Source organism: Malania oleifera, chromosome 10, assembly GCF_029873635.1.
Source record: "Malania oleifera isolate guangnan ecotype guangnan chromosome 10, ASM2987363v1, whole genome shotgun sequence".
NCBI classification, from domain to species: domain Eukaryota; kingdom Viridiplantae; phylum Streptophyta; class Magnoliopsida; order Santalales; family Ximeniaceae; genus Malania; species Malania oleifera.
This window is the reverse complement of record NC_080426.1, coordinates 17,981,581-18,053,669: the sequence shown is the minus strand read 5'-3', so window position 1 is coordinate 18,053,669 and position 72,089 is coordinate 17,981,581. Positions and strand designations below refer to the sequence as shown.

Here is a 72,089-nt window from a genome sequence, read left to right as displayed (position 1 = left end):
TAAGTATTCAATTACATTGCAGAATACAAGGAATATGATTGAATGAGTTTTTGTGAACTGGCATATTGATAGCAACTCTCAAGAATTAGGTAGATATTGGATCGAATATTATCTGATTTTTTATTTTAAAAAAATACAAAAGTTGCCAATATTTGATTAATTTTAGCATTAATTAACACGTGGATGTAAATTCGTAATGGAGTTTAATTAAATGGGGTTAGCAAGGACTGTGGGTTAGGTAGCGAGCCCAATTTAGTTACCAAAAATAATGAATTTTTTAACTCTTCGATCGCGCGCCAGGGAAAATTATACCATCATATAGATTAACAAAAATAATAAATTCATGTATCTAATCTCGCCTAATGAGACCTAAGGTCAGACTTATCATTTATTGTTATTATTGTTAAACCCGGGTGTAACGTCTATTTCTGTGAATGTACGGGAAATAAGAATGTCGAAGCAAATAAAATCCTTCGATATTTATCTTAAAAGTAGTTAATTAATTAAATATGAATGGGAAAACCTTATAAGCTTGATCTCATGCCATCCATAATTGCCCAAATAGAAGGATATAGAATTAGAATGCTATTAATTAAATATGGCTTTTTGTGTGTGACCAGATCCATTGACACGTCCCATTATATATTGTATAATGAAGAAGAAGAAGAAATACTTTTATGATTACAAAAATCCAGCAAAATAATTAAGACAGCTCAGAGTAGCTGGAGATGGAGGTAGAACAAGCAATGTATGGTGTGGGGCCAGCAAGCTAAAGTATATCTATGCATCCCTCACACTTCTCAATTAAGACAGCTCAGAGTATTATCAGCTCACTCTTGATAAATCAAGTATTAATTTTCATGTAGGATGCCCAAATCTCTTATTACCAAAAAGAAAACTTTACTTCACTAAAAAAAAAAAAAAGTTAATACTTCATGCAGATCCAGGATCTGAAATTAGTGATGGATGAGTGATTTGTATTACATTTTAAAATATATATTTATTTTATAAAATTGAAATTTTAATTCATAAATTATAATAATAAAAAAGTTAACTCTGCTATATTTATTTTTAAAAATATACACCTAACAATTGCACTCAACAAGTTTTCATGTTTAGCTTAAATTTTGAATACGACAACAAAGCCTTAAGTTCAACAAGTTGGGCCGGCTATATGAATCCTTTCTTATGAATTTACTCGATCAAAAGTATTTTTCTTTATTAGATTAAATATTATTCAAATACTCTCAGTACCTTGTTCTAAGTTATTTTACTTCTATCCCTATCATTTTTCACACCAAAAACAATAACTAACTTACTCCTTCTCATAGGTGCTCTATTAAGCTTGCGCTTTTTATGCTCAAACCATCTAAAATGTCACTCCCTTATCTTGTTTTCAATTAGTGTTATGCATAAATTATTGTGTATATACTCATTTCTCACTCTATCTTTTAATGTTAAACCATCCATCTACTTTAACTAACGCATCCTTGCAACTTTCCATTTTTTTTTTCGTACATATTGTTTCTTCGTGGCCTAACATTTTGAACCATAAAGCGTAGCTGACCTTATAGCCATCTTATAAAACTTTCCTTTTAATTTTAAGGGTATTCTACGATCATACTAAAGGGGCCTGCTGCGGAATAGTCTTAAGATCGGTTGTGGTGCATACAGATAACCAAAACAAAAACGATCTTACATACTCGGGTTAAACAAAAATTCGATCTTTCAAACCCGAATCACAATAAAAATTCGATCTTACAAATCCAAATTATGTGATTAGGATCATATCTGCGAGATCTCTCTAGTTTGATCTCGAATTTGCAAGCACGAAGAAGAACTCTCAAATCTGCAAGCATGAAGAGGAACTCCCGGATCTGCAAGATTGAAGAAGAACTTGAGATGACGTAACACCTCGTTTAATTAGACATAAATTAACCCAATAAAACACTGACTACTCATAAATTCAATACTTTTTTAATCTACCACCTTCAAGAGTTCCCTTTATAGGTGAGATTTCTATTAAACATCAAGTGCTTTAAAGTTAAAGTGAATTGCATGATCTTAATTATAAGAGGTTATTATGTCCTTTTACTAGACCTTTATAACTTATAAGCTACACACTGTTTATTCTTCTCCTTAACAAAACCTTTTATCCAGGTATTTTTTGTCACGCCTCGAACCCAAAAATGGGACCCAGGGGTGAAAATGTAATCTAACATATCTCTGTATCATACAAATCATCTACAGATACAGTACAAAGGATAAGGGTCCGACCCCGTGGGGTTCCTAGGCACCCTATACACATCTAAACACAACCATATACGCAGCGAAAATAGGTCATTCTATATACATATGCAGTATCATACCAGAGTCTATACAAGAGCAGAAACATGCTTTATCATACAACGTACAACTGGGTGCCCAACACATCCCAAAATGGCAACCCACCAAAACACAGTCCTAGCACTTACCCAAGCACTAAACGCAGTACACTGGCCACTACGCTCCCTACACTAGGACGCTAGTTCCGGTTACTTGAAAGACCTGCAAAAATGTATGTACAATAGGGGTGAGACACCTCTTAGTAAGGAAGAACACAGGTTATATCAGTGTGTGGCATTTGAGTGTTATCATGACATACTAACATGCATTGTTTAACAGTCGAATTAGTCAAAATCAGTTCCAGTATATACACAAAAACAAGCAATACAATCTGGTGTCATCACACCCTTCGGCTCGAAGTCGGACTGTCAGGTGATATTTCACACACTTCGGTAAAAATCGATAATCTGGTGATATTTCACACCCTTGGGCAAACGTCGGCAGTCTGGTGATATTTCACACCCTTCGGCAAACGCCGGTGCCCCCGGTAACCTGACATAGCATCAACGTTGAACCGATGCAGATCTGGTGTTCGCACACCCTTCGGCTCGAAAGCCGGCTAATCTAGTGGTATTGCGCACTCTTCAGCAAAAGCCGAATTTTCAAACTTTGAACAATTCGGAACCTCGTTCCTATTTCACCAAAATACAACACATGCATGCTCATATAACCAAACAAACCACACTCATTTGGTAATCTAAAATCACGGTTTCCCAAACACATATAGTTTAACAAGTCAAGGTAGGGTCATCCCTATAACACAGTTTAAATCAGCATATACACTCAGTTTTCAACAAAACCAGGGATGCAGCCCGTCGCCCCCTTTTTCCCAAAACTATAATCATGAAAACCCCACAGTTTTTCCCGTTAGATCCCCCAAAATGAGTAGCCAAAACACACGCAAGACCGTGAACCACAATTGTACCGAGTCCGATTTCAAAAACAACTGATATAAACACAATTCTCCTTACCTTTTTTCCAAATAGCAAATCCCGAACTCTAAGGCTCCTCTTACAATCGATAGTACAGAATATACTCACAAGACTGTTCCATACACAACTACCAGATCAGAATTGAAAACTAAGTCTTATCTCGATTTTAAGCCGAAACCCGAAAATCTCTGAAACGGGATTCCGATACGTAGAACTTGTAGAGAATCGTTCCATAATCCTCGTGGTAACTTTAGATTCACGATTCTAACAACGAACGACGAAGAAAAATCTAGAGAGATAGAGAGTAGGGAGAGTTCTAGAGAGAGAGAGAGAAGATACTTGAGTTTCTTAGCTTGGAAGTAATGAAAACTTCTATTTATAGCCCTTTGACTCGGGCGTCCTCGTTGACGAAATGGTATACTTGTCGACGAGTCTGTCATTGCCTTCGTCGACGAAGCGGTAGCCTCGTCGACGAACCTAAGATCCCCAGTTTCCCTGCTTCTCCTCGTCGACGAGCCTCTGAACTTCATCGACGAGACTTACATGAACTTCGTCGACGAACTCTGGCTTTGTCGACGAATCCTATTAAATCCCCAATTTGCCCCTCTTTTATTTACTCAAACCCATATATCACGGTTCGGGTTCTTACATTTTTTTTTCTCTATCAAATGTAACAGCTTAGAATGTAAATTATTAGTTAATTCAATCTATTTATTGCTAAAAAAAATAATATGATTATAAATTTATGTCAATGATAATAATCTTAACTAAATTCGTAGTTTGTACTAATATTTTTCCAATGAACATAATTTAGTGTATTATTTTTCTAAAATAAAAATAATTTATTATAATGCATAATAAAAGTAATTTATGATTAATTATTATTTTCTACTTAATTATTATTTAAGTAGATTTAACAAAAGCGTGCAATTCATTGAAAATTAAAAAAAAAACTCAAGTATTCCATTCTCTTTTTATTTTTAATTTATGATTAAAATCTTTGTAATATCAACAATTTAAGAGCATAAATATAGGTATTTTTTATGATTAAAATGTACTAATTAATAATACGCTCCAATAAAAATTTGGAGATAAGAATTCAACCAATCAAAAATTGGTTTCCAAAAATGGTTTCAAAATTTAATACATAGTATAAATTACCTTTATTCTTAAGTTTCTCATTATATTCATTTTGTTCGAAAGATCTATTTTTAATACATAGTATATACTACATACAAAACTCAATATAAGTGCACTTCCAAATAATTCATTTAAATTAAATTATAATCTACCTTAAACTCAAAATTCTCAAATAAACTAGACATTATTATTATTGTTATTATTATTATAAATTAAAATTGTAAAATTGCAACATCATCAATTTAGGATTCTTTACGAAAATTTGAAAAATTCACCCAAATTAGTTTTCTGAATCATCAAATATATAAATATGTCAGATTAACCATCTCAGTTCAAGACACAAATTAACCTAACTAATTTACAAATCAATAAACAAATTCAAACCTAAACCCTAACCTCGGATTATTAACCAGCAATGTGACCAACAATATTTACACATTCAATATATAACAATTTCAATTTAGTCAAATACAAATAATGAAATGAAACCCTTACCTCAAATTGGGGGTTTCCGGATACAACTTCCAACCAAAAAATCGAAAGCACTGAATGCTAATTTTGTAGGAAATTAACACAAAATTCTCAGATCCCGTGAGAAACAAAAATAGAGAAACAATCCACGTCAAAGAAAAATAAGTACACACACATGACAATATTTAAGTGGTTCAACAATTTTACCTACGTCCATGGAGTTGCAGAGATTTCACTATGATCGGGAAGAAAAACAGAGAGTGTGGCTATACAATGTTTTCTCTCTCGCTCTCAAAATGACGGTCAAACCTAATCACAATAATAATAATAATAATAATAGCTTTATATGCTGCGCATAGGGTTCCCAATGGGCTACAAAACGGCTCAAGCCTTCGCTACATGGACTAAGCCTTATGATAGAAAACTTTCATTAAAAAACCACGCAAAATTAATTCGAGTCTAGTCATCATTCAGATCAAATGACCAAGGCTCCACAAAGCCCAACAAATTTATGAATCCAAAATAAAAAATCTTCAAATCTTTCAAATTAATCTTGAATGATCAATGAACCCAAAATAATTTTAGGGAAAGAAAAATACATACCACATTTCCTCCTTTTTATAGCTTACTTTCCAACAATCTTGTCCACATACCCTCAAACGGTCACCTACTGTGAGCTCTCGAATGGTCACCTACGAGTAGGCCTGGTGGTGCTGCTATTGCTGCCGTCCTCCTCTCTGCAATTCTCTGCTCTCTACATTCGCGAGGGAAATGAAGGAGAAATGACCAATTGAAGGGCCCGAGTAAATCTTGTTGGATGGTCCAGCAAGATTTGTATGCCTCACGTCAACACACGATAACTTGATCGTTTAAATTTCGTTAGACCATTTAGTGAGATTATATAAGCATCAAAATGGGAAAATTTTTCCCAATCACACTGTTATTTAATATTTTATTATAAAATAAAATTAAAAAGGGGAAAACTTATACAAATTACATATATATATATATATATATATATATATTTTAATGGTTTTTGTGTGAATTGAGTGGAGGCTATGGCCCAAACTCTATATAGATCTGCCATTGGCTTCATGTCGAAATTAAGGGCCGCATTTGATTGAGCTATAAAGATTGAGCTGATATTAATTTATAAATTTTATTATTTTGTGTCTTGTAAAAATATCAACCTGCTAACAAGAGAGAGAGAGAGAGAGAGAGAGAGAGAGAGAGAGAGAGAGAGAGAGAGAGAGAGTTTCTGCAAGTACAAGCGCAGAGAGTTTCCCGCAGTGTCAAAGAATTAAGCATACAATAATAATAAATAAAAACAGAGACACAGATCTCTCCCCTCCTTTTGCTAGCTTTATATATCTATAAAGCTAGCTTCATGTGAACTCTTCTTCCTGTATATATATATATATATATATATATATATATATATATATATATATATTATGTTAATGTCATATTATTTAAAGCTAGTAGCTAGCTTCATATAAACTCTTCTTGCTGCCGGATGGGTTGCTTTGGATGATCCAAGTAAAAACCCAAAAAGAAGATGAGTAAATGTGAAGCAAAGAGTCCTACTGTTCAGTGAGATGTGAATAAAGCATGAGACTCTTCATTATAGTTGATTGGTGGGAATGTTCACTGCTCTCTCATCAATTCCTGTCACTCATTAATTATTTTATTCATTATTTAATTGGATTCAGAAGAGTTCACATGAAGCTAGCTTTATATATATACACATAAAATGCATTAATTGGAATGAATGGCATGCAAATAAACAGTGCTTTTCACAGTGCTCCAAATAATCACTCACGCATGCTCAAATGATTAAATCCCAGTAAATAATATCTGCTAATCACTGAGTAATCCCCTAATAATTCCTTTAACCATATTACACGCATATTCTTCTGTGGATAATTATATACTCAATTTTTTAAATAAAAAAAAAAAAGAAAAAGAAAAAGAAAGAAAAACACTTTATGCCGAATAATTTCTCAGCGGGTTTAATATGAATTAATTAATTAATGGTGAATAAAAACATATAAATAATTAGAATAACATTAGGAGAAGAAGTCACCAGCAGACAGTTCACATGCAAAGATTCATTAATGGTGGGTGGTACATTTGGTAACCCAATCCAACCCAACCCCATCGGCCATCACGCATATGTATCTTCCCAAATTTGGTACGTATATAATAAATAGTCATGCCTATATAATTAACATGACAGATGGAATGGGTAGTCTGCTTAATTATTCAATCCTTCCAATCTGGAATCCTATGTACCCTCATCTCTCCGGATTCCCTCCTACCTGTATTTCATCCCAGTGGAGTTAGTCCACGTCCTTTCTTTTTCTTAGAAAAAAATAATAATAAGATAGAATTATTAATTTTTTTTTTAAATAAAAATTGATTGAAAACTTTTATGAATATACTACGGTCGACGGGATCTTCAACTACCATGAACTCCACATCTATTTTACTTTTATGCGAAAAATAAATAAATCATAACATAAACTTTACATACCGAAATCAATCATGTCAAATTAACCAAGGAGAACACCAAGAGAAGAACACCCGAAGAAGCCATAGAAATCGTTTCTCCCACTTTTTCTCGGTCTCTTTCCTTCTTTCACCAAATTTATGGGATTTCATGATGATCAGAGGTTAGAGGCAGAGAGAGGACAATTTCCTATATGCCTTGTAGCTTACATCACTTTTTGCTAACTGCTTTTTCACTTTTCAACTTGAGAGCTTTAGCTTTCCTTCCTTTATCCGTTTTTGCTAATCTTTCTTTGCTTAGCTTAACTTGACATAGAGCATGCCCTTACAGCTACTCCCCATAACAATAGCTAATTATGTATAGGAATAACCTTCCAACTTCCACCACTAATATCTCATTAATTCTAAGTTAATCCTTTCTTGTTAATCCATTAATTTTACATTCAATATCCTTTAACATATGGGCATATACCCTTCATGTAGGACCCATATCATTCATGTGGAACATATCATTTGGGATATAAATCCTACAAACTTATGAAATTAGAACGTTTAAACTTATTTTGACACGAAATTCAAAAATAAAATAAGTGTAATAATACGTTGCATTTGGAAGTATGAATTTTGAGTTTTCAATTTGGATTTGAGTGAATTTGAACAAAATTCAATATAATTTTGCATTACATTTCACTCAAATAAACACAAACCCAAATCCAAATCCTTTTTCAAGCATGGGTTAAACTATGTTAATATATTCTTGTTATGCATGTGGTAAAAGCGACTTATGACTTTGGTGACCCCAAGATCACTAGCTCAATTCTTTCTTGAGAGTTTACCTCGATGAATTACCAGGGTACGTCAATAGGGGAAACAGCTTTCAACCCCTGGGTTTAGTGCCGTATTATAGTATCCAAAGTGACGTGATGGTGGTTGGAGTCCCCGGATCACCAAAAAAGAAAAAAAATATATATGCTTGTTGTGATTCATGTTGAGTCAGATGAATAGTTAGAGATTAAATTTATATTAAAATTACTTTTGTATTTTTCTAATTATTGAAATATCTAACAATAAGTTGACCGATTGTACCTAGAACACTAAACCTAACATGGCACGCTACCAATTTTGAAATCATTTTTTTGCTTCTCAACCACATACATAGTTATGATTAGTTTATGAGAGCTTTATTCATGCCTCAAAGGACCCATAAAGTGACGCATTCTCAAAATGTTTTGAAGTGCTAAAATTAGGCGCTCTGCTCATCTTAATTTTTTCATCTAATAAAGTAAAAGCCGGGTATCACGAATTATATATCTATTTTTAAACTCATAGTTTCTTCAAAATCTAATGGACCGCGTACAAAATGATATTGACCACATCATATGCCACCAGCTTGTAAAAAATATTATTTTTTAAATGCTTATGCCATGGTTATGAATTTTCTTTTAGGGTACAAAATAGTCCGTCAATTATTGAGTCTAAGTCTCACTAGAGGGATTTGTTTCAAAATTTTTTTATACATAATTTATGGTATGAATGGTATAGTCATTACATAAACACTAGAGACTTTGGGTATAATGGCATGTTCCAATGTTTGCTCCATGCAATGGGGGGAGGTCAATCGCCCCAGTTTTGGGTATTGTGGGAGGCCACCCTACCCTGTTTGTGTGGGGTAAATTGCAGATAGGGTAAAAATTTTGAACTTGTTTAGTTGTGTAACATATTTTCTTCTATTTTTAGTTTTTAAAATAATTATGAAAAATTTTAATTATTTTTAATTTTTCAAAAATGTGTATTAAAAAGGTATAAAATAAAGAGTTCATTTAAATGTGAAGAATAATTTTTTTGTTTTTTTGTTTTTTTTTTGTTTTTTTGAATTTTTAGCTTTTAAGATAATCACAAAAAGTAAGATGTTTTCTAATTTTTTTTTTTTTTAAAATAATTTTATAAGGGAGTCAAAGTCTCAAAATAAGTGTTAGAAATTTAGAAAAAAAAATGAAAAGACATTTTCTAAGGGGAGTTTTTTGTATCATGGTCAAAAATTACAAAAACGAAAAAATAAAAACTAAAAACTAAAAACCAGAAATGAAAACTTAAAATCAAAACTAGCAACCAATTTGGTAATATTTGTAAAATTAAATTAAGCTAAATACTTAATTAAAAATGTCAATTTTCTTTTTTTTGAAATAATATTAAAAAATATGATTAAAATGATCAAATTACAAAATGATACACATTAAAAATACTATAGTAAAAATAAAAATTATACTTAATTGTTATACTTTCGAAATTTACTTTACAATAAATTTTTTATTGGACACAGCAGATAAAAAATAGTAAAAATATTTTGTAATTGGCCTTATTACTATTTAAAATTTATGCATATCTTTATTCCAATTATTTAAATTCATATGATAATTTTATTTTAATTTTTATTTTAAAGTGTATAAAATGAACGATTTAATCAAAAAGAACTATTTCCCAATATTAAAATTTCTGATAACAGGTTGTCAAAATAACTAAAAATTAATCATATAATCTATTTTTTATTTTTTATTTTTTTGCAAAAAGCAGAAAGCCGATAACAGAATTAGAGAACTAACAACATAAAATAAATGTATTTTTGTAATATATTTCTTCATTTTGTAGAAACAGAAATATAAAATAGGAAAAAACAAAGATATCAAACAGCCTAACTTTTCTATGAGTTTGTTTGGATTTAAATTTTGGCTAGCAAAAAAGAAAGGAAAGACAAATAAGGAGGAAACTCATTTTCTATTGTTTTTTCCTTTTATATTAAATACTATTAAAAATGAGATTTTGTTTTGCTTAAAAATTAAGAAAAATCAAATATCAATGATGTGTAAAATTAAAATTTTATTCCTGAATTTAGTATATTTTTAATTTTTTTTCACAGTTTTCTTGATAACCAATACATGCAAATGTGCATTTCTTGATATTTTCCTTTCCTTCCCTTATCTTAATATTTTGCAAATTCCAAAGGAGAGCAATATAAATTTCGAAAATTGGAAGACAATGCGGAATTTTATAATTATTTAAAAATTTTAAAATAAAAAAAAATAAGTCTCACAAGTAAATACTAAATAGTGCTAAAACTCTTCATTGTTGTTCATTTATTTTACACAAATTTTTGTTAAGATAAAAAATTAACTAACTTTTATTATTATTTTTTTTTTGAAAAACTAATATGGAATTGAAATTATTTTTCACGGGCTCTTAAACTTTTATACAATAAATACTAAAAATTTGAAGAGATCAAGACTACCGTTTTTAACCTTGTGAAAATAAAAGTTATAAAAATTAAAAACTCTATGATTTTACTATAAACAATAATATTTTTTAGATAATATCTGAATTATTTACCCATTTACCTTTATTATGATTAAATTATTATCAATATGAAAGAGTAATAAATGGTACAAATTGAAAAAGGATATATTTATTACTATTAAGGTAAATGGTTGAATTCAAAATGAAGTCGAACTCTAAAATATGGAAAGTTTCAAATAAATCGGGTGGGCTTCGATAAAGATAGGAATTAATTTTTTCACATGAAAAAATAGTAGTCGATCATAATGTTTGCTCTCCTCAATTATTACAATGGTACCGTATTTGGGGTATATCGAAAAAATAAAAATAAATATTATAGAATAATTTTTTAAAAAAAGTTTTAAATTTATAAATTTATCCAATAAACGTCATAATTAATTAATTAATTAATTCACTAGTTTATCATGGGTTATACCAAAAAAATAGTAATGAATCAAATTACATACCAAACATAAAAATGTAAAAATTAAAAAGTCATTATACTCCTAATTAAGATAAGTCAAATATCACCCAACTCCAACCAAAACCTCCACGTGGCCGAATTAGATCAATTTATTTTCCAAACGAACTGATTAAGATTTGGTAATTTTCTTTTAAGACACACATACAATGATCAATAATTTATTTATTTATTTGTTTTCTTCTCAAATTATCAAATTCCTTCCCGTGCACGCATCCATAACCTTTTTTTTTTTTTTACCACATCTCTATATATAAACCCCTTAGTCTCCCTCGAAATTTTCAGTTTCTCTCCTAGCTTCTTCTCTCCAATTCTTCTAGTCATTCGTGTCCATGGATCTCCAATTGCACCTTGAACTCCCCACTCTCCGACTGCCGCCCATTCGGGTCCGCACGCCGAAATCTTCTGACACCCCCGGCGACGCCGGCTGCCCTATTGATAGCAACAGTCAATCTGCAGATTCCGACGCCACCGGCGACAACAGCTGCGTAATCAATACCAATCTTCAATCTGCGGAGGATTGTGGCGAATCGTCGTGCCGAACCCCAACTTCCGTGGAACATAAGATTCCGGCGATCCTGACCTGTCCGCCGGCCCCGCGGAAGCAGAAGACGGTGCTCTCGTGCAAGAGGAGATTGTCGTGGGAGCTGGAATTCCACCAGATCGTGCCGGCAGAAGAGCTGGAGGACTTCTTCCGGTCGAGCTTCGAGGCTGTCGCCGGCGCTAAGAGACGGTGTGCCTGTATTTGAATTCGACGGCGTTTAATTTGCTTGTCCACGCTTCAATCTCCCCCAATTTGATTTTTTTTAGGAATATAGCATTTAAATTAAGACTTCCTCAATTGAGGTTGGCAAATTCGTCAGAAGTGTATGTTATCTCCGTATCCACGATTGTAGCTAGTTTGGTTCAGATGCGGGTGAATTACCATGTCCAGAACTCCGGACAATTTGGATCTGCAGCATAAACACATAATTCATATATATATATCAATAGATTCCAATTGGTGTTGAACATGAAATTTGATCAAACTGATCGTTGCAGTATATTAATTGAATTTTTATTTATGCCCTGTTTTGAGTTCTGTCAATGGTTTGTACGACTGATCTTGGTTGATTTGGTTTGTGGATCCGAGGAGCAGTAAAGGAGGAGAATGTGAATATGGTTAATAGCAAGATCTATGGATTGATAATTCTTATTAATGGTGAGATGGGTTGATTTGTATTCAGTTTTGACAATTTTCTGTTGAGTGATTGACCCGGCTTTGGGATTGATAAACCTGATTTTCTTCATGAACTTCCAGCTTTTGCTTTTGATTTCGAGAGAGAGAAGAAAAAAGGAAGGGGCTGTGTAACCACTGGTTGGTGAAAGGTGTTAAGAGTCACATGGCTACTATATTTAATGGGAGGAGAGGACTTTGTCTTTTTTGATAATTCCAAAAATGAACTGGAAAGAAAATTATGTATACTTTCCATTATCACATAATATAAATTTACAATATATTGTTTTCTGTTTGTTTATTTTTGTTTTCCAGATGTTAAACATTAGAATTTAGGGATTAGGAACAAACAAATTGTTGCAGTAAGGCTTAAGGGGGATGAATGAATTGTTCTATACATATAAAACCAAAAGAAAACAAAAGACGCAGAGCATAAGGCAAATAAAAACAGATTCTCAACATCTATATATTATCGAATCAATTAATAGGTTCAATGGAATTTTCACATTCAACACAGCATACTCCAGATTTAAATTTTTCAAATTTCTGAACATGATAATTGACCTCAACTCATGGGTCTTAATTAAATATTATTTTTGAATAAAAATTTAATTTAGTGGAGTTCCAACAACAGAGAAGCAAGTATCGCCCTATTTAATCACGCCCACACGCCGCTTCTTAGCGCCGGCAACCGCCTTGAAACTTGATTGGAAGAGTTCGTCCAGCTGTTCCGGCTGCACGATCTCACAGAATTCCAGCTCCCATGACAATCTCCTCTTGCACGACACCACCGCCCTCCGCTTTCTCGGTGCCCGTGGACAGCTCAAGACTGCCGGAATCTTGTGTTCTTCGGAAGTCGGCGTTCGGCACATCGATTGTTCGCAGTCCTTAGTGGATTGCAAATCGCCGGTGTCAACCGTGCGGCTGGTGTCGCCGGCGACGTGGGAGGATTCCGGCGTGCGAACTCGGATAGGCGGCGGCCGAAGAGTAGAGAGCTCAAGGCGCAATTGGAGATCCATGGACATGGTTATGCGGAATTGGAAAAAATAAATAAATAAATAAATAAGAGAAAGATTAAAGATTTGAGGGGAAGGTTTGGGGTTTCCTATACGTCAGAGCTGTGGAAAAAGGAAAATTAGATTTCCACAGATGGACCAGATCAATGCAGCATCAGCAAGCTAGGAATCACAAGAATGAGAAAGGAAGATGCAGAAAGCAATAGGCCGGGAGAGCTTAAAACATAAGCTACTGCAGCATATGTATATCTTCTGCATCTTAGTTTTGAATGGAATAAAGCTGCCCCCATATGCATTCTTTCTTTCTTACAGATCGAATATGGAATAGAAAAGAAGGCTTTATGAATAGAAATGCTTTTTTTTTTTATTTTTTTTTATGCATGCATAAATCCAGCGAGGATTATATATGTAGATATGTATTCATTATATGTTTTTTAACATTTAGCGAGGTGTAAAGCTCGCAAGAATGTTCTTGATACAGATCAGATCTCAAGATTAATATTAGAATTATATTTATAATATAATATAAACCTATATGTGGGCAGAAATCTTGGATTTGGATAAAATATAATATAAAATTATATTAAAATTTATCCTAACTCATGCAAATCCAATTTAAAAGTCCGAAATCTATGCCCCTAAACTTAATGAAAGACAATTTAAATTCATTTAGGAGTATAGATTTTGATATTTAATTTGAATTTGTATAAATTTGGACTAAATTCGATACAATTTTGTACTATATTATGTTCAAATTCACGTAAATTAATTGAAATCTAATGCATCTCCCTCAATATAAGATTAAAATAATATTTTCATTTCAAATTACATATACCCACATGTCTTTTTTTCTTTTTTATGAGTAGACCCACATGCTCTAGGTCATAATGCATATTTACTGTAAAATAGCTTTATTTTAGTGAAAATATATCAGACATTTTATCACTTTCAAAGTAATTTTAGTCTTTACAAACCTCACATGATTTTTAAGGTGAATATTGACATAATAATTCAATAGTATGTCTTTGCTCCATGTGCTAATTGACCATCAATCTATTTGTATTCTATCTCTCTATATCCCTTTTAAAGTCTTTTAGCGAGAGGCATTGAGAGTTAATTCATATTAAAAGTATTATACTACACATGTTTTGGTACAATATCACATGACAATTGAAAATTATCATGAAAGAAAGAGCCGATATCATAAATCAGTACGTATTTTTTAGAACATCATCACATGAGAGAGTTGAAGTTGGCTTGAATTTTTCAAGAAATTTATTCCTTTTTTCTCTTATATTATTATTCTATTCTTAAATAAACCACATTAAGGGTAAGTTCAAAGTCAATCTCCTCAAGGAAGCTCTTGCATCCTCCACATCACTTCCTTAGCTTGAGCCTTTAATTTATAGGTTTATCTTTTCACACCCCACTTGGCACATCTTCCGTAGTGGATAGCGTCCTTAAATGTCGGCCTACAAAGATGATGATCACAAATGATACAACCCTTTCTTTTAAAAATTGAAATCAAAGTGAATTTAATTAAGGTGAGTTTAAAATATACTAAGATTCATTTGAAATTTGTAAAATGGATCTTTCAAAAGTGATGAATTTAAAGTTTTCTTATCAAAATATCAGAGTTCAAGTTTTAGTTCATTATTCCGATGGATTGGTCGAATATTTAAAGAGTCTCAAATATCATCAATTTAAAAAAATTAATTTAAAAAAAATATTAACTTAATATTTAGAAAAGATGCTGAATTTAAATTTATATAAATTTTAATTAAATATAATATAAAATTATATTAAGTTTTCATTTAAATATAGGTAAATTAAAGTCAAAAATTAAAAATACATGCTCACAAATGCTACCAAAGTGTCCTTCCACACCATCCCTTTTTTTTTTTTTTTTTTAAAGGGTCAGAAGTCACCCAGAAAGCGGTCTCGTTTCAAATTTATTAGTAGTCTCAAATTTATTAATAACTCTTACTTATGACGAAAGAATACCGTGAAAACAAAATAATACTTTGAATTTACATAATAATCAATAAAATACTCCATGTATCAAATTAAATAAAATAAATAAATAAATTTCTATCAAAAGTAAATAAAATTAATTAAACATATCTCATATAAGTCGTATCATCATATCCAATTTATACAAACTTTTGATATATGACTTTGGTGCCAAAAGGGAAGGGAAAAAGAAAGATGAGCTGATGACTCCCAGGGTGTGGTTCAGGTGATAGTGTGGGTTGCAGGAGTGCCTTTCACCAGATCAGGTGTTCAAACCCTCTTGGATTTGTTTCGGCCTCTGGACTCCTAAATTTATCCCCCCTTTAGAATTGTGGGGTCAACTTCAAGAGGCGCAGAATTAGTCACGTGAACAGTAAAACGGACGCGTGGATATCCGGTGCGTTTTCCAAAAAAAAAGAAAGATGGGCTGATGACGCTGGAAATTGGAAAAGAAAAACGGCAAACAAAAACTGAAGCTCAGCCGAAGCAGAAAAAGTTAAAAGAAAGGGAAGGCGTGAATTCCCATATAACTTAAATATACTACTTGGTACTTTCAAATGGATCTCTTTGGTCTTGTCAGCCATCCCAAATGTGACAGCTTATCAAATTATATATTTATTTATTTGTATATGCATATGCATGGTTAATTGGAAAAAGAATGTAAATATATATACATACATATATATATATATATATATATATATGTAATATAAAATCATATTCAGTTTTATCCAAATTGACAAAAATTTAAATTTAATGCTTAAAATTTATGTTTTCAAACAAAGTATAAAGATATTCTGCAATTGATGAAATTAGAAATATTGATAATAGGTGTGTTGAATAGCCCTTTTATCCTCAAAATACAATTCAGCCAAGAGTCAAAGATTGAAACAACCCGATTAACCTAGACAAAAGAAGAAAGGATATTTCCATTACGAGATAACGTGTTATCGAATTATATATATGCATTGTTGGAATATATATATATATTCTAAAAGTGAGATGCAATCAATGAAATTGAAAATACTTAAAGGAGGCATGGGCAACTCTTTCACTCCTAACGGTTAACAATTCTTCTAATGTGTGCATTGACCGATCAAGAGTTAAGAATAGGACTGAATCGATTAACTTAGACAAAAGAAAAAAGTTTCTTTCAAACAAAAAAAAAGATTGCACTGAGACGAAAAGTTAAAGGTATTTGCATAGAAACAAAGAAGTATTAGATAATTTTTTTTCTTCATTGGAGATTGTGTGAATGAATTTTTGGCCAACAAATATATGTCTTGTAGATTTGATTAAAACATAGTACAAAATTGTATTAATTTCATTCAAATTCACACAATTTAAAATATAAGATTCAAAATCTATGCTTTCAAACAAAAATGAGAATTTATTGAGATTTTGAAGTTAAAGTTAGTTTCTCTATTCAAACATAAGGTTCAAAATCCATGTTTCTAAATTGAAATGAGAATTTATTAGGATTTGAAATTGAAGTTTGTTTCTCTGTCAGAAATAAGGTTCAAAATTCATGCGGAGAATTTATTGGAATTTGAAATGAAAGTTAATTTATCTCTTTAGAAATAAGGTCCAAAATCTATGCTTTCAAACAAAATGAAAATTTATTGGGATTTGGAATTAAAAGTTGATTTCCCTGGTCCAAAATCTATACTTTCAAACAAAAATCAGATCTTATTGAGATTTGGATTAAAAGTTGATTTATCTATTCAGGTAGTTGGAAGAATCCAAAATGAGCTTTAAGGATTAATTTGCAGCAAGTTTGTTCTAGCTTCCAAAAGACAAATTTATTTTGGGCTCATTAGAAGCTTGTAAAAAAAATAAAGTTAAGTTTAAATTTTTTTTAATGCTTAATTATAAAAAAAAAAGGTGAAATTTTTTTGAAAATTAAGATGGCCTTTCAATTGGAGAAAATGTTAGAAGGATTACTGTGTGTAAAATTACATAAAAGCGCTTCACGTGGTCTCTTCTTGGCTGTCCGATCATTATTTCCCATTGACGGCCACCAATCGGCCATGTCAGTGATCGAGGCCTATCCTCATCACCCCTCTCGCTGCAGGACACTTGGCCTAACCCCTTGACCAGTTGACCCCTATGACCCGAACCGGTTTCCTTTTAGTTACTTTATTTATTATTTGTACTATATTATTTATTTGTTTATAAATTAAGGAAAATTTAGGAAAAATTAGAAAAAAAAATTCAAAAAAATCAGAGGAAAATTATAAAAATATCTTTGACTTATTTCTCCTTATTTTACCTAATTACTTTTTTGTATTATATAATTTAATTGTTTAAAAATTCAGGAAAATGTGAAAAAAAAATTACAAAAATTCAGAAAATTTTGAGAAAATTAAAAAAATATTTCAGGAGTCAAAATTTGTTTTTGCAAGCTTTTCATCCCGAATGAGTTCAAAAACCTCCTAGGACTTTTAAAAATATATATCATTTAATACTTATAAAAATCCTATAAATTTCAAAAAATTAGGGAGTTTATTTTTGTTAAATATTTTCTCGATTTTCTTTCCCTCTGATTTCAAAAGGAGGCACAGGCTCTTCGGAATATTGTATATCTTAGTTTTGAAGGAATACTTATATTAAGTATATAGTATTTGTATGACTTATTATTTGCATGTGTATTAATGTTTGTGTAATTTTTCTAAGGGAGTAAAATAAAAAGACTATTAAATTTAATTTGGGGAAAGTTTTCTAATTAATTAGATATCGTTCGTAGAATGAGCGTGTAGGGGTTGCTAGTACTTTCTCCTCACGTAATCGAACTTTCGATCCTTACTTTGGTATATGCAAGTCGATTCTACTCTTAATTGGATAGTAATCACGTGTTCTAACCACACTTCAAAAGTTTAGTGGTAACTCCGTCCATAACATTTATTTTTTACGAAAATCAAACCACTTTTAAGTTTGCCTACCTTGGGGCACCTTCACTGCCAAGGACGTCGCGACATACACATTACAAAAAATAAGGTTATTAGTGAAGGATCAAAACCGTCACTAACAATCATAAAACCGTCACTAATAGTATTTGTGACAAATTTCTAAGTATTAGTGACGGTTTTAAATTAATTGTTATATCTACCGTTACTACTAATTATTAGTGATGAATTTTGAAATTGTCACTAATAATGTAATATTAGTGACACATTATAACCGTCACTAAAACTCTAATAAAGTTTATATTGGGTCGGCACAAATTCATCACTAATAGGAGGGTATTAGTGACGAATTTCAAAACCATCAATAATAGTGTAGTATTAGTGAAAAATCAAAATTGTCACTAATACTTTACTATTAGTGACGAATCCTGAAACCGTCACTAATAGTAGAATATTAGTGAAGGATCAAAACCGTGACTAATACTTGGCTTTCAGTGAAGGATCATAATTTGTCACTAATAGTATAGTATTAGTGACGGTTTTAAATTCGTCACTAATAGTTGAGCTTTGGTAAAGGATCAAAACCGTCACTAATACTTGGCCTTTAGTGAATGATCATAATTCGTCACTAACAATGTAGTATTAGTGACGGTTTTAAATTCGTCACTAATATCTATAGACAATTATTAGTGACAGTTTTTAAACTGTCACTAATAATTTAAAATTAATGTTTTTTTAATCATTAATTCTTGTGAAAATTTATAATCCTTATTTTCGCATAGATAACATTAAACCATAATTATTTAAAAGATTCATAAATTATTAAAAATTCTAATTCAAAATCAAATACAAATACATTATACAAATTTCGAATATTTTATACATGAATCTCATATGTTCAGATAATAAAAAAAAAAAAATCAAAAACTGCATTCGACTGTAATGCATGGCATCATGTTGATGTTGTGATAGTCACAAACCCTAAAAATTAAAAATTATAAATAAAAAAAATTAGTATACCATATACATACTATAAGTATCAATAATTTGATAGAAAAATAATTGGACATTCGGACAAAGTTAAAAAAAAAATGATACTATTTTAAACAGCACAAGCAATACAGTTCTAGTATCTCCCAACAATTCACAATTCAGCATATGAATAGAATTAAACAAGCAACATAACTACCATCATGCAATTCAAATTACGTTTTACATACCCTCTAATGAGAGGAGTCACCTTCTTTTAAATCAATTGACCTACTTGTTATGGATATAGATTTTATTTTGACTAAATTTTATGTATGTTTATTATCTTCATTTCCCTAATTAGGTCTTAAGTTGGGTGTTTCATGTTGTTAGATCTTCAGTTAAGGAGTTGGGAGACTCCTGTATTACTTTTAGGCTATAGTGTTTGGAAGATTTATTTGGGAGGAGGTTAAGAAAGTGTTGGACTTTAACAAATTTTCGGCAACATGTCGTCTGTTAATAGAATATTTTCCAAACTTGCAAGTCACAAAAGTTCCTCCTAGGTTTAGCTAAGCTAGCAGCTATAGTACACAACTTAAGGTGTAATGACTTGAAAAATAATAGTATTTAAATAATAAGAGAGAGAGAGAGAGAAAGAGAGAGAGAGAGAGAGAGAGAGAGAGAGAGAGAGAGAGAGAGAAATAGATACAGAAATAGAAGGAGGCCATTGACTAGGGTTCGTCGACGACATTGCATTTTGAGGGAAATAAAAATTTCAGAAATTTCCAGGGCTTCGTCGACGAACACAGGGTTTCATCGACGAAGGTATAAAGGATTTTGTCGACAAACACAGGGCTTCGTCGGCGAGAAAATACCGAAAGGTGATTCGGCCTGCTCTTAATTTCGTCGAAGAATACAAGGTCTTGTCGACGAGGTGACGTGTCTCATCGACGAACCTGTCCCTATAAATAGAGGAAACCCGGGATTTTTATCATTTTCACCGCACCTCTCTCTCTCTATGTCTCCCTTCTCTCTTCTATTCTGGCCCCACCAGTCGTCGGATCAAAGATCCGAAGCTACTACTACACTTCTGACGGAGTTCTCTGCAAATCTGCCGGATCAGATCTTCGGGAAAATGGAGTTGGATTTCATCCCAAATTCAGGGTAAGGTCTTTTAACCTATTTTTGGCCTTATGGTAGTTATAGGAAATAATGTAAGTAGAAAAATACTGATATTATGTTCTGGCCTATGTTGGTTTCAGGGTGTTTTGTAGGAGGCCCTGCGGGTATTAGGCTAATATCTCATAGAAGCTTTTCAAAGTTAAGGTAAGGAAAATATGTTATGTTAGGCATTTCTTAAAATATGATACAATTTATTTAATTACGAAAATTATGTATTTAGTATGGTGTGGCTTGTGAATATGTATATGGTACGGGGATATGTTTTACGAATTTAGTTTCATGATTTTACGAATTTCAGTATTATGATTATGCGAATTTCAGTACCATGATTTTATGGATTTTAGTATCGTGATTATACGGATCTCAGTATCATGATTACACGAATATCAGTATTATGATTATGTAGTTTCATTGTTATGAATATTCAGTTCTCAGTATTATGACATATGAATTACAGTACAGTTTATACAACCTTATGGTTATTACGATTATTTCAGAACCATGGTAAATCATATATATATATATATATATATATATATATATATATATATATTATGATATCAGACCCTGTTGGACTTGCAGCTCCAGAGCTCGGTACCGTTGCTACAGATATTATGTTACTTTATGAGTGCAACCACCTATTTAGATAATATGTGGTAAGGTCGATCACCTAGGCCCTTGAAGAGGTCAGACTCCCCATCCAGATATGGGTTGAGATGGGCAGATCGACTGACGGAGTTCAGTGATTTATTCCTGATTGGCCAGCCAGGGTAAATCCCGCCTACGGGCCGCACAACCCTGTCATGAGGGGGCAAGTCATGACACACAAATAGTTACGGGGAATAGTTTCAGTTACTATTACATACGTACGAATTTACAGAAATAGGGACCATACTTATGTACACTAGAAGTATTTTGAATTATAATCTATAATACTGCTATGTTAAGCAACATGGAAAGGGGTGGTGTATTTTATTATTGGTACTGTACTTTGTATTCAGTTATTCATGTTTATATGAAAACAGATTTCATGATATATATATAGTAACTCATTTGCCACACATTAGTAATACCATATTTATTCTTACTATGCGTTGGCTCATCCTAGTGTTGAAACATTTTTTAGGTGATCCAGGTAAGCGAGCAAATCAGGCTTGCAAATAGAGGGGCGTCTATAGTGCCCTGACAACAAAGTGAGTATAGTGGAGGATTTTTGTATTGCCTTAACTAGCTGAGGGTATTTTGGGAAAACAGTGATATGTGTATATTTTGGGGAACACAGTAGTACTCTGGTATTGGTTTTGTATTGTATATAATGGTTTATGGTTATGTTTATTCAGTTTCTGCTTCTTGCTGCTTAGGTTTATGGTTGGGTTTATCCCAGTATGGTATCAGAGTATGTTGAATGTTATGGTATAAAAAAAAAAAAAAAATCAGTTTATTAAGCAAGTCGTTACATAAGGTCTGTCTACGCATATATGAAATTGTAGAAAAGATAAATCAAGTCCTAACAGCATAAGAAATACAGTTCTAGTATCTCTCAACAATTCACAATTCAGCATATGAATAGAATTAAACAAGCAACTGAATTACCAGCATGCCGTTCAAACTAAGTTTTACATACCTTCTAATTAGAGGAGCCACCTCCTTCTAAATCAATGGACTTACTTGTTATGGATATAGATTTTTATTTTGACTAGATTTTATGTGTCACACCTCGAACCCCGAAATGGGACCCAGGGGTGACAATGTAACCTAACATGTCCCTGTATCATACAAATCATCCACAGATACAGAACAAAGGATGAGGGTCCGGCCCCGTGGGGTTACCAGGCACCCTGAACACATCCAAACACAATCATATACGCAGCGAAAATAAGTCATACTATATACATATGCAGTACCATACTAGAGTCTATACAAAGGCATAAACACAGCTCTATCAAAACGTACAAACGAGTGCTCAAATACATCCCAATATGACAACCCATCAAAATAGAGTCCTAGCACTTACCCAAGCGCTAAACGCAGTATACTAGCCATTACGCTCCCTACACCAGGATGCTAGTTTCGGTTACTCGAAGGACCTGTAAAAATGTACGTACAGTAGGGGTGAGACACCTCTCAGTAAGGAAGAACACAGGTTATATCGGTGTGTGGCATTTGAGTGTTACCATGATACAACATACACGCAGTTAAATGTAATCCAGTACTAGTTCACACAGTGCATACACACACCCATACACATACATATACACATGATTAGCAATGCCGGTGTCGTCACACCCATCGGCACAAAGCTGGCTCGCGACATACAGCGTTGGCCAGTAGCCAACCCGCAAACACAACGCCACCGACACATGGCTAGTCCCTGACTCCCATGGCATCGTACCGCCGCTAACTGGTGGATCCACACCCTTCGACTTGATCTGCCGGAATAGGCTCACGCCCTCAGATATAGAGCCGGACACTCTTGCCTATGTGGTAGACGATAAACACATGCCCTTGGATATAGAGTCGAACACTCTCAGTACCTGGAATCATTTTAGAACCTAGTTCCTACTAGCATTTCAATATATCACACACACATGCATGCTCATATAACTAAACAAACCACACCCATTTGGTAATCTAAATCATGGTTTTCCGAACAAGTACAATTTACACAAATCAAGGCACGACCATCCCAATAACACAGTATAAATCACACATATATTTGGTTTTCAACAAAACCAGGAATGCAGCCCGTCGCCCCTTTTTTCCCAAAACTGTAATAATGAAAAATCCATAGTTTTCCTCATTAGATTCCCCCAAATGAGTAACCAAAACACAAACAGGACAGTGAAACATAGTTCCACCAAGTCTGATTTTAAAAATAACCAATATAAACATAATTCCCCTTACCTTTTCCCCAAAAGCAAATCTCAAACTCCAAGACCCCTAAATAGCGAACCAAGTTCCAAAACCTATAAATCACAATACAAAATGTGTTCACAAGACCATTACCTACAAAACTACCAGATCAAAATTGAAAATTGAGTCTTACCTCAATTTTTTGCCAAAACCCAAAAATCTCCGAAACGAAATTCTGATCCGTAGAAATTGTAGAGAATCCTTCCACGATTCTCGTGGTAACTTCAGATTTCCGATTCCATCAACGAACGGCGAAAAAATCTAGAGAGCGAGAGAGAGTAGGGAGAGTTTTAGAGAGAGAGAAAGATAAGATTGAGGTTACTTAGTGAGGAAGTAATGAAATTTTCTATTTATAGACCCTTGACCCGGCCCAACTCGTCGACGAAATGGTGTTCTCGTCGACAAATCTTTCACTGCCTTCGTCAACGAATCGGTGGCCTCGTCGACGAATTTAGGATCTCCAATTTTTCCGAGACTCCTCAGCTTCTCCTCATCTATGAGCCCCTGAATTTCGTCGACAAGAATTGCATGGCCTTCGTCAACGAATTCTGGCTTCGTCGACGAAGCCTGTTCAAATACCAATTTTACCCCTCTTTTATTTATTTAACTCATTTATCACGGTTCAGGTTCTTACATTTTATATGCTCTTGATCTTCGTTTTTCTAATTCGATCTTAAGTTAAGAGTTTAATGTTATTAGATCTTCAATTAAGGAGTTGAGAGACTCCTATATTACTTATAGGGTATAGGGTTTGGAAGATTTATTTGGGAGGAGGTTAAAAATACTAATAGTGTAGTATTAGTGATAGTTATAAAATCTGTCATGAATAAGGGGCTAATAGTGACGAATCTTCAAATTCGTTACTAATATTGTGAAATAAATTTTTTTTAATTTTTTTTAAATAAACAAAATTTTAGTGACGGTTCTAAAATCTGTCACTAATAAAGGGTTAATAGTAACGAATCTTCAAATTCGTCATTAATATTGTGAAATAAATATTTTTTATTTTTTTTAAATAAAAGAAGTATTAGTGACGGTTCTCAAATCCGTCACTAATAAGGGGCTAATAGCGACGAATCTTCAAATTCATTACTAATATTGTGAAATGATTTTTTTTAATTTTTTAAAAATAAAATAAGTATTAGTAACTATTATAAAATTCATCACTAATAAGGGGCTAATAGTGACGAATCTTTAAATTCATCACTAATATTTTGAAATAAATTTTAAAAAAATTTTTAAATGAAAGAAGTATTAGTGACGGTTCTAAAATCCATCACTAATAAAGGACTAATAGTGACGAATCTTCAAATTTGTCACTAATATTGTGAAATAATTTTTTTTTAAATAATAGTAGTGATGATTTTTTAATGGTTACTAATATTTTCGTTACTAAAAACCAGTTTTTTTTCCAGTGACATCTAATAGATATGATTGAATGGGGTGTGGTAGGGTATAAAATCGTTTAAAATTTGATTTCGTCGCACTCTCATTCAAATTTTCATTTAATTCCATTCCTATCCCAAAACATTTTGCAAATTAAGCATAAAGTAGGGATTTCCCCATTTGAAAATATGAATTTCAAAAGTTGAATTTTAAATTCAATGAAATTTGACAAACCCTAACATAATTTTGTGCCACATTTTTCTTAAGATTTACACAATTTCAAATTTAAGATTACTTTGTGCAATTGAGTAGTTGTTTATGTGCATAAATAGACTAATAACGTGTACATCTATGCACACGTGCACCCATAAATTAAATTATTATTTAATATAAAAACATTTTTAATTAGTTTTGTAAAATTTAATAATTTGAACCTATTGACTTATTTGAGGGAGAGGTACAATCAAATACTGCTATGATAAGGGATCACCATAGTATTCCCCACCTAATCTGCTCCAATTTTCAACTACCCATCTCTATATATATAATTGTCAAACTGAGAATAAGAATCTTACATCAAATCCCTAGTTTAGCTGTAAAAGTTTTTCTTTTTCTTTTTTTCTTTTTTAAAAAATATCATTTTAAATTTTAAAATTTTTTTAAAAATTATAAATTTAAAATTTAAGTTTTAAAATTTTTAAGTTTATTATTTTTAAGAATTTTTAAAATAAGTTCAAAAAAATTAACAAATAATGTGATATTTTTAATTATTTAAAAATATCAAGAAATAATAAAAATTAAATAAAAACTAATCCCTTAAAACATTTTCTATAGAACGGAGAGTTAGAGTATTGGAAAATTATCTTATATTTTAAATCGTCCAGCGTTGGCTTCGGTCTTGATTTATTATTATTATTATTATTATTATTATTATTATTATTTATTTATTGGAGGTCTTGTTAATGTGTTTTAGATCATGAGAGATAGTTCAAAGACTATTCCTCAAAGTGCATCTTTGATAATTAGACTAATGCTTGGAATATATGGCGGTTTGATTAATAAGTTTTTCAAAGTGGAGAGGTATTGACTAAGGCCTCCTATAAATTGGGTTTAGATTAATTCGGATATTGCAGCTAAGGGTTAATCAAATTACATTGGGGATGAATTCTTAATGATCGGTCGGGAGGACAATTGGGGACTGAATTTTTGTTGTTAATTTGGGAATTTGTAATTCTATCACTATTGAGTTGTGTGGCATTACGAAAGGCTTAACTTTGACTCGAGATTTGGGGGTTACAAAGGTGATTATTGAAACAATTACCCTTGCCATCCTATGTTCTTAGTTGCTCCATTTGGAAATGTGAATTTCCGAGCTCGTATTTGGATTGGGGCCAATTTGGAAAAAATTTAATACTAATCTATATTATAAATATTGAGTGGGTAATAAGGTGATTGATTTTAACTGATGGTCCCCATTTATTAATTATTTAATGCAAAAAGCTTCTATAGCAAATTCCAAAACACACATAATCAATGAGTTGAAGGCCGTGTATTGATGTAGACTCTCACCCAAATGTAACAAATAAATTATTTAAAATAAAATATTAATTATAAATTATTAATTTGTTTAATAGTATTATTAACATAAATTAATAATCATATTATTTTGTTATATATTATAACACATCAATTATATTTGAAATATAATAAAATTAGTTATGTGATAACAACATAGATTCGTACATTACAGATAATAAAAGTAAGCATCGAAACATTACACTCATATATAAATACTGATAGTCAGAATTTAATTTTAGACTTCACAAAAAATACTTATAATTTTCAATTATTTTCTAATTCAACACTCTTATAAAAGGCACTTATCAAATTCAATACATTTTTTAGTCCAACACTATTATATAAGTCGTTCTAAACAACCCCTTAATATTAATTATATTCCTTAAATTATTTAGATTTCGATATTGAATTTGAGATAAAATTTTATTTTAAAAAAAAACACACATTTAATAATCAAAAATTTATTATTTATTTTATTTTAATTGTTTTGTTTGGTTAAAATTCAATGAAACCTTGAATTTTTAAAAACTATCAAAATTTTTTGTAAGATTTAATTTTGTGGACAAAAGGAACATTTCGTTATTCAACACCTTTAAGTAAAGGAAAGTGAATTTTACCATTAATGAAATGATAATTTTACCCATTTATTCAATTTTGACAAGATAAATTAGAAATAAAATTAATTTAATAAATTAATATAGAAATTGATCTATTATGTATAGTATTTTGAAAATCAATTGGTAAGTGAATTAGGTACCCGACTGGTTTTCGGATTGAACGGTTCAACTAGTTGACATAAATATGATAAAATAATTATATTATAATTTGAAAAAATTTAAAAATATGAGAAAAAATTAAAAAAATAATATTAATAAATCATAAAAAAAATACTTAAATAACTATAAATTTCTAAAATGTTCACTATATACAACTCTCATTCAACCTAAACAACTAAACACATTTTTAAAACAAAAAAGAATTATGATTTAATATTTTTAAATTACAATAACTTATCAAACATAGTGTTAGGAAAAACGTAAATTAAAAATTCAATGCTCATACTATATAAATTAAAATTATAAAATTAAATATTAGTAGTTTTGTTCCTAAAATGTAAATGATATTTGATAAAACAAAAAAAAAAACTCAAATTTATGTTAATTAATTGACCTTAGTTTGAGACGGTTTATTTGGTTGAATTGAGAACCGATTTGCTTTCTGAGTCGTGTTGAATACCATATGTAATAACATAACAACCTAAATTGAATCAGGAAAGTCAACAAATCATCTCTAACAAAAAGTCAACCAATTCATATAAATTTGAGTTTTTTTTTAATGCATTTGACATTCATATTTTACTCATAGAAGGACTAATATTCAACTTTATAATTTTAATTCATAAAGTATGAATTTTGAATTAGTTTACGTTTTTTTACGACCATGTTTGATTGATTAGTCAAATTTAAAAATATTGAACTATGTTTTATTTTTTATGACATGTTTAGTCATTTAATTTGTGCGAAATTGCATATAACAAACATGTTATAGCATTATTATTACTAGATATTTTTTTTTATGATTTATTAGTAATTTCTAATTTTTCATTTATTTTTTAAAATTTTGAAATAATAATAGTGTACTATGTTATCATTTGATGTCAATTGGTTGAGACAATCAACTCGAGAACTGGTTGGATCTTCAATTTATTTTCAAGAAATTATACTTGATTGCCCGATTCTCTTAATTTAATTAATTAAATTGATGTAATTTTCTTATTACTACCATCTTATTAAGAGTAATTTAAAAAAAAAAAAAGATCTAATGATTGACTTGCAATTGATCGACGAAATGTTCGTTTTGTTAATAAAACTAAGTATCAAGAAGTTTTATAGTACTAGATTTTACCGATTTACACGCATCAACTACGTGTTAATTGATGATCTAATTTTCATTATTTATCTTATTCACATTTGTATTAAAAATAATAATAAAATGTCAAAATTACCTTTCAAAACTACAAAATTTAAAATTTAAACTCTCATTCTTTATAATGAACTTTAATTAAAACAACTCATAACTCCTTAAATTATATTTATTCATTTGAGCTTGCCGTTAAAGCACATCGATCATTTTTTATCTCGTTTAAGAGTTTCTGTATCTTTTCTTTAATTTTCTCTTCCAATATTTTTGTTTAATTTTTTCTTTTTGTTCCATCTTCTATAAATCATTTTACATTTAAAAAACAGAACTCATTAAACTAGGGCATTGAATTTTAGATAAAGATTTTAAAATTTTTTAAAAACAACCATTTAATAATCGGCAATTATTATTTATTATGTTTTGATTTGTTTTGTTTGGTTTGAGAGTCGAGACGAACCGACTTTCCCTCCCAAATTCTCCGTTATGGCGTTACCTTTTTCATCACGCCTCTCCAAATCATTCAAATATATATATACGGCCGACATTATCCCGCCTTCTGAAATTCTTCAAATTCAATCTTCCTCTGATCAATTCTTCTCTTCCATTCTCCATAACCATCACCATGGATTCCCAATTGAGCTCCAAACTCTCAAGTCTCCGTTTGCCGGATATTCAATTCCGCTCGCCGCAGCAATCGACCGAGGCCACTCGCGACGGCGGCTCCGTGAGGGATAAGAATCAGCAACCTGCAGCGTCCGAGACCACCGCCTCCCAGGGGTGTCCGATCAACAACAATCCTCAATCTGCAGAGGATAGCGGCGGCTACGACGAATCGTTGTGCAGAACACCGACGTCCGAGGAACACAAGATTCCGGCGGTCATCAGCTGCCCGCCGGCGCCGCGTAGGCCGAGGGCGTCTCCCCCGCGCAAGAGGAGGTTGTTGGATGAACCGGAATTCCATCTGTTCGTGTCGTCGGAAGAGCTGGAGGAGTTCTTCCGATCGAACTTTGAGGTCCTCACCGGCGCTAAGAGAAGGAGCACCTGTAATTGAATGTGGCGGTGCCGATTGCCCACGCTTCAAACCGCAATTTGATTATTATATTTTATTCTTTTTGAAAGGTACCGACTTGATTCTGTTTTTTCAATATGAAGTTCTTAAGCCTCCTCAATTGACGTTCTTGAATTCGTAGTTTTGATTCAGAATCTGTATAGATCATAATTGAATGTGAAAATTTTATTTTCCGAAAAAAAAATGAAAAAAATTTATTAAATTGAATATTGAATATTGTATTATGCTCTGTTTTGGGGTTTCATTGATTTGTACGTGTTTTCTTGATCGATTTGGTTTGTGGGTCAGAGAGGGAGAAAAGAGATAATCAAGACGACCTATGATCGAGACAGATTAATTAGGAGTTCAGCTTTATTGAGTCCATTAATCCTATATAGAGATTAATTAATTCTCAATTGTAATGTATTTTGGGGTGACAAGAATGAACGTGGCCACTATCACCTTTAAAATTACATAAAATTCTCTTTTAAAACTTATCTGCTCTATTGTTCTCAAAAAATATATTTTGAAATTACAAAATAACAGATTTAATCTATAAATTTTCAAAAATTTGAATGGAGGGAAACATTTTTAAGAATGAAAACAATCGAAATGGTAACTCAAATTGATGGTCTACTAAATTGTGACTATATTAAAATAGGGATATTAAAATTCTCATCACCATCCTGGTTTATAAATTAATAAGTGGTAACTCCCTTTTAAGTAGACTTCTCCTGGTCTAATTTTATTTTAAATTTAATTTTTTAATAATAATTAATTGATAAAAATAATAATATTTTTTTTTAAAAAAAACCTACTTTGTAATGTTTATTATCTAATTTGTTATTCGAAGATGAAAAATAAATAAATGATAAAAAAGAAATTAAGCATTATTTTTATATGAAAAATAAATAAATATATGTGGACGTGGATGGACACGTGCACACATTCAATTACAGTTATAAAAATATTTGGTGGAGGAAAGAGATGCACACCATATCTCTACCTACCCTATTTAATCCATGTATCTTGTAATTGTCAGCCACCAAATCAGAATCCTTACATCATTTTCAGGACTTAACTTGCGAAAATGGCCACCTCATCTTATTTCCTAAAGAAAAATAATATGTTTTTGAATAATGTAATCTAAAATCTTTTTGAGAAAATACAGGGATGAATTTGATACATGTAAGCCCTTCAAATAAATCTCCTTCTTTGTGTTTCTTTACAAAATTCTTAAGATCCAATTCTCGAGAACTATAGTACTATTACCATATAATTGGTGTATTTTTGATGATTTAGGAGTTGTCTGTGCTCACTATTATATTTTATATATAGAAAAATATTTTAAATTTTTTTTAATATTTTAAAAGTTTCCTGTAAAATATATATATATTTTTTCAAAAAACATGTAGTTGACGATGTGATATTTGTTGAGAGTTTCACTTGTGAGTTTGTCCCACATTGAGAAAATTGAGTGGATGATGAATGCTTATATATATGATTAGGTCAAAAACTTTGTAGGCTTAAACTTTTAGATCAAGTTAGTGCTCACCCATATGTATCAAGCTTACTTATGGATTCCTCTACTGCTAACCAATGGTATCAGAGTCGATGATTCGTGAAGCTAATTCTCTGGGGAAACAGTTGAAATTTACAAGTGAGGGGAAGATTGTTGTGAATTCTACTTATGAATTTGTCTCACATTAGGAAAATTGAGTGGATGGTGTGTGCATTGGGTCCAAGACCCAATAGAGTTTTTGAATCAAATTGGTACTCATCCATGTGTATCAAGCCTACCTATGTACTCATCTGGTACTAATAATATTTTATTATAATTCTTTAAAAAAAAAAAAAAATTTTAGAACTAAATAATTCGTACAAATTTTTCTAATAAAAGGGGAAATTGGCTAAGCATTGCCCCAGTGGGGATCGGATCCATACAAAAGCTTTGAGGCACAATCCATTGCAAAAGGTTGGTGTTGAAAAAAAAATGGATTAGGTATTGAAAGAAGTAAATCAAGCTTTAATTAATTAATTAATTAATTAGTTAAATGATGGCCCCATACATGATACATTAACTACCAACTGCAAATTAGAAAAAAAAAATTTCATCACAAGTTTCCAAGGCATGGCATGATTGATGATTGAGAAGTAAAACCTGTGAAAGGAATTTGACGCAGACCCCTCACCCCAAAAGATTAAAAAGTAGACTAACCCACGCTGTGATTGGATTGGATTGGATGGGGACCTCACCTAATCCAATAATTTTGTGCCCAAAAGCACCATTCTCAAATAATCAAATCAAAGAAGTAAAGCTTGAGCGAGTGTGTTCGTTCACTGCACAATATCCCTTTGCCAAACTGCTATATTCGTGAATGAATGAGCTTCTTTGCATTCTGTGTTGAAGGGCTGGTTTCTTCCTGAAAGGTGATGAAGTCCCCACCATGAGCTAAGGTGTGCAGTAGGTAGTACCCACAAATAAAGTTCATGTGAGTTTGTCCCACCACATATTTTTAAAGAAACAATTTAATGAAGGAAAGCATGTGAAAATATGCAAGTTGATTTTCACCTCGGCCTCCTATGTTAGAGCAAGTCAAGTGACTCATCACGCCCACGTATTAATTATATGGGGAGGGGAAAGTTGTAGGGTGGAAACTCTTTTGAGATTTTTTTTTTTAAAGTATTTGGAAGTGTTTTGGTTTGTGTTATTTTTAGTTTCATGCTTTCATTTGGGTTGTATCGAGTTTATTTATATTTAGGCTCCGTTTGAATCTTAGAAAATATTGGGAAAAGGAATGGAAAATATTAAGGAATCCATATTTTCATGTTTAATTATCGAGTAAAGTGAAAAAAAAGAAAGAAAAATAAATCAAACCCATAATAAGTTTTTGATTTTACATATCATTATATTTAGTTTTTTTAATTTTTAATCATATCAAAATAAACTTTTATTTTTGATAATATTTAATAGAGGAGGAAAATATAAAGAAAAATGAGTTTTCTCCTTTTTTTTTTTTTTTTTTTTTCTTTTTTCAACTAAAATCCTTGATTCAAACAGACCCTTAGAGAAAAGGAAAAAAAAAAGGCTAAAATAAGGTAGGGTTTATTAATTTGGGTGCTAAAATGTGTATACTGAATTGAGTATTGCTAGGTTTTTCAGAAGGGGAAATGAAAACAAATACACTACATAAAAAATAAAAAATAAAAAGCGCATTCAAACACATCTTGAAAAATAAAAATAAAAAAAATTATTTTCTCTCACTAATACAAATTTATTTGGAACCCAAAAAAATGAATAATGTGTGAGTGTGTTAATTCCAAAAAAAAAAAAAAAGCATAAACATAAAATCCCAAGTTGAGAAAAAAAAAAAAACATAAGGAAAATGCTTAATGACATAATTGCATAAAGAAGTGAGATTTATACTAACGGAAATTCTATTATCATCACAGGCTCATGTACGACTTTCCACGCTATTAACTGAAAACAAATCATACAAAAAAAAGAGTTAATAAAAAAGAAAAAACTTCAATACCCACATTATATATGCACGTGCTACTATAATGTTCTACATGTACTTTTGTGGCTTATCATCCACAACAGCAAGAAGGTAACATAAACAAAAAAATGTTCATGCAGAAGCAAAAATGTACTCAAATTTTAGTTAATAACTAATATACGTCATGAGAAACATTAGGTGTGTCATAACGTCTCGGAGGGGTCAAATCCTGAAATACGGGGGTTGAATCTTCTTGTCACCTCGATCGAATTGCGGACTCGAGATCATGAAAAGGGATAATACATGTGGTGAGAAATGAGTCAAAAATATGATCTAAGGGAGTTGTGATTAACCTATTTAACTTTAGGTGAGATTAGAACGCCTATTTAATATGTTACTAGTTCGTTGGTATCTAAACTATTCTTAAGTCCAAGGAAGGCGACATTCTATAGTTTGTGTTACCAAGTTGGATTAGGGAGTATGATTATGTAAAGGGAAGGTATTAACACCCCTTTACACCCGTCCAATATGAATGATGCCCGATTAGCTTAGGGCGACCTTTGAAATTAACCAATCAAAACTCAGATTTTTTTTTTTCAATTACTAGTCTAGTGTATTTGGCAACCCTACGAAAGATAGAAGCTATTCTCACCTCAGGATTTCCAAAGGCCTGCGAAGACAACTCCCAACGATCCCTATGAGGATTAATTATTTATTAAGTTTATTCCAAATTAAAGGTTTCTTTACCCGACCTTTAAATATTGGGAGACCTTGCAAAAGATAAAAATCCCCTCATCTCCGATTTCTTGAAAGCATGCGAAAACATAACCCATAAGTTTAGTGAAAGATTTATTATAGAAATTTATTTCCACAACACATGTAATTAGTATTCAAGGCATACAAGTTACAAGACATTCATGTAAGGTGTGCGCGCACTTAACTCAAAGAGTCTAATAAAATCACTATCGAGTAGTCCGAAGTGATTCTACTAGAATCCTCACCTCTCGGGCGATAACTGTGGATTAAATAATCCTAACTCATTGTGTTCCTCCTCATGGGGGTGTGCACACATAGACGGGCATCCAGATACACGCACACATAAAAGAAAAGGTAGACACATAATCATGCAGAGTCATGCAATAGGCAAGCCACATAAGATAAATTACTAATAAATGACCAAAATTTGAGAAAAAGAGGGTCCCAAGGATTTTCCCTCTTTTTATGGTTCTTTTTATAACTTTTCAAGATTTTGAAGAAAATTTCTCAATTTTTATTTATTTTTAGGATTTTAATTAATTATTTTTTTTTGTTCCCTAAGTCAAAAAATACTAGTGAATTTTTCTTGAATTTTTTGATTTTTTTTTATTTTTCTACATTTTTTCTCAATTTTTTGAAATAAAAATGAATTATTTAAAATTATTGTTACTTTTTTTAAAAATGGACGGTTTAGGTGGACTGAACTGAGTCAAAAAAGTTCAATAGGTTTGACCAAGTCAACGGGTTACATTTGAGTTGACTCAATTCAAGGGAGAGGAGTAGAAGCGAGAAGTGCATGGAGTCTGCCACGTGTCGCCCTTTTATGGTGATACATCGCAACAAAAGTATAGCTCTGATTTAAAAATAAAAAAAATTAAAATAAATAAGGTATTGATACATGGTGACATCACCCACCACGTGGCACTATACTACATACCCAAAGAAAATGACGCAGATCACTAACATGACAGCTATCTAGTCGTTCAAAGAAAATACAAAAGGAATGACTAGAATCGCCCTACATCACTAGGTGATGTCACCTAGGATACATGGACATGGTTGTGCTATGTTTCACCACTAGAAGGATGACACGTGACCCACTATGATATTTTTTTAAAAAAAACTTTAAAACTTAAATATATATTATTTGTTTTATTTTCTTTTCTCTCCCCCATTCTCTCTCATCTTATTCTCTACTCTCTCTCTCTCTCTCTCTCTCTCTCTCTCTCTCTCTCTCTCTATATATATTCTCCGTTGGCCGCCATTACCACCACCCCCTCCGACAGGTCACGTACTAAGTTGGGTTGTTAGGTCTATTGACTTAGGTCAAGTTGACCTGATTCAACGAGTTGGGTTTGACTTGGATCCGGGTCTAGTTGACCTAGGTCTTTAGGTCAAGTTTTAGGCTTTTTGAGTCACATTGACCCTGGTCTGGATAGTTTGACCCGAGTGTTTAGGTCAAAGTAGAATATTCAGGTTTGAATGGTCTGAATTTTTGAGTGATTTTCTTGGTTTTGTTTGAGGTTCTGTGGGGTTTTGGGAAATTTTGTGGAAATTAAAGGCTCGGGTTGGGTTCTGAACTTAGGTTTTGACTAGGGACTTTGGAATAGTGAATTTGGAGGATTTTAGGCTGAAATTTTAGATTCTTAGAGGTTAAATAAATCCTAGGTAAATCCATTTCATAGATATAAAAACTTGGGGCAATTCATATACTCATAAAAATGAGACAAACTCAGGTAGGAAGGGGGACTTACTATCTCCTCCTCTACCTTTGTTTCAATTTCTTTCTTCTCTCTTTCTTCTTTTTCTCTCTTGCTCATTCTTCTTCCTTGCTCAATTGCCTTGAGGATTCCTTTGCCCTAGGAAGCCTTTGCTTCTCTTTCTCTCTTCTTAATAAGGCTCTACCTTTTCTATGTTCATCTCTTATTGTCTCTATTTCTATGCTACTCCAATGTTTGTTTTTTTCACCTCTTTAGGCCTCCTCTATTTATAGGTTGGGAGGGGGAACATGATCTTGCGGGGTTGGGATTTGTTTGGAGATGGCTGGGAGGCAGGGTAGTGGAGTAAAGGCTTGGGGTAAGAGGACAAGGTAGTGGAGTAAAGGCTTGGGGTAAGATGACAAGGTAGTGGAGCCGCCTGAGGTAGGGCACTAGAGCGGGGGGAAAAGGAAAAGGAGCAGTTTGAGGGAGGAGGGGGGTGGGCGGGGGGAACACAGGCTCACAGAGGGCTTGAATTTTTAACCTTTGCCCAATTGGGCTCTAAAAAGCAGCATAGGCCCACTATGGGTCTTAAATTCTAAACTAAGCCCAGTGGGGCCTTTTCTAACTTGGGCTCTGGCCCATGGAGCTTCAAGGTTGTCCAAGAACAACTTCCTTTTTTGTTGTTTTTTTTTTTTTGTATATTCTTTTATTTTTTTGGTTGTTTATCAAATTAATTGAAATTTTGTACAAATCCTAATGCATGAATATTCCATAAACACGATTATGAGGTTGAGTGAATTGGGATTCCCACCCGAAGAGCAACCGCTTAAGCAAAGATCTTAGATGACACTCGCCCACAATTTTTTCATATCCTAAGTTACATGACCAAACAAGAAATTTAACCTAATTATGCCTAAAATTCAAAATGAAAATAGGGTAAAAATTCTCAAATTTTGCTATATGATAACCAGGGCAAAGAGGGTGTGTATAACTGCAGGGCCGGCTCTTCCTTTAGGCAGCTGAGGTGCTCGCCCCTAATTTTTTTTAAATATAATAATATATTTTTGGGACCCCAAATTTTTTTTTTTTAAATCAAATAGTGTTAACATTATTTATTATGCTCTCTTCCCATACATTAACTTCCCAACTAACAAATAAATGAAATTGTATTTTAAAATATAAAATAAATGTAATTTAATTCCTTTTTTTTTTTTTCAAATCTCATTGACTTTCCAACTAACAACTTTATTATATTTCTAAGTATCTATTACTCTCATATCTCTCCCTTAGTCTCTCTAAAAAAATCTTTCCATCTCTCACACTCTCGATCTCTCATCTCTCGATCTCTCTATGATTTTTGCTCCGACTCTAATGTTCATCATTTTCAGGCCTCCGATTCTCTGTAATTTTCATCAACCCTAATTTTGATTTCAATGTTTGTACATTATTTTTCTATTATTTTCACTCTGAATTTTTTTTTTTTTTTCTATTTTTTCTTAGATTTTGGAAGTTTTGAGGTTATAGCGTTGTATCCGACAAGAATCCGATATCTCTAAAGCCTCACTCGCCGATCGATTTGCAATAATAATAATAATCAAGTTATATTATTTCAATCTATTATTTCTATAGATTTATTAAATTTATTTTTATTTGTTTGCATAATTTATCAATTTATAGTTAGTGTTAATTTTGAAATTTAATTATATTAATGAGAAAATATGAATCCGAATATGAAAAACAAAGAAAAAAAATATTAAATAAAATATTAAGAATTCCTAATTAAATCTCGCCTAGGGCCCCATATTGTGAAGAGCCGGCCCTATGTACAAGGTGTACTGGTTGTACCGATCGAGTGGTACATTAAGCCAATAAAAAATAAACATTTGTGCCAAAGTGAATCTACTGCTAGAAAATTTATTTTATTCTTGTGATGCATGCATTCTTCAACAAGAAGTCAGAACATAATAATCAACCCAATAAACTTAGAGAAAGAAGGGAGATCAGCCACAAAGAAGTAGAAAAGCATTTGCAGCAAGGGAGCAAAAGCAAACAAAAACCATTTGCATAAAAGCAAAGAAGCATATTACATGAATATAAAGGGCGGGTTTTGGATCATCATTTACATCTTGAAAAGTAAAGAGGTTAGGGAACACTATAGAACCTTCTAAATTTAATAAAATTTTGGCTTTCTAAGAATAGTAGATTGTAGCAGCCCAATGCAACTTGTCAACAATTTCGAGTTTTGAATTCCCCAAAGCTGAAAGTCTTGCTAGGTTCTCTTCTCAACTTAAAGAAGCCTCTTGCAATTTGAGGGTCTTGCCCAGAGAGGACAGTTAAAGAAAAGATGACAGACTTCTAGTTTCAATTTCTTCCCCCACAAGCTGTTCATTTTGCATCATTATATTTACCCCAAGCATTATTTAATCTGTTCATAATTGGCAACCAAGTAATGAAGGGGTGTTTTAAAATACTGGCATTCAGCTAAATAACATTAGCCCACAGCACAAACATTTTTATATTAGGAATAAAAAAATAATTATTTCTAAACTTCATGAGAATTGCTATGTCTTTCGAATTTTATATTAAATGGAATAATACAAACTTTTACAAAGAAGTAAACCCAACAACAGCAAAGAGCAAATTATGCAGTTACTCTCTTTGTTGTTGTTACTTCAGACTATTGAATTCTGGCTTGCTGTGCGCAGCCCTCTCTCCCTCTTTGCAATCTCTCTCTCTCTCTCTCTCTTCTCTCTCTTTTGCATTGGATTATGAACTCTAACATGGTATTAGAGTAGCCGTTCCCCTTCGTGGATATTTGCTGCAGTCGTTGTCGTTCATGAGCTTTTCCTCCCTACAGTCACCGGCAACTGTGGTGGCCGTCGTCGCTCAGCTTTCTTCCTTCCTGCACTGAAGTCGTTCGTCCTTGCCGTACTGAGTTTTGCAATCATTTTCTCCGCCGTACTGAGTTTTGCAATCTCTCATAAGCCACAGCATCTTCCCCGCCACAGCGTCTTCTCGTCGGAATCGTACCGTCGTCGTTCAGACTCTGCAACCGCCATCGTCGTTCGTCATTCGTCGTTCAACGTCTGCAGTCGCTGACGTCGTTCATTCTCCCTGCACTGAACTCCCCCTCTTTTGTATCGACAAATAGCACCGTCTTTGAATCTCTGCATTCATCATCCGCAGTTACCATCGTCGTTAATCCTACCTGCACTGAGAGTTCTCTGCTCTTGATTATTTACAGTTGAAAGAAAGGATTCCAAGTTTTCTGCGAGAAACAATGATTGCTTTCAGCTTTAGGGTCTATATTTTTTTGTTGGGTGGGTTCGTATATGTTCGTGTGTGTGGGGTACTGATTGAATGTAATGGGCATTGCAACTTCAGTTTGTTTTGTATGTTTAGACTTTCTAAGTTTAATATGTGAGAGTAAATCATCAGGCAAAATATAAAGTGTTTGTTTATGAATTTACTAATTATTATGTTTTTGGACAATTGAATAATTGAGAGTTCTTTTCATTTGAAAATGGTTGTTGATTTAGCTTTCTCATATAAGCTATCTTCCAATGACAAATTCGACGTAAGACAGTTTTCATTGATGAGTATAGTTATTGCAAGTAGGAGGGTCATTGGAAGACTCAATGTCCATTATTATTAAGTAAGAGACAACAACAAACTTCGAAGGCTAGGCTATCTCCCACCGTGCCTACACTATTTCTTATTGCAGAGCAGTTGCAGAAGCTTCAATCTACATCAATGCCTAATGTCTTATTTGTTTCTCCCTCCATAGGTTTGTCCTCCTCATCCACTTCAGGTATATCTCTGTCTACTTGGGTTTTTAATTCAGGTGCTACTCATCATATGTCAAATAATATCTCTCTATTCACATCAATATCTTCTATCTTGACACCTTTATCTGTTTTGGCTGCCAATGGTACCCCAATGTCATTGGTAGGTACTGGTTCCATCATTTCATCTTGTTTGTGTCTTTTTGATGTTTATTGTATTCCTCAGCTCTCATTGAATAAAATTTCTATTAGTCAATTATGTGATTGTGGATACTGTGTTTCTTTTACTCCAACCTCATGTTTTGTGCAGGATCCACATTCCAAGAAGCTGATTGGGACAGGCCGTAGGAAGGGGGGATTGCATGTGTTAGAAGAGTTTCGGGTCAAAGAATTTGCTGGTTCTAGTGTTGACTTGTATTCTTTTCGTTTGAGGTCCAATTCTTCTACTTTTTATTTATGGCATTCACGTCTTGGACATGTTTCTAGTTCTCGACTAAGATTTTTGGTTTCCATAAGTGCCTTAGGAAATTTATCTTCTCATGACCTTTCTGATTGTAGTGGTTGTAAGCTTGCAAAATTCTCTGCTTTGCCCTTTAATGAAAGTACATCAGTGTCTCTTGCACCCTTTGATCCAATCCATTCTGATGTTTGGGGACCAACTCCTATTGTTTCAAAGGGAGGGTCCCGATATTATGTTTCTTTCATTGATGATTATACTCGTTTTACTTGGATATATCTTATGAAAAAACGTTCTGATTTCATTAGCATCTATAAAATGTTTCATGCTTTGGTTCAAACACAACATTCAACTATCATTAAGTGTTTCAGGTGCGATTTTAGGGGGGGGGGGGAGAATTTAATTATACTGAGTTTTCCACCCTACTCACCTCTGATGACATCATGCATCAATCATCGTGCACAGACACTCCTAAGCAAAAGGGTGTGGCTGAAAGAAAACATCGACACATCATTAAGACAGCTCGCTCCCTTCTCCTTTCTGGTGATGTTCCTAAATTTTTCTAGGGAGAAGCAGTTCTCACTACCACATATTTGATTAACAAAATTCTTACTGCTCTTAATTTGGGAGTTTCTCCTTAGAAAAAATTGTACAGAAGGGCTCTAGAGTATTTTCATTTAAGAGTATTTGGTTGCACATGTTTTGTCTTTCGTCCTCATACTGAGCGCTCTAAGTTGTCTGCACGATCCTCTATGTGTGTGTTTCTTGGTTATGGTGATGGACAAAAAGGATATCGTTGTTATGATCCGGTAACATAAAAACTTTATGTTTCTCGTCATGTCACCTTTCTTAAATGCATTCCTTTCTTCTCTATTCCAACAAGCTCTAGCATTTTAAATGAGTCTAAATTTGTTAAAATTGATCCATTTACTTGTGATATTGATTTAGAGTCTCCCCCAATTACTCATGTGTATTCTCCTTGTTCTTCCTTTCTTTTGCAGGTACAAATCTCCCATCCTTCTTAACCGACTCCTCTTCATCTTTCGATCATGTGGAGCCTGCATCTTCTCGTTATCCAACGCGACTGCATAAGCCCCCTTCTCAACTTGATTCATATGTTCTTGCATCTAATTCTTGTCATTCTTCCAGTTTTGCTATTTTTTTAGTTTCTCTTCATTCCCATTGTGAGCTTGCTTCCTACAAGGAGGCAAATCTTGACCCTCTTTGGCAACGGGCTATGAATGAAGAACTTGTTGCTTTGTATAAGATTGACATGTGGGAGTTGGTACCTCTTCCTTTTGATAAAACGTTAGTGGGATGTCGTTGGGTATACAAGATCAAAACTAAGTCTGATGGTTTTGATGAAAGATATAAGGCCCATTGGTTGCGAAAAGGGTTTACTTAAAAAGTTGGTTTTGATTATGAGGAAACATTTGCTCTAGTTGCTAAGATGACATTTGTACATACTTTGATTGTAGTAGCTTCTATTAATCAGTGGAACCTCTCACAGTTAGATGTAAAGAATGCCTTCCTAAACGGGGATCTCAAAGAAGAAGTTTATATGTCTCCACCCCCTAGTGTTTCTCATCGTCTAAAGGAGGTCTGTAAACTAAGAAAAGTTTTGTACGGTCTTAAACAAACTCTTAGGGCTTGGTTTGAAAAGTTTTCTGAAGTACTTTATTCTTTTGGCTTCCACTCAAGTGATCATGATTTTGCCTTGTTTACTTATTATACATCTGTTGGGCGTATTATTCTCCTTCTTTATGTAGATAATATGATTTTAACTGGCGATGATACAAATGGGATTGCAGAATTGAAATCAAAGCTGCACCACCACTTTGAAATGAAAGAGTTGGGACCCCTTGAGGTAGCCTAATCTCCTAAAGGTTATCTCCTCTCTCAGTCTAAATATGCAACTGACGTCATTCATAAGGCTCGTCTTACTGATACTCGAACTGTAGAAACTCCTCTTGAACTCAATGTTCGTTAGACCTCTTCTGATGGGGTTCCATTGGCGGATCCAACTTTATACAGTACTATTGTTGGCAATTTGGTTTATCTCTCCATCACTTGACCTGATATTACATATGCACTTCATATTTTGAGTCAGTTTGTATCCTCTCCCACTACGATCCATTGGGTTGTTGTTTTTCGTATCTTACGTTATATCAGAGGGACATTGTATCAAAGTATATTACTTCCTTCTACATTTGCTTTGGAACTGATGCTGATTGGGCTAGATATCCTACAGACCGCAAGTCCACAACTGATCCATTGAGTCAGCTTGTATCCTCTCCCATCTTGATTTTTGATGCTACTTTGTATGGTCTCTCTTAGTTGGGCTTCAGTTTGCTTGAACTGGGTTTTGCAGGGTTGCTTCGTACCTTCCTTAGGACTAGATCTTCTGGTTTGAATGTTCATGGCTTGACCCGGGTGTTGTAATATCTGATCACCTTTTGTTGGTACGCTGTAATTCTCATCTATGCTTGGTCTTGCCTTTCCTATAGGAGGTCTAATTCTGCCCTTAGCTCTTCATTGTTGTTATGCTCGTCAAAATATTGCCGTCGTAAGGAACAAATTCCAACTTCTACAGAGATGACTGCTTTGACTCCAAAAGTGAGCATGAAGGGGGTTTCCCTCGTAGCTGTTCGTCAAGTCATGTCGTACGCCCAAATAATGGTGGGTAGTTCTTCTACCCAATTTCCATGTGAAGCCTTGAGTCGCGTTCTGAGACTGTGCTGTATTTTTCTATTCATGTTCTCTACTTGTCCGTTGTTTTGTGGGTGTGGAACAAACACGAACAAAAGTTTTATGCCCAAGTCGGTGTAGAATTTCCTGAAGTGGTTGTTGTCGAATTGTCTGCCATGGTCTGTGACTATAGTCCAGGGGATACCGAACCTGCAAATCATCGAAGTCTATATGAACTTGGTGATGTTGTGCTCTGTTATGTGGGTCAGGGCTTCTACTTCTACTCACTTGGTGAAATAGTCTATAGCCACTAACAAGAATTTCTATTGCCTTGCTACTTGTGGCAGTGGTCCAAGGATATCCACTCCCCACTAGGCGAAGGGACAAGGACTGGTCAAGGGAGAGAGAACATTGGCCGGCAGGTGTGGTATGTTCACGCATCTTTGGCATCTTTTGCATCGTTTTACCATCTCAACCGTTTCTTTCCTCATAGTGGGCCAGTAGAATCCTTGCCACGGAGCCTTGTGAGTTAAGGCTCTGCTGGCTAGGTGATTCCCACATACCCCTTTGTGGATCTCTTTTAATACGTACTCTCCTTCTTGCTGCCTAGGCATCGTAGGTATGACAATGTTAGAGATCGTCTGTACAATTCTTGATTTATGAGTGTGTACCTAGCTGCCTTCTTCTTGAGCTTCACGAACTGCTTCTTGTCATCCGATAAAGACCCATATTGGAGGAACTATATTAGTGGGGTCCTTCAGTCTTCCTCGTCAACTTCTATCGTTGCCATATTGACGTCGATTTCCTCGTGAGAAGGTTTCTAAATTCTTTCTAGGTAGATGGCATTTTCCCAATCTAGCTTTGAGGCTGAGGCCAATCTTGCCAGTGCATCAACCTTTGAGTTCTCTACTCGTGGCATGCGCTCTATGTCAAACTGAGCGAATGTTTTGATGTACTCTTGTGCTTTTGCCAGGTATTTCTTCATCTTCTGATCTCTAGCCTCAAATTCTCCTTTGACCTGCTCAACCACAAGCTGAGAATCGCTTGAGACTTGAAGCCGAGCTACCCTGAGCGATTCAGCCAGATGTAGACTTGCCAGTAAGGCTTCGTATTCAGCATCATTGTTTGTTGTTGCGAACTCCAATCTCACTGCGTACAAAATTTCTGAACCGTCTGGTGCTGTAAGGATTAGCCCTGCTCCCACTTCGGCTCCATTTGACGATCTGTCCACGTGTAGTATCCAAGACTTCGACTCCTTTGTTCTTTCGTAGGATTGTTCTACCATGAAATCAGCCAACACCTGAGCTTTGATAGTAGACTTCGGCTTGTAATCTATATCAAATTCTCCTAGCTCGACTGACCACCTTATCATTCTCCCTGAGGTCTCCGGTCGTTGGAGGATCTATCTTAGCGATAAGTTGGTCAGCACTATTATCTTGTGCACCTGAAAGTATGGTCTCAATTTTTGTGCAGCACATACAATGGCAAAGGCTACCATTCAGTTGTGGTGTAATTAATCTAGGCCCCGCTTAGCACCTTGCTGGTGTAGTAGATGGGTTGTGCTACCTTCCCTCTTCTCTAACCAAGACCAAGCTGATCGCATGTGTTGTTGAGGCCATGTATAAGTAGAGGTCTTCTCCTACTTCCGCCTTTGTTAATAGTGTGGGGGGGGGGGGGTAACCAAGATACTACTTCAGTTGTTCAAAGGCCTTACTGTAGTGACCTGAAGAATAATAACATTCTAATAATAAGAGGGAGAGAAAATAGATACAGAAACAGAAGGAGGTTGTAGATTTCGTCAACGACATTGCATTTTGGAGATAATATTAAATAATCATAATTTTAGAAAATTGCTAAGCTTCGTCGATGAACACAGGGTCTCGTCGACGAAGGTCTTCAGAATTTCGTCGACAAACACAGGGCTTTGTCGATGAGAAAATACCGAGAGACAGTTCGGGCTGCTCTGAATTTCGTCGACGAACACAGGGTCTAGTCGACGAATTTTGTGAAAGGCTCGTCAATGAGATGACGTGTCTCGTTGACGAACCTGGCCCTATAAATAGTAGAAATCCGGGATTTTTATCATTTTTCACCGAGCTCTCTCTCCTCTCTCTCTCTCTCTCTCTCTCTCTCTCTCTCTCTCTCTCTCTCTCTCTCTCTCTTTCTTTCTCTCTACGTCTCCCTCTCCCTTCTCTCTTCATTTTCGGCCCCACTAGTCATCGGATCGATGATCCGAAGCTACCACGACGCTCCTGATGGAATTCTCTATAAGTTTGCCGGAGCGAATCATCGAGCAAACAAAGTTGAATTTCATCCCAAATTCAGGGTAATGTCTTTTATTGAGTTTTTGACTTTCTGGCAGTTATAGGAAATGATGTAGACTAAGAAATACTGATGTTTTGTTATGAGACATTGTGTTTTCAGGATGTTGAGTTAAGAATCCTGCGGGTATAGAGCCAGATTTTTATAGGGGCTTTTCAAAGTTGAGGTAAGGGAAATATGCTATGCTAGGAGTTTTTGTAATAATATTAGAGATTTTATAGATGCTTAACTACACCATTTTACTATACAGAATTCTTAGAATATGAATTTGAAACAATATTTGTTTTAGAATATGAGTTTAAATGATTGTGTGGCCTAAGTGATTTTCATGAGATGAAGCAATTTATATAATTTTAATAATATATATATATATCATACTATACGGAATGCATGGAAGTAGACAGTATGTACAGTTTATATGATTTTTTCTCAATATACGAAATTATACAGAATATATATATATATATATATATATATATATATATATATCCACAGAGATTATATAGAGAATGTACATGCATTTACAGTTTTATAAGAATAGTTTCTTGAAATAGAGATACACACACACACACACACACACACACACACACACACACACATATATATATATATATATATATATATATATATATATATAAATTTATACGGTATTATTCAGATTGGTATTTATACCACAACTTTATACAGAATTTAGTATGCCATGTTTCCTATTACCGTAATATACAGACAGAGATACAAAGGTAGCATCAAGATGCTACAGATGCAGTATACAGTTTTATAGTATATATATATAGTACATAAAGATAGCATTACGATAATTTTGGAACATGATGAAAACAGTAAAAGAGTATATATGTATATATGTATATAGTATCAAATCCCAGAGGAAAGATACACAGAAAGATACAGATTACAGAGCACGGTACCGTTGCTAGATACAGATAGAGTGCAACCATATATCTCAGATAGTTTGTGGGTACCGTCAGCCGTGCTCGGAGAGTATGTAGCTCCCCAGTACACTGGGTTGAGGGGGCCTGTTTGACTAGGTAGTAGCTAGTCTCGAGCTTAGGAGAGGATGTAGTTTGGCTGGGCTGAGGTAGTGTAGAGTATGATGACTTATCTGGAGGGCCGACCAGATAGAGTCCCGCCTACGGGCCGCACAACCTTGTCATGAGGGGTCAAATCATGACGTACAGAATCCTAGGGATAAAAGCACAGTTATATATATATATATATATATATATATATATATATGTTTACAATTTTACAGTATATGATGAGTATAGTATGATATTACTAGTATGAAAAGTAGAAAAACAGACGATACAATATGTTTTAAATTGTGAAAGAAAGATATGTTTTACAGATGATTTATTACATTGCAGTTCAGTTATTATTTTTAAAAGTATCCTTAACTTAGTTGCCACACACTAGTGATAGCATATTTCCACTTACTGAGCGTTGACTCACCTCATTATTTTACCATTTTTCAAGTGAGCCAACTAGGCGAGCAGATTAGGCTCGCGGATAGAAAATAGTTAGATCACCCTGGTTATAGGGTGAGTTTTTGTCAGAGCTGTATATCTTTTATTTTTAGTAGATGACACTGGAGGGATATTTTTGTATGGTCTGTATATTCTGGATTCTGGTATTGTACAGTTTATGTATAAATGGTGTTATAATTTGTATTTTCGCTGCGTAGGAATGTCTATTGTATATGTTAAAAAAAAATGATAAGAATTTTGAGGTCGTTACACTTACCTTGTTCCTCCCCCCATTCGAATCCTCCTTTTTTGCGCAACGCTTTGAAGAAGGTAAGCTCTTGTCTCCCGAGCAAGAGACGAACCTACTGAGCGAGGCAAGTCTCCCGGTTAAGACTTGGATCTCCTTCTTAGTTCAAGGGGCCTTTATATCCAGCAATGCCCTTATCTTGACAGGGTTAGCCTCTATTCCTCTGTGTGTCACCATGTAACCTAAAAACATCCATGCAGAGACGTTGAATACGCATTTAGAAGGGTTTAACTTCATTTGATACCTGCGTAGTAGCTTGAATGCTCCCTTTAAATCTTTGCAGTGCTCCTCTACTTTTAGGCCTTTCACAAGCATGACGTCAACGTATGCCTCCATTGTTTTTCTGAGTAGATATTTAAACATCCTATTGACCAACCTCTGATACATGGCTCCCACATTTTTCAATCCGAAAGGCATCACCCTATAACATTATAGCTCCCTCTCCGTAATGAATGACGTTTTTTCCTCATCTCCTGGGTGCATTGGGATTTGGTTGTATCCCGAATACACATCCATGAAACTGAGGAGCTTATGTTTAGATGTTGAGTCTACCAGCTGGTCGATGCGGGGAAAAGGGAAACTATCTTTCGGACACGCTTTGTTCAGATTCATGAAGTCAATGCACATCTGCCACTTTCGATTTGACTTCTTTACCAGGACCACATTACTGAGCCATTCGGGGTAGTTGACTTCCCTGACGAACCTGGCCTTTACCAGTTTTGTTACCTCTTCGTCTATCACCTTGACCTGCTCCAGCGCGAAGCTCCTCTTCTTCTGTTTAACAGGCTTGTGGTTAGAATCGACCTGCAACCTGTGCTTCATGATTGCAAGATCAATCTTCGGCATGTCATCAGTCCACCAGGCAAAAATGTCCGCAAACTCATTCAGTAATCTGCCCAACTCTGTTTTCAAGATTTCTAATAAGCGACTTCCTATCTGGACACTCCTCTCTTGATCACCGTTTATAGGAATATCCATAAGATCTTTGTCAATCGCGCCGATTTGCGGATATTCTCCCCTTACCTCCAGGTCTTTGACATTCAGGACCACCTGCATCTCATTCTTGCCTTTTAGTGCCATCACATAACCATTCCAGGCCGCTGACTGATCTCCCTTAATCATCCCCGTCCCGTGTGGAGTAGGGAATTTTACCTTTAGGTGGTAAGTGGATAACACAACTCGAGCTGCATTGAGTGATGGGCGGCCTACTATGATGTTGTATACTGACGGTCAGCCAACCACCAGGAAGTCTGCCATTAAGGTGATTTGTTGTGGGGACGTCCCCATTGTCACTGGGAGTGTTATTGTACCCATTGGATGTACCACGTCTCCTTCGAATCCAACCAGCGGGGTGGAGATGGCTTTTAGACGTTCTTTATGTAGTGACTCGAAGAATAATAGCATTTTAATAATAATAAGGAGAGAAAATAGATACAGAAATAGAAGGAGGCCGTAGACTTCGTCGATGAACGCTCCGCGTTCGTCGACGACATTGCATTTTGGAGATAATATTAAATAATTAAAAATTTCAGAAAACTGCCAAGCTTCGTCGACGAAGGTCTTCAGAATTTCGTTTGACGAACACAGGGCTTCGTCGACGAGAAAATACCAAGAGAGGGTCTGGGGCGGTCTGAAATTCGTCGACGAATACAGGGCTTCATCAATGAATTTTGTGAAGGACTCATCGATGAGGTGACGTGTCTCGTCAATGAATCCGGTAGTATAAAAATGGGGAAAACCGGGATTTCGTCATTTCTCTCGCCGCTCTCTCTCTCCTCTCTCTCTCTCTCCTACGACTCTCTCTCCCTTCTCTCGTCGTTTTCGGCCCCACCAGTCGTCGGATTGACGATCCAAAGCTACCACGACGCTCCTGGCGGAGTTCTCTGCGAAACTGCCGGAGCAGATCATCGGGAAAACAGAGTTGGAATTTATCCCAAATTCAGGGTAAGGTCTTTTATCCAGTATTTGACTTCCTGACAGTTATAGGAAATGATATAGACGAAAAAATACTGATGTTATGTTCTGGCATATGTTGGTTTCAGGGTGTTTTTGTAGAATGCCCTGCGGGTGTTAGGCTTGTATTCCCTAAGGGCTTTTCAAAGTTAAGGTAAGGGAAATATGCTATGTTAGGAAATTTCTAAATATTATACAGTTTATTTATTTACGAAAATTATGTATGTTAGTATGGTGTGGCTTGTGATTATGTATATGGTATGGAGATATGTTTTACTAATTTAGTTTCTTGATTTTATGAATTTCAGTATTATGGTCATACAAACTTTAGTATCATGATCTTACGGATTTCAGTACCATGATTTTACGATATTTCAGTACCATGATTTTATGAATTTCAGTACCATGATTATACAAATTCCAGTATTACGAATATGTAATTCCATGTTATGATTATTCAGATTTCAGTACGTTATGCAGCATCATGGTTATTTCAGTACTTCAGAATCATGGTAAATCAGTTAGTTATGTATAGAAATATATTATATGATTTCAGACCCTGTTGGACTTGCAGCTACAGAACACGGTACCGTTGCTACAGATACTATGTTACTTTATAAGTGCAACCACCTATTCAGATAATACGTGGTACGGTCGACCACCTAGGCCCTTGAAGAGGTTAAGCTCCCCATCCAGATATAGGTTGAGGTGGGTAGGTCGACTGACGGAGTTCAGTGATTTATTCCTGATTGGCCAGTCAGGGTAAATCTAGCCTACGGGCCACACAACCTCGTCATTAGGGGCGTGTCATGACACAGATAGCTACAAGGAACAGTTTCAGTTACTATTACATACATATGGATTTACAGATTCAGGGACCCTACTTATGTACCCTAGAAGTATCTTGAATTATAACTTACAATACTATTATGTTAAGCAACATGGAAAGGGGATGTATTTTCTTACTTACACTGTACTTAACATATCCAGTTATACATATTTATATGAAATCAAATTTAGCTTAATATTGTTAGCTCATTTGTCACACACTAGTAATAGCATATTTCTTCTTACTGAGCATTGGCTCATCCCAGTCTTGAAATATTTTTCAGGTGATTTAGGTAGGTGAGCAGATCAGGTTCGCAAATAGAGGGGCGTCTGTAGTGCCCTGTAAGAGAGTGAGTATCATTTTTAGGAGCGTTTTTGTATATCCCAGTACAGTTGAGGGAATTTTTGAAAAACAGTTATATGTGTATATTTTGGGAAACACAATAGTACTCTGGTATTGATTTTGTATTGTATATAATGGTTATGTCTGTATGATTCTGCTTCCTGCTGCTTAGGTTAATATCATGGTATCAGAGTATGTTATTTGCTATTATGAAAAAAAAAATCAATTTAATAAGCAGGTTGTTACACTTTACCTATTTTAATCTCTTGGAGCACCGAACAGAATATTATGTTGGCTAAGCTCCTGTTGTCTATCAACACTCATCTTATCTTATAGTTGGCCACCGGCAACGACACCACCAGGGCATCGTCATGAGGTTGTTGTACTCCCTCCTCATCTTCTCCATTAAAGGTGATAGTGTCGTCTTGCTTTTGTTTACCATCTGACTTCCTTTCCCTTGCACAGAGTACTTGTTTGGCATACCTCTTCTAGGAACCTCTGTTGTCTCCACCGCTGGCAGTTCCGCGGAAGATCACTACTATCTCTCCGACAACCTATTGTTCCTTCTCTTTTACCTCGAGCTTTTTCTATTCGTGAGTCTCCCTTCGGCGATCCCTTTTTTTCACGAATCCTAACAGATGCCCCTTTTTATTAGGGCTTCGATTTCATTTTTGAGGTGAATGCATTCCTCGGTATCGTGCCCATGATCCCTATGGAACAGACAATATTTCGACATATTTCGCTTATACGAGGGTGTTCTCATAGGATCAGGCCATGAAACGTATCCCTTATCTCGTATATGCATTGGCACATTGGAGCGAGGCGTGTTTAAAGGGGTATAAGATTGAAACTTACTAGTATGTCCCGATCCCATGGAGCTGCTTTGTCGCTTGCTGCTCTCCTGTCTTTTCGTGGCTCTAGAGGGTTCGCCGATATCTCTAATCCCTTTTCTTTTCAATTCAGCCTGGTCTCTCCTTGTGACCATCACCTCCTCCAAGTTGATGTACTTCTGTGCCCTAGCCATCAGTTCTCCCATGTTGGCCGGCGGCTTCTTTCCCAATGAGTATAAGAAGGCCCCGTGTTGGAGGGCTGTGGTTAGGGCCTCCAGTGCCACCCCGTGATCCAGGTTGCAGATCTCTAGGGTTGTTATGATGAAGCGGTGTATATACTTCTTCAACGTCTCCCGTTCTCCTTGTACCAGACTCATAAGATGGGCCGTGGTTTTGGCTATCCTTCGACTGTTGATGAAATGACCTGTAAACTGCTACTCCATCTCAGAAAAGGAGCTGATCGACCCAAGCTTCAGGGTTCGATACCACGCCCTAACATTACCTTTAAGGGTAGCTGCAAACGCACGACACATGATGACATCGAGTGCACCCTGTAGTTGCATCAATACCTTGAAGGTATCTAACTGGTCCACTGGGTCAGTCGAGCCTTCATACCTTTCAAAAGTTGGCATTTTGAACTTGCTGGGCAGTGAGACTTCCATCACATCTTTGGTGAAGGGTGGGTCTGACGACTTTAAGGAGGCCTCTCCAAAAGAGGGGTTGGTTCGTCCCTCTTTCATTATTTTTTATATCTGGTCTATCTTCTTTATTCTTTCCTCTAGCTCATTCGATCGTTGCTTATTGATTCCCACGTTGTTCGCATCCTTCACCTTCTTTGTGGGGATATATTTTTCATCACTTTCTTTCGGGTTTTCTGCTTTCTTGGGTAAATCGTGGTCAACCCACTGGGGTGGGGGACGAGTTCTCCCTGACCCTTTTGCTTTAAGAGTAGGTTGAACATGTCCTCCATTTTCTTTTGGGAGACTGTCATATCTTCCATTCTCTTTTGGAATACAAGGAATTCTTCCCTTGTCACCCCTGAACGGTCTCTGAGTGCAGAATGAATGGACTGGGGTGACTGATCACCCGCAACAGGGTCTAATCTGGAACTGGTGGTTGCGGCCATGTTTCAAGAATCGAGATCGAAGGTAAGATGTGCACCTCTCAGAAGCGTTCCCACGGACGATACCAACTATTACTACCAAAAATTTCAACCTGACCTCCAATGAGCTTTCCGATCCCGATCACCTGAAAAGGACGAAAACAAACGTGGCTTGGAGGACCCAGGGTGTACTCCGGGGGATCTCTCTGATGCCTAAGTAAGAGAGTACATTAGAGAGGTTGTAAGCAACAATGAAATTAGGTTAGAATGAGATGCCCTGACTTCTCCTCTGAATTCTTATTTATAGTGACGGGAGTTGACTCGAGCGTGTTGTAATAACCCAAGAAAAAAAAATGAATAATAATAGTAATAGTTAGTATTAAAAAAGAAAGTGTTTCTCTGTTAGGATCCTTGATTCCATGTTTGATGCCTAAGAAAGGCCTTGTCTAAGCGAGTGCTCAGAGACCATTGCGGCTCAGTCGCTCCCTGGAGGTCGGCCTGGTCAAAATGAAATTTCATAGGATAAAACAGGGTAGACACTGTTTATATACGTAAATAAGTACATAAAATAATGTTTTGACTAACATAATTTGTAAAAATATATGATAAAATAATAATAATATAAGTATCATATGCGGGGCCCACAAGACTTTGTGGGGCCCACATGAGTCCCGAAGCCGTGTGGAGGTTTACACGAGTTTCGAAGCTGTGTAGGGCTCATAAAATCGTATGAGGATTATTGGAGTTATGTAGGATCCGTTTGGGTCTCGAAGTAGTGTGGGGCCCACAAGACCATGTGGGGCCTACATGAGTTTTTAAAATTCAAATTTAATTCTTATTCAAAAATAAATAATAAAATAAATAAATACTAAAAATGGTTCAAAATTAATTACAATGATAATAATAATGATAATAATGATTAAGAAAAATAATAAAATAAATAATTTAACTAATTGATTAATTAATTAGGTAAGTGATTAATTAAAAATTTATTTAATAGGAATGGCGGCAAGCACTCCCACTTGGCCTCCATCCCCATCCTATACTCAACCCATACCTTGCCCATCCCTTGCCCATTCTTTAATTTTTAAAAATTATAATTTCACCCATCTCCCCATACTTTTATAAATTTCATTCATTCCCCAAAATTTTCCTATAGATAGGAAGCTCTCAACCTTCATTTTTCACAACAATTTTCCAAGGAAGAGAAGGATTAGTGAGTGAAAGAATTTGTGGTGGAGAGAGAATTTTTGAATAAGTTCTCAATCACCCACTCTTTTCGATCTCATTTCTTAAAGATAGTTATTGTGTTTGTAACACACGGTAAAAGAAGAAGGTAAGTAAATTTTGATTATGTTAGTTTTTTTTGTATTTAAAATTTATACCCGAGTTTATTTTATAAGTAAATTTCAATTATGTTAATTAGTTCCACAAAATATCCATAAGTTTATTTTTACGCATATTTAATTATACCAATTCTATCTTTAATATACTTGCATCTATTTTTGGGTTAAGAAATGTTCTAATCCCCTCGGGTAAATTTTCAACATTTCTTTCTATTCAAAAATAAAATTATATATATTTTTAACACAAAAATTGTGTGGCATGAGTTTATTTTTACATTACATTTTTTATGAAAATATGAGTAAAGATGAGATTTTTACGATATTATTTTAAATTGCATAAATTATAATAAGATGATTTTAAAACCCCTTATGGCAACGAAAGTTCAAAGTTACAGATGCTCGGTACCGCAGCTTAAAGTTTATATGGATCAGAGTGCACCCACACTGTTTACAGAGTGGTTATTTATGTTAATGGATTTCTTCTGAGTGCATACCTAGTTCCGGACCAGGACTTAATAAAGAAAATCTCACTTAAAGTTTACGTACGTTGATTTAGTTTGGTTGGCCAGCCAGCTAAGTCCAGTTTTCGAACCGCACAACCCAGTCATGGGGGTAAACATGACTTACGGCAAATAGGCCTAAGGGTGATTTTTTATAATATATGTTTATACATATTTAATTACGTATACAAAGTTATATTGATGATTTGAAGGAAAAGTGTAACTTTACGTGAAAAGGATCATTCTGGTACTTAAATGACGATCTAAGGAAAACGTATAAGGAAAAGTATATGTATGTTTATCATTAAATATTTTTACAGTTTTAAAGTTAAAAGTTTAATTTAGCAGTTATAGTATATAATTATAAAAATTTACTATTGAAATTGATGACAAAAATTTTATGCAGAAATTTTAAATTTATATTTATTCTAAAAGCAGTCTTGAAGTTATAGTATTAAATATTGTTTTACGAAATTATTTAAAAGCTCATTTTGACCACACACTAATTATAATTTTATTTACTTACTAAGCGTCGTCTCACCCCAATCATATTTTATTTTAGATAACTCTGAAGGACATGTCGGAAATCAGGCTTAGCAAGCATGCGGGTGGGGATTAGAAAAATAAAGATTGATTAGAAATATTATGATGGTTTCAGATATTTATGTTTGTGTAATTTTTCTTCTTTTGAAATAAATGATTGTAATATGGATAATTAGCACTCTGGTTTAATAAAAATTGAGTTTATTTGCTTCCGCTGTAAATTAGTAGTAAAAAGTTAATATCCCAGACCCCTCGGGCTTGGGGTGTTACACGTGTAATGTCATTTATTGGTGAATTATGGTGCAGACGTGAATCGCTCTGGTCTTTATGGAGTTGGCGCCAATTGTTTTGGTTGGGCAACTATCTTTGAGTGATGATTGCCTTTGTTGTTACTATGCTTTAATGCTCTTTTACGGTGATGGGCTCCTTTGACCTTGATATGTTTAGGGTATATCATTTTTTTATATTTTCGAGAAACCACCTCTCACTTGAAGAAAATGAATTAACTTTTGTGCAGTATAAAGACGAATTCACTTTTATAATTGTAAGATCAAATATATACCCACCCCACAATATGCCTCGGAGATGATGCTAGTGAGACTCGAAATCTTGACCTACAAATTAGAAGGTAAATTACTGAACTCAAGGTTCAACTCATTTCCTCAACTATCTTTTAAGAGACATTTAGCACTTAAAAATTTGTGACTTGAATCGAAATCTCAAATTCAAATCTAGGAGTGGCATAATGTAATATGGGATAGAAGATTAATTAATAAATAATTCCTACTAGCTAGATAGCCCCAACCTAATACAAATCTCCAATTAACCTTATGAAAAAAAAAAAATCCGCTAGAGGACATTAATTGAGTGTTACAGTTATACAAGTCTACTACTAGCTAATTAATTAGTAAGACTTGGAACATAATTTCCTTATCTTTCCTTTTTGAGCATGATTAATTTTAATAATTATTTAATTAATTAGAATATTGCATACATTAATTAATCAACTGTATAATACAGCTCGTGAAAGAAGTTGGAGAGAAATGGATGGAGGAGGTGGGCGTTGCATGGAGCGAAGCCTATGATCACTTGGCCGCCGCCATCAAGGCTAAGATGATGAAACGACAACCGTCACAACATCCAGCACCCACCAATTAAATTAATTTATATATTAACTAATTAATAGTCTCTCAATTATTTGAATGTGTCATATCCAAATTCATATTATACTTGTTTATATTGTTGTACATTTTTATGTGTGTGTGCATGTGCATGCAAAAATTTTTCAAAAATTTTATTTTTGTCCTTGGTGCCTATTAAAAAAATAGCACAAATGTGAATCTTGCTTATTATTAATTTTTCTTATCCCTTTAAGTATACTTTTAATTCCAACCTAACTAATTCATTATCCTTGCTTTAAAATTTAAAGTTGTAACTTTTCTTACTTTGAAATTTAAATATTAATTAGATACGATTAAATTAATCAAACTTAAGAGTACTTTAAATATTCAAATCTTAACAAGGTGAAACAAATGTTGATTTTTTTATAATTTTAATAATCAATTTATTCATTTGAAATTTTCACTTTCTCAACTGATTGATAAAACCTAATTCTAGAGAGAGAGAGAGAGAGAGAGAGAGAGAGAGTCTATCCAATTATGAGCTGCCACGTCAATAGTCCAGATGCCACACGTGGCAGATGAACTACTCTTTTGGCTTTTCTGCTACTCCCAACTGTCAGCCAAAAGCAGACAAAGGCGGAGCTCATTTAGTACGGGGAAACAAGCTGGTTCATCCAATCATAAGATGCCACGTGCCGCCATGTGAACAAGTTGACTCTCTTGTGGGTTCCGCGCCTCCCGGACGGCTCGCTTTCGAAACCCCGCTTTAGAGAAGTTCATCCTAGCCCCCAATATTTCCGTATTCAAATTTCCACCCCCAAGAATTTAAATTAATTTCAGATAAGGCCAACCCAACTCCTAGCATTAACAAAAATTCAGTACCCTACGGACCCTACCTGGCTTTTAGCAGGAAATAGCTGCTGAAAAAAGTAGTTACATTGATTAATTTTAAAATCCCACCCACCCACTTTAATTTTTTAAAAAACTAATTTCCATTTTTCCCACCATTTCTAACTTTGGTTGCACTTATAAATCCAATGCAATGAATTTGGATCGGAGCATTTTGAATGGTAATTTTCAAACTCGAAATATTTTATATTTTTTGTGAATTAAAATTTTCACATTTTTTATGTTTTATTTTTTAATTTTGAGAAAAATATGATCTTTGATCCATTTAAAATGATCTATACTGTACAATAAAAGTTAACAATTTGAATTTAAAGGCTATCGTTTACATCTTCATTTTGATTTGATTGTCAATTTATGTTAACCAATATTGTGTTTTCTAAAATGTGATCATAAATAAGATGCATCAAATTGTGATGTTTGAAAAATATGTTTACATGTCTGAATGTAATTTTTTTTTTTGTTAATCTTAGATGGTTAAATTTAGAATTTTGTAAACTTAGAGAAAAATTATACAAGTTTACTTAAACATTATTTAAATTTATATGGATATAAATGAAAAGCTTTGCATTCTTGATCTCAAATTTAATGATTAAATTCACAATTGAAATTATAGGGGGGAAAAAGAAAAAAACCACAAGCATGAATTTAACTTCTTGCATGAGATATTTGTTTCACTTTGTTGTTAAAAAAAGGTATTTTTCAACAATGCGCAGTGGAATAAATATTATATAAAAAATCACACATACATACAACAAAATAAATGGTGAATACAAAATTATTCTATAACTATAGTAATGTAAAGAGAGTGAAGATAAGAACGATATGAAAAATTACGTGGTTTGGTAAAGTCTACATCCACGGGAGCAATCAGTAAAAGATTCACTATGAAAATCAAAGATACACACTCAATGATCTTCTTTCCTTCACTCACCCCTCTTTCATTCTCTTACATGTCAAAATATGCTCAGAAGAACATATATAACAAGTCATTGTAGATTTCTCTGTGAATCCCCAATCGTCACATCGTTCAAATTTAAAATTCAAATAACTTCTCGCAACCCAAATGCACTCGTCCACGAGTATATGAGATTTGTCGATGAGACAAAGAAGCCCACTCATTGATGAGTCTATACACTCGTCGACGTGTTTTCTGCTCTGAGATTTTCTAACTGTCGGTATCTACTTGTCGATAAGTCTTTTGTTGCTAGCACAAGAAGACTTCTCTCACATATTTTCCTTAATTTATTTGTGATCTTACTAAGTATAAGAGTCATACACAAATATAACACACTTCTTTCAGTTTCAATAAATTTGATTTTTTTAGGCATAGGGGAATTATGGTGAGGGCTTGGTGATAATATTAATACCTTCATTAAGAGTTTACTTTAATAAATTACTAGGGGCACATCAATGGACGAATGATTTTCACCATCTGAATTTAATGCCGCACCATAGTGTCTAAAGTGACACGATAGTACCTGACGTCTCTAAATAAAGTGATGCGATGAAACCGGAGTCCTTAGATTTTCAATATATATATTAATACCTTCCTTGGTTTCAAAGAAAAGACAAGTCTTCTTCACGGTTATTACCCCACCCTCCTTTTTAATAAATCATAACGTGGAAAGAAATTCAAAAGAAAATGGGGAGGAAATATAAATATCAATAAGTAAGAGGGGCAGGCTGTGAAACTGGCAAAAAGTCATAACGACAGCACGCACACGGCACATCTAATTTAACCAACAGATATCCGCTAACCATCTCTCTCGCCCTCTCTCTCTCTGTCTCTCTCTCTCTCTCTCATCTTGACTTTCAAGTACTCTCTGGTTCTACTGTAATTCCTTCTCTACTCTCTCTCTCTCTCTCTCTCCCCGATGGGCGCGTTGAAATCGGGAAGAAATTGACAGAGAGAAGACGGGAAGAAGGAAGATGTTCAGGTTGCACAAACACAAGCCTGACAAATCTGGCGAGAGGATTGATTTCAGCTTCTCCAGCTTTCAGGCTCTTCAGGTCTCTCTCTCTTTAAATCTTCTGTTCTATTGGCTATACCAGTTGAATTAAATAATGCATTTGTTCATGTATGCTTTTTTAATAAATGTTTGTTTGATTATTTTTTAACCTGAATTTCTCTTTTTAGCTATATTTATTCTTTTTCGTATCAACTGCGTGTTGAATTATGTATGTTTCTTTTTTCCTTCCTCTGCAAAATTTCCTTTCTCGACGTGCGCGCGAGATTAATCGATGAAATCTTGAAACTTGGAATTCATTTACCATTCAATGGAGAATGGCTGAAAAAGCTTGGGGATGGGATAGGGGAAATCCAGGTTTCAAACTTTTCCAATAAAAAAAGAATTGAGAAAAAAAATAGCAGGTAGTTCTCCAGAAACAATTAAAGCTAATGTGAGAGAGAACCATTAGATTAAAACATAAAAGGCCACTTTTTGGCCATGGCCGCCTGGGTCCAGAGGCAAATTAATCAGGCTCTGGCCTACTGGCTCTGCAGCTCCAGTCCAATCGGCGAAATTCCTTCTTGAGGTCTAAGGCCATTCACCCAAGAGAGGCATAATCTCTACTTGCTTGATTATATGGTTTATATGCATTCACCTCATGCACACAGTTCCGTTCTTTTAATTATTTTGTAAATTTTTGTTTGACTACACGAGTGACTGATTCATAACGTAGACCTTGTTTCTCTTCTTAGTTATAAAACACAGATGCACAATTTCTGTTCATAACCCATTACCATGTTCATGAATGTGCATTTGGTGAGTCCTTTAGATTTCTAGAAAGCTTTGTTTTGTCGCAGAAGACATGAGAAGAAAGAAGACAAAATTCATTTAAAACAAAACAAACTAAGCTGAAATGGTTTCCGCTAAAATTTAAAACGGATGAAAATCATCATAAAATAAAACAACTGAATTTTCACCCACAAGAAGGAAGGCGACACTATTTTAGTATCTTTTTTAAAATATGTTTCAAATTTAGATTCTTGGTAATGAACTCTCTCTCTCTCTCTCTCTCTCTCTCTCTCTCTCTCTCTCATTTCTTCTTTCTTTTTTGGGGTTTTGCTGCAACAATTGTGTGTGAATGCACATGTGGAAGTCCAACAACATAGCCCATTTTTTTATTAAAAAAAAATCCAGCTGAAACCCTAAGCATGAGGTCTCAATTGAAGTGCCATGCGGCACTTTTCCAGCAAGTATTTTCTTGTAATAGTGCTACGTAACTAGTTTAATATTCACATTTTGACCAATTTTATCTTTTTTTTTTTTAACATAATGATTCCAACCTCGCTTATTGTATTATACTTTCAAGGGTAAATTGCAGTAATGACCCTGCAGCATAGGTCCTAGAACTTCAATTTGATGCACTACTAATCATAAACTATGCGATTCAGTGCACGTTATCCTGCATCTAACATGTAATACAATTAAATTGAGATTTTGTTGACTGGGAAGTAGAAAAAAAAGAAGGATAGAACCCTTCTTCTCATGTGGAGGCATTCTCAACAAAGGGCTTTGAGCCTCTTTATCACAGAGGGTTTCGTTAGAGTGCAGGGAATGAAACTGACAATGTAAATTAAAATTTGTAATAAACAGGGAATGGAATTGTAAATGGTAACTTATTCAGATTATGATCTAAATTAGGAATGGAATTTGTAATGAAATTGAGAATGAAATTTGTAATGAAACTAGGAGTGGAAACAATCATAGAATTTGAAATGAAATTGTGAATAGAATTTTCCGTGAGAATAGGTCATTTATGTTTTATGGTATGATGTTGCCACATGTCGTGTGGAATGATTGTAGGGAATAAAATTGGGAATAGAAACTGGGAATGGAATAATGGAAACTGCCATAGATATGATTTAGACTAGGAATTCTTAGTTGCAAAATGGATCTGGCATCCTATGTTGCCAAAAAGGGTGTCAATTTGTATGTGGAAGTCTTGGTTCGCTTGTCTTCCGGTTGATACTCCTATTAAAGAAGTAGGTGTTCAGATGGCCTCTCGGTGTGATTGTTGTTCAAATGCCAAGATTGAATCTCTAGACCATGTGTTTTGCATGGGATCTTTTGCTCAGGAGGTATGGAAACAAGCAACAGTGGCATTGGGTGTTAGTTGTATGGCAACGAACACATGGAAAACTAGAGTTAATGTCTGGTTTAGTTGTGCAAGACGGGCCTCACAATTAGACATTTTGGTAGGTCTCATACCTAGTCTCATCATTTGGAGACTTTGGACTTGTCGATGTAGAGCCAGGATGGAATCAATTCATGATTCGGTGAGAAATGTGTGGCTTGATATTAAATATTGGTTGAGATCCATTTTGGACAAGTTAACTAAATGTGCACCTGTTTCTTGCACGGATATTGCAGTCCTTCGTGCTTTGGATATTCAAGTAAAAAATGTGAGGGTTTGTCTTCCTCATGTAGTCAAATGGTGTAAATTTGGGATAGGTTGGGTTAAGATGGATGGAAGCTGTAGAGGTAACCCAAGTAATTGTGGTGGTAGAGGCGTGATAAGAGATGAAAGAGGTTTATTTAAAGCAGTTTTTTCCTTATTACTGGGTTATGGAACCAATAATATGGCTGAATTGAAGTCGATTATTATAGGGATTAATCTTTGCAAAGATCCCGGATTTGATCAAGTGGAGATTGCATGTGACTTTACTTTGTTGGTTCAGTGGATAAATTTTGGGAAGTGTTCGGTTTGGAACTTATGGGAATTATGGGAAGAGCTTGTGCTAGCATTGAGAGGCATACAGTACAAAGTGGAACATGTTTACAGAGAAGCGAATAAAAGTGCAAATTTCTTTGCAAAGCAGGGTGAATCTGGTATATCTCGATCATATAGTTGCCAGGATGATCTTCCGCAGCAAGTCAGGGGATTGATTCGATTGGATTTGTTAGGATTTCCTTCCTTGCGCTCGTGATGCTTTGTGCTATCTTCCGGAGTTTTGTTTGTTTTCCACTTATATTTGTTTAGTTCTTATTTATTTGTTTGGTTGCTGGTCATTGGTTTATTGGTTTTGAATAAATTGGTTAACTTAGTTTTAGAGTCTTGGGGTTTGATTGTTGTCCCCAAGTCTCAAGGTTGGAACCACGATATTCCTCCACCATAAGTGAAGGGTATTCGAATAAAGATAGGAGGTGCCATTTTTTCAAAAAAAAAAGAAAGAAAAGATTTAGACTAGGAATAAAAAATGGTCAATGCATATGTGATTATTAACTTAGAGTTGCGAAATGAAATTTGGAATGGAAAACTTGGGCATGGAAACTGCTCAAATCTGTGCAATGAGGATCAAAGCCCTTTGTTGGGAATGCTTCCAATGGGAAGAAGGCTTCTTTCCTGCCTTTTCTTTGAACTTGGCTGATTTAGATGCTCAGTCTGCAAAAATACCAATTTGGTGTATTATGTGTCCAATGTGAGACAAGTCACATAGTTTAGGACTAGTGGTGCAACAAATTAAAGTTCCAAGACCTAAGTGCAATAATGATGATGGTTTCAGGACCATCAGTCCAATTCACCCTACTTTCAATTATGCTCGTCTATTAAGTTCAATGCAAAAGACCTTTCAATAGTCAAAATTAGCTTCATTTTTATGAAGATGAAATAGAGTCTATTCATTTTATTCTACTTGAGAATTAGCCCCTCATCTTTTGGACATGATACTGTTGGCTGACATTAATTTATAAGTCTACACTTTAAACTTATGGTAAACTCTTACTTGAGCTGCATTATGACCATGTAGCCTGTAATTACTTTTCTAGTATCTCTAGTTCTATATTCATCGTAACAGAACAGCTGCTTGTTAAATACATTTTAACATGGTTCTATTTGGAGATATGCTTATGGGACAATCCCTAAGCTTATAATTCAATATATACATTCCATGTGTGTTTTTTATTTTAATAATTGGAAAAGAAATTTCTCTCTCACTCCTCTAGTACTCCAGTCACATAAAGTGAATCTATGTTCAATTGCTAGTTTTCTTTCTTAAGCCACATATGCTGTGGATTTTCAAATTGTTAATCCTGATATACATTGTTGGCCCACATTCTAACAGTTTTGCTTTTGGGTAAAGTTCTAAACTAACATGGTATCAGAGCTTAGTTACCAGGAGGTCTTGGGTTCTAGTCTTGTTGCCTGTGTTTATTGTTTTGTTTGTTAGAATTATCTAATTCCATATAATTGGTGGTGTTTATCATTTTTTTATCTCTCCATGTGCTGTCGGACTGCATGTGCGGGTGAGTGTTAAGGCCTAATATGCATTGTTGGCCTACAACCTAACAACTTAAGCTTTTAGCTTTTAGCTTTTAGGTAAAGTGGTAATCTAACACAAATCATTCTTGGATGCTATATTTGTTCGTATGACACAGGAACACATAATAATTAGACCTAATTTTGATTTTGTCTGCATTCTGCCAAGATATGCATGCTGTGATAGTTGAACAATTTCAAACTGTCAAAAGGATCTTCTTTAGAATTTGAGTGATACTCTGAATCATTGAATGTGTATAAAGTTAGCTGTTCCATTTGAGCACACACTATATAGAATTCAGTTATGGCATGTCTTTACATTGAAGTGAAATCTAAGTTATTGTGTTGACTGTGCCACATTTGAGTTGTTGTTCCTCTATTTCATGTGATGTTGAATTAATTGTTAGCCAATTAACCTTGTGTTTATATCCAACTATCATTCTGTGTGATGTTGATATTTTCTTTGACATCAACTTCCAACATTCTTATCGGTCAAATTTGATGGGAAATGAAAGAAATGAGAATAAAAGGCCTAGAGAAAAGGAAGAAAATCTTCTCTGTCATGGAATCATTGCCAATGGAGAGAGATATTCAGAAGAAAACATGTGAAGATTGTAATTGAACTTGATCTTTTTCTGTCATTGTCATTTCACCGTCATTTTCTCCATTAGTTTTTGTACCTGCAGAATGACGAGCCAGAAAGTCACGGATGCAGATTGGGTTTGCAGGCAATTAATCAAAATAATAAGGACAAGAAGGCATAAAACTATTAGCATTGCACTTATTGATTCTATGGATAATCCTAAATAGAAGAAATTCTCACACTTTCTAGGGTTTGAAGCAATCAATTTGCAGGAAGCTTCATTCTAACTTTATATAGGACTCTTTCTTGTTTAACACTATTAAAAATTAATCTTAACAATCAAAATAAACTAATTTTAACAATATGAAACAGACTAGATAAAATAAAAGGAACTCTAGAAATGATGCAAAATAAAACCCTAAATGCCCCTAAAATAGGACATAATAAAATAAATGGCCAAAAATACCCTTGTGGACGGTACTCCTGGATGTTAACTATACTGCTACAGTGATTATGGTACATTATTGTTAACAGTTCTTACACTCAACTCCAGATCAATCCTCCACAATCATAACACTAAATCAAATCTTTTGGTTGATAAATTGCTGTTTTTTTCTTTTTCATTTTGCTTCTTTTCCCCAGTTGCATCATTCTCCCTGCTTGGCGAAAACTCATCCTCGAGTTTTGAAGCATGCCAGAATTGGATGCCTTGTTTTCTTGGATTGCATGCTTAGCACATGGTGACAGGGCTGACTTTGACACGGCTTCACATTCTTAATAGGAGCTAGGAGTGATGCACTGAAAATTGCTTGTCAACCATTCTATTGAACTTGCCAGTGGTCAATGGTTGGGATATGTCTTTTGGGAAGCACATTGGCTCTAACCTTTGAATCATGAACAATAACAATGAGCTAATTTACTGTGGTTTCTTGAAATCTTTCAGTGATCATAACGCCTTCCATTGCACTGGCTTTTCGTCTTCTACGAAATAAATGTGGCTGGCTGGAGAAATATCTGGCGCAGTAGCAGGCTTGTCAATCTCTGAATCTTTAATTCCTCTCCCCCTGCAGTGTCATGTACTTCGGCTTCTATTCTGAATTCCTTAATTTCCCATGTTTAGCACTTCAAAATCTCTACTGGAAAAACAGCTTCTTCTTTTGATTTTCAGCAAGCTGTTTGGAATCCTTTGCGGGAGGTACACATGATTTCAGCAGGCTATTTACACTTTGCTATGAAATTCTTTTGCTACCCAGGCTTCCATTTATTGCTGTTCTATCAGTTTTGTCTTCCCAAATTGCAGTTTTTGCAATGTAATTGTTAAAGCTTGAAGCTTGATATACATTGTTGGCCCACAACCTAACAGCTTAAACTTTTAGGTAAAGTGGTAATCTAACATGGTATCTGAGTTGGTTACCAGGAAGTCCTAGGTTCTAGTCACGTCGCCCGCATTTATTCTGTGGTATTTAAAAATTTATTATGTGCTTATCTCTCCATGTGCTGCTGGACTGCACGTGTGGGGGAGTGTTAAAGCTTGATATACATTTTTGGCCCACAACCTAACAGCTTAAGCTTTTAGGTAAAGTGGTAATCTAACAATAATATAGTGTCTAGGCCTTTTTAACATCTTGATTTGCCCCTTTAGCTTGCTTTGATGACTTTTCAGGTTGTTTGTGGGTACATTAGGTGTTCTTTTCAATGTCATCCAGTTCAATAGCATCCTCCAAGTCAACTAATTGTGCTAGAGACATCTATTTGAGTCCATTCCTAAATTGATCTAATCGTTCATTCATCCTCAATTTTTCCACATTTAATGGTTAGTTCTTCAAAAAATTCAGCATAATTAACCACTGTCATAGTACCTTAATCAAAACTATGGAATCATGATAAAGTTTATGCTTTTTCTCTATTTTGATGCACTTTTTCTGAAGGCACATCTTCAACATCTCCCAACATGTTATCTTAGATGTGAAGGATCTACCACGATATCTGAAGATAATGGTGAACCTGCTCTAATACTAAGTTGAAATAGGATGACCAGGCGAGAATTAGGGAAAATGATTTGGGGTTAGGATTGGGGAAGGAAATTTGGAATTGATGAAATGACGGATTCTAATATGGTTAGAGGCAATTAGTCAAAACAACAAAGATAAAAAGGCATAAAACTACTAGCATTGCACTTAGTCTAGGAATATCTCCTTGAAAGAAGAAAGCATCACACTTTCTTGGGCTTAAAGCCATAAATTTGCAGCAACACAATGATAATATTTCATTCTAATTCAGAAGAGAGTTAATACAGGACTTAAGTAAGACTTTTTTTTATTTAACTTGAATGATAACAATCTCAACCATCAAATTATACTAATCTTTACTGTTGCGATGTCTTTTAAAAGGGTCCAGCCAGAATGGCAAGGAGTGATAATAATAATAATGGTGGTTCGATGGAGTCGTCACTAACCTGTTATTTTCCTAGGTGTGATTAGTTCACCTAATTACTACTTATTGATTGGTCTCTAGACTAATCCTAAGGCCAAGAAACCAATAGTCTCGATCTGCTTTTACCAAAGTTAAGATTGGGAGTACGGTTATGTGAGGGGAAGGTATTAGCACATCCTACACGCCCATTCTATGAAAGGTACCTAATTAACTATAAATTACCTCAAATTAAATCAAATAGTCCTTAATTTACTCCTAAACAAACAAATAAACGTTAATTTAAAAAAAAAAAAAATGTAAAATCAAGTGTGAATTAGGAATGTCTAATAAAATCTCCAAAGGAGGGGATCTTATTAGATAAAACCCTCTTGGAACTAATATAGGTGAGGTTTGAAACACCTCTTTGCCCTTTTTTGTATCACTCGAGATGCACACACACACAAAATAAGATATATACAGATAATAAACATATAGAATGATAATAAAAATTCATCAAATTTGAACAAAAAGGATCTTTAAAACATTCTTAGATTTGCAAAAGAATTTAAATTTTTTTCTAGAATTTTTCAAGATTTTTCTTCAATTTTCAAGGATTTTAAAAGAATTTTCTCCATTTTATTTATTTTGATATTTTATTTTTTCCACCGTTTTGGTTCCCCAAGTCAAAAATGACTCAAAGAGATTTTTTTTCTTATTTTTTTTATTATAATTTTCCTACTTTTTTCCAATTTTTAAAAATTTTAAATTAATTTTTAAATTTGAAAATAAAATGAGCAGTCCAGGGGATGTTAGTCCAGTTCAACTGGTTTGAACCTGGTCAATGGGTTAACTTAAGTTGACTTAGGTCAAACCAAGTTGACCCAATTCAGGGAAGGGCTGCCACGTGTCATTCGCCAGTGGCGACATGTGGCTGCACGTGGTATTTCCTTTTTCTTTTTTTTTGAAATTTTGAAAGTGACACATGGCAAGGTGATGTTAGCGTGGTGTCACCCACCATGTGGCAAAATGTAGCTGGTGCAAAGAACTTAACATGGATTGTTAACGTGATAGTGATCCAGCCGTCTAGAGAAAACACACATTGGACGGCCAGAATCACGCCACATTGCCCCCCAAAAGCGCAATTTTGGTTATGCCACGTGTCACTATCTGTACGGGCCTATGGGGACACGTGTTCCTTTATTTATTTTTGATTTATTTTTCTTTTCTGTTCTTTTCTTTTGTATTAAAAATATGAGATTTATTCGCAAAATTAGAGTTAACGAAGTTAAGTTTGCACTAAAAAAGATAAAAAATGGGAAAACTATGGGACCAGATAACATCCCAATTGAAGTTTGGAAATGCTTAGGTGATAACGGAATTATATGGTTAATCAATTTATTTAATACAATTATAAAAATTAAGAAAATGTCAGATGAATGGAGGAATAGCACTTTGATACTTATATACAAAAATAAAGGAGATATTCAAAATTGTAATAACTATCGTAGAATTAAACTTATAAGTCATACGATGAAACTATGGGAAAGGGTAGTTGAACAAAGATTAAGGTTAGAAACAAAGGTCTCAGAAAATCAATTTGGTTTTATATCTGGGAGATCTACCACAAAAGCTATATATCTTTTAAGAAAATTAATGAAAAAGTTTACGGAAAAGAAGAGGGACTTGCATATGATATTTATTGACCTTAAGAAAGCATATGATAGGATATCTAGGGAAGTTTTATGGTGGGTTTTAGAAAAAAAGAGTGTATGTAGTAGGTATACTGATGTCATTAAGGATATGTACGATGGAGTAATGACTAGTGTAAGAACTATAGATGGGAAAACTAGAGAATTTTCAATCACCATAGGTGTATATCAAGGATTTGCTTCGAGTCCTTATCTTTTTGCTTTAGTGATGGACCAACTGACTAAGAGTGTTCAAAAGGAAATTCCATGGTGTATGTTGTTTGCAAATGATATTGTATTAATTGATGAAATTAGAGACAGAGTAGAAGCTGAGTTAGAATTATGAAGAGAAGCTTTGGAATCTAGAGGCTTTAAGATAAGTAGAAATAAGACAGAATATATGAAATGTTTTTTTAGTAATGATAGGAGGAATATTAAAGACAAAGTTAAATTTGATGACGAAGAAATAAATAACACTTGTAGATTTTGATACCTTGGATCTACTTTGCAAGCTGAAGGAAAAATTGAAGATGACGTAATGCATAGAGTTAAAGCAGGTTGGGTAAAATGGAGAAGTACTACAAGTGTGCTCTGTGATTGTAGAATACCCTTAAAATTAAAAGGGAAGTTTAATAGGACAGCTATAAGACCAACTATGCTATATGGATCGGAAGGTTGGGCGACGAAGAAACATAATATCCAAAATGTAAAAGTTGCCGAGATGAGAATGCTTAGATGGATGAGTGGTATAACATTGAAAGATAAATTAAGGAATGAACATATTTGCGGTAAGTTAGGTGTAGCTCCTATAGAAGATAAGATAAGGGAGGGGCGACTCAAATGGTATGGACAGTTGCAACGTAGGCCACATAGTGCACCAGTGAGGAAGAGTAAGTTAGTTATTGTGGGGGGCAGTAGAAGGGGTAAGGAACTAGGGGTGGACCTAAAATAACTTGGGAGGAGATAGTGAGTAGAGATTTAATATCCCTAAATCTATCAAAAGGAATGGTCTATGATCACATAAATTGGTGGAAAAAGATTCATGTAGCCGACCCCACCTAGTGGGATTTAAGGTTTGGTTTTGTTTTTGTTGTTCTTTTCTTTTCTGTTTCCCCAAATTCTCTCTCTCACTCACTCTCCTCTCTGCCTCTCTCCCTGTTTCACCCCAATCTCTCTCTCTCTGGCCACCATGGCCACGGGTAATCACAACCACTTTGTCAATGACCTCCGCCATCTCCGGCAAAGCCAAGGTAAGCTTCCTCACCTCTCTCTTTATTTCTTTCTCAAACCGCACTCTCTCTTATCTCTCGATCTCCTTTCTTTTTCCTTTTTTGATCACTTTCTTTCTTTCCCCAGATCTTTCTCTCTTTTTTCTTGATTTCTCTATCTCAGTCTGACTCTTTCTTCCTTTCTCTTTCTCACTCTAACTCTTTCTTTCTTTCTCAATCTGACTCTAACTCACACCTCTCTCTGTAGGTTGGATCAGAAGGTGACAAGTAGAGAGCATTGAGCTCTTTGCTAACAAACCCCAACCCCAAATCCAGACCCCTCACAGGTATTTTTTTCTTTTTAATTTTCTCTTTTTTTTTTTTTGGTGAATTCTGTTGTTTTTTCTCTTGGAATTCTTGAGTGTTTTCTATCAATTTCTTGGATTTTCTCACAGTTACCTGCGAGCCAAACAGGTTCTAGATTTGGGTTTGAGTTAACCTAGGCTAGGATTCAACTTGGGTTAGATAGGCTATGTGGTTGGTTAAGCCCAATTAGGTCTTGGGGTATTGGGTTTAATTAAATTGGGCTTGGCTAGGTAGTTTTTTGGTTGGCCCACTAATTTTGGGACTTGGGCTATTAGTTTTAGGCTAAATTGAACCAGAATCAATTGGGTCGTGGGGTTTTAGGGCTAAGGCAATGTCGACTTAGGTGAAATTGGGTCTTATGTTTTAAAGGGTTATTGGGCTAATGGGTCAATTGACCCAGGTCAAGGTTGACTTGGGTCTTGGGTAAATGGGCCAAACCCAGGTCCTTGGGCTCAGATCAGGTTCTCGAATTGGTTGACTTGGAGTTGTGTCAAATTGACCAAGGCCCTTGGGGTAGTTGGATATAGGTATTCGGATTTGGGTCTTCAAACCCAAGTTTGGGTTTTTGGATACAGGTATTTGAGTCTGACTTTCGGATTTTTAGGTAAAAAGTTCAAGGAAAAATTTGGGTTCTTTGTTTGGGGATTTTAGAATCCAATTCAAGTCTCTATTTGGGGAATTCCTTTGAGGTTCTTTTGATTAAAACTTTTCTTAGGCCATTCTATAGCTTTTTGAATTAATTATGAACAACTCAACCATAAATTTAAGGCTAACAATGATATCCAAGGAAAAAACAATACTAGCCTTTTAAATCTTTAAAAACCTCCCCTTTTGCTTGGTGCTTCTGCTCAAAGCTCCTCTCTGCCCTTCAACCCAAAATCTAAAGTGTCAATCCAAAATCCAAAACTCTTTGTGTCAACCTTCCAGCCTCTTGCACTCTTTATCTTTTTAGACCTTTCTCTTTTCTTTTTTTTTCCCAAACTTTTCAATCTTAACCTCGCAACCTTTTCTGTCGCTTTTTTTCCAGTATCCAAATCTTCTCTAATTTTTCTTCCCTATACCATTCTTTGAAGTGCTCTATTTATAGGCCAGAACGAAGACAACCAATTAAGCTTTGATTGATCAATCAATTTTAATTGATCAATTAAATTTAAAACTAATTTGATGATTAAGTTTGATTGATCAATCAATTTTAATTGATCAATAAAATTTAAAACCAATTAGTTTTTTTTTTTAATGCTGATTTATTTGTATTTACCAATCTACTTGAAACTCTCTTGTAGAGTGTGTGTGTGCATGTGTAAGCATGGAGGAACTAGCCCACTAGATTTTTTTATTTTTTTATTTTTTATATTTTCCATGTATTTATTTATATTCATTTTTTTAAAAATTGTACTATAATTTTTTGCTAAATAAGGCTCGGACAAAATGGGGTGTCTACATTTGCCATACAAACTGATTGGATAAAATAAAGGAAACTCTATAAATAATTCAAAATAAAGACCCAACATACCCCTAAGATAGGACCCGTAACAAATAAAATAACCCAAAAATACCTTATGGACAGTCCTCTTGAACGGTAATGCTCCATTGCTCTAGAAGAATGCTTTTGCTATAGTTCTATGAAGAGTTTTTTGAAACTCAACATTCATATCAACTCCTAGATCAATCCTCCACCGTTTTCCCACTAAATTAGATCTTCTAGTAGATACATTTGCTTTTCTTTTTTTTCTTTCCCCAAATTACATCACTTCTTTTATTTGTTTAGTTTGGATAAGAAAAAAGTATATTAATAGAGACAAAATGAGGACAACGAGAGGATAACAAGATGTCCTCCAAAGAGGAAAAGGAAAAAAGCACATAAATTACAATAAAGTTGTCCTCCAATCAAGATCGGACAAAAACAAATCCCAAATAAAAGCCAAAGAAGGGGGACTAGAAAGAGGCCAATAACACTACTCTATCCCATGATAGACTGGGAGAGATTGTGTGATCCTTGAATGTTCTCTCATTCCTCTCAATCCAAAGGATCCACAAAAATATAAAAAACTGAACTGTGCCATAAAGCTTCTCCTTTTGTGTTCTTGCCGAAGCCCCAATAACTTATGAGCAAAATGTACCCCACTGCTCAGGGCAGCACCCAAGCTGCTCGAAACATGAGAAGAGAGCATTCCAAAGATGGGTTGCCAGCCTACATTGAAGAAAGATGTGTGCATTCATTCAATTGTGCTCATGGTACATCAAGTACATATTAGGACTACGAACCTTGCAGGGTTTTCTTTTCTATAACAAATTGGGCGTGTTAATCCTATTAGGAGTCACAGTCCTGATGAACGTCTGAATCTTTATGGATCTCATTATTTTTTTGTAAAAAAGAATATTTCTTCGGCACACAATAATATCATGTAATGTAATCCTATTAAGGGTCAAGGTGATGTAGGACAAGAACTAAGACCTTGCGAAGATCCTTGCTAGAGAATAATTAAGAAGAGTTGGGTTAAGGAATTGTGGGGTTAAGTGAGTAGTTTATTATGTGTGTGTAGTATTAATTAGTATAGGATTATGTGTATTTGGGGGTTGTTTGTAATATTTGTGTAAAGTAGGGGTACATTTGTAATGTAATGTAGTTTTAGGGGTTTATGTGTAATTTCATGTAAAGAGGCTTTCTTATAAATAGTGTGTGAAAGTCATGTTGTAGGCAGTTGTTGATGAATTTGAATTGATGTGAACGTGAGTTTTCCTCCTGGTATCTCCTCTCTCCTCCCTTTCCCCTCCTCTTTCTAATTTATCCATGGCTGCAGAACTTTGATGCTGCCCCTGCATCACACAGTCCTGATGAAAGTCTAAATCTTAATGGATCTCTTTATTTTTGTAAAAAAGAATATTTCTTCAGCGAACAATAATATCATGTAATATACTCTAATAATTACTTCCGAGCTTCTTTCCTTTTGATCTGAGAAGCATGCTCATACACTTGTTAGCCTTCTACTAGCCATATCACTGAAATAAAATTTGTTTGAACTTCCATCCAAAATCAATCCTATTTAAGATCCATTCATCAGCTTCCCTAAAACCCATCTTAACTTCCTTTGCAGCTATTTTGTGGTCAATACATCAATCATTACAAACTACCTTTACAAAAGGAGGAAATATTATGTACATAAGGATTTGATCCACTTCAGAACTTTGCCAATGCTGGTCACTCCAGATCTGCACTAAATAGTAAATACAATTAATCAGTCATGGCTAATTTTTATTATGTTTGTGTTTTTCAGTTAGGTAGGTTATCTAACTCTCTTCTTTTCAGTGATGGAACTTGTTAAAGTTTGATATACATTGTTGGCCCACAACCTAATAGCTTAGGCTGTTAGGGAAAGTGGTAATCTAACATGGTATTAGGGCTTTTTTTTTTAAGAGGTCCTGAGTTCTAGTCTTGTTGCTCGCGTTTATTATGTGGGGTTTAAAATTATCATATTCCTTGTAATGGGTGTTATCTATCATGTGTGTATCTCTCCACGTGCTGTTGGGCTACATGTGCAGGGGAGTGTCAAAGCTTGGTATACATTGTTGGCCCACAACCTAATAGCTTAAGCTTTTTGGGTAAAGTGGTAATCTAATAGAACTCTCATGAACACTTAGTGTGGAGGGGGTTCTTGAGAAAGGAGGAGAGCCTTGTTGTGCACAAGTAATGGATGTTCTGCAT

At 34.4% G+C, this 72,089-nt stretch overlaps 4 protein-coding genes across 5 annotated transcripts in view; 3 read left to right on the top strand and 1 right to left on the bottom strand.

Annotated features, from left to right (window-relative positions):
- Positions 1 to 11,530: 11,530 nt before the first annotated feature.
- On the bottom strand, positions 11,531 to 13,488 carry LOC131166235 (cyclin-dependent protein kinase inhibitor SMR1-like). The gene has a single exon (XM_058124583.1). The coding sequence runs from the start codon at positions 13,486 to 13,488 to the stop codon at positions 13,114 to 13,116; it is 375 nt and encodes a 124-aa protein (XP_057980566.1). The 3' UTR covers positions 11,531 to 13,113.
- On the top strand, positions 11,580 to 12,275 carry LOC131166234 (cyclin-dependent protein kinase inhibitor SMR1-like). The gene has a single exon (XM_058124582.1). The coding sequence runs from the start codon at positions 11,580 to 11,582 to the stop codon at positions 11,994 to 11,996; it is 417 nt and encodes a 138-aa protein (XP_057980565.1). The 3' UTR covers positions 11,997 to 12,275.
- Positions 13,489 to 28,905: 15,417 nt separating the features above from the next.
- On the top strand, positions 28,906 to 29,624 carry LOC131166153 (cyclin-dependent protein kinase inhibitor SMR1-like). Its single transcript, XM_058124466.1, has one exon. The coding sequence runs from the start codon at positions 28,969 to 28,971 to the stop codon at positions 29,395 to 29,397; it is 429 nt and encodes a 142-aa protein (XP_057980449.1). The 5' UTR covers positions 28,906 to 28,968; the 3' UTR covers positions 29,398 to 29,624.
- Positions 29,625 to 57,633: 28,009 nt separating this feature from the next.
- Positions 57,634 to 72,089, top strand: part of LOC131166039 (uncharacterized) — a 26,379-nt gene continuing 11,923 nt past the window's right edge. For both annotated transcript variants that reach the window (XM_058124265.1, XM_058124264.1), the window contains exon 1: positions 57,634 to 57,878. In XM_058124265.1, coding sequence (XP_057980248.1) covers positions 57,798 to 57,878 — 81 coding nt within the window. In that variant the 5' untranslated portion in view covers positions 57,634 to 57,797. The remainder of the gene's footprint in view (positions 57,879 to 72,089) is intronic.

Excerpts from the sequence above, each read along its gene's own strand:
- LOC131166234 (XM_058124582.1), top strand. The coding sequence starts at position 11,580 with ATGGATCTCCAATTGCACCTTGAACTCCCCACTCTCCGACTGCCGCCC.
- LOC131166235 (XM_058124583.1), bottom strand. The coding sequence starts at position 13,488 with ATGTCCATGGATCTCCAATTGCGCCTTGAGCTCTCTACTCTTCGGCCG.
- LOC131166153 (XM_058124466.1), top strand. The coding sequence starts at position 28,969 with ATGGATTCCCAATTGAGCTCCAAACTCTCAAGTCTCCGTTTGCCGGAT.